The sequence below is a fragment of the Equus caballus genome, chromosome 13, assembly GCF_041296265.1.
Source record: "Equus caballus isolate H_3958 breed thoroughbred chromosome 13, TB-T2T, whole genome shotgun sequence".
NCBI classification, from domain to species: Eukaryota; Metazoa; Chordata; class Mammalia; order Perissodactyla; family Equidae; genus Equus; species Equus caballus.
Genome location: NC_091696.1, coordinates 6,787,757 through 6,859,845, shown reverse-complemented (window position 1 = coordinate 6,859,845; position 72,089 = coordinate 6,787,757).

The window sequence follows — 72,089 nt, the reverse complement described above, 5'->3', positions numbered from 1 at the left end:
ACGCTGGCAGACACGAAAAAGGAGCAAGCAAATTTGTTCCAAAGGAACGTGGAAGGCCTGGGACTTGGGGGTACCAGGCACTTGCAAGAGGTGAGTGCGTGGCATAAAGCTAAATACAGCAGGATTGGTTAAAAGTCTACTTTTCTCGTCCTGCACTGCCAGGCCATCCCTTCACCCGCTTCCAACCTACCCTCTCAAGTGTCACGATGAAAATACCTTCAATATGAAAGAGAAGCAAACACAGTGTTTGGCTCCAGAGGGAACATTAGTCTAGTTCATTCCACTGCCCATAGTGACCAGTTCAGTGATGGCCATTTTACCTAGTTCAAGTGAAAGTCACCCTCGGAACCTTTTTTTGTTTCTTTTAAAGATTGGCACCTGGGCTAACAACTGTTGCCAATCTTTTTTTTTTTAATTTTTTTTAAGGATTGGCACCTGGGCTAACAACTGATGCCAATCTTTTTTTTTTTTTTCCTGCTTTATCTCCCCAAACCACCCCTGTACACAGTTGTATATCTTAGTTGCAGGTCCTTCCAGTTGTGGGATGTGGGATGCTGCCTCAACGTAGCCTGACGAGCGGTGCCATGTCCGCGCCCAGGATCCGAACCCTGGGCCGCCGCAGCAGAGCGCGCGAACTTAAACCACTCAGCCACGGAGCCGGCCCCTTGGAACTTTTGCTGGAAATATTAAGCAAAAGACACATTCCTTCTGCCGGGATTGCTAACCCGGTAGCATCGAGCCTGCAGCTTCTGGTGGTTGTCTTTGCACAGGGGAGAGCTTGCCTGAGATCAATGTCAACAGGAGAGCCAGTCCAAAAACTGGCAGAGGCAGATTCATGCAGGGCATTGTTGGAACACCAGTTACTGCGGGATAAAATTAGCCAACGCTTACTAGCAGTTACTCTGTCAGACCCTGTTCTAAGAGATTTACTGATATTAAATCAATTAACCCTCATGCAGCCTTATGACGTAGGTACTATAATTGTCTCTGTTTTCCTGATGAGAAAACTGTTTGGATAAGTAAGTAGCGGAGCAAAGATTCTAACTCAGGGTGTCAGGTTCCAGAGCCTAAAAGTTTAAACATTATACTGTATAATCCCTGGTGGTGAGTTCCGTGAGTCAACACACTCGTTTAAGTCAGTTGGAGGTGGATTTCTGTCCCTTCTGTCGGAGAGAGACTTAACCAGTCAACTATCTCGTCTACCCGGAAATCTTTACTGATGGGAACCTGACAAGCAGAGAAAGACTATTTGTGTAAAATGCCTTAATAAACACTTCTGTGACTCGTTTTCAAGTAAGGAACTCTAGCGACGCGTTTGGGCAGCTAAAGTCCTTTCTCTGGAAACATGGAATGATCCAATTCTTGTGTTCTGTCTAAAGGCATATGTTCAACAGCTCTTATGTCTGGATAGCCCCCAACACCTAGGCCCACCTTTCCACCATTCGCCTGGATTTGCCAGCTACTCAGATTTCTGGTCAGCAAGGAATTTAAGTCTTAACCTCTTCCACTATTTCTGAGTTATTTCCTTGATAATAAACAAACTAGGACTTTGCCCAACTTGTCCCACTTGGCTTCATGAGATATATTTCAAGCGTGGTGAATTTTTATTGTCCCAGGAGCTCTGGAGTGATCCATAAAAAGCAATGATCCCAGAGTCCTCTCCTTTTTCATGCCTCCACTTTTCCTGAGGAAGTCCAGCCGTCCCCAAGGCTTTATGACCACCTATGCCCTGAGGACCCGCAAACTTCACAGGGCGTCTTGACTCTTCTTCTCAACACCATACCTCTCATTCCAATCTCCTACTCAATACGTGCAACTGGAAATCCCTCAGAGGCAACAACGCCAAAACAACCTCATTCTCTTCCACGTTGCTCCAGAAGCTCCATCCACCCACTTCTCTACCTCTATTTCAGTTCCGCTAACGGCATTATCATTCACTCAGGATTCGACAGCAGACAACTTGGCTTTTTCACCATCCTTGCCACGGCTTCCATGTTCAATTAGTTACTAAGTCCTGACAATACTCCCTTAAATATCTCCCAGAGACATTCTCTCTTCTCTTCCCCTCATTGTTTCTCGGCAGAACTATTGCCAAGAGCTCACTAAATACCCTCTCACCTCCAGGTCATCTCCATTCTAATGTGCCCTCGCCATTGTAAACAGCACAATCTCTCTTTAAAAGGTGTTTCCGATTTTTAGAGAAAAGGGCACAGCAGATACAAGCAGTGAGGAAACCCTTTCCTGAATTCCCTTTAAAATGCCCTCAAACAACCAATAAGAGCATGGTGTGATATCTCTGCCAACAAGATGAAATCAATCACGTTCTGAATCAGGGCTGAGTTGACATTAATTGCAGTGTCTTTTGAAATAGATTTAAAAATGTATTATATATCACAAGCTTGTTGAAAAACTTCAATTACTTTGCTATTGCCTAAAGAAAGACAAATCCCAATATATTTTTAAACGTTCTATTTGGAAATAATTTAAAACTTACAGAAAAGTTGAAAGAGTAAAAATATTGATGAGGATTTTTAGGCTGCTTAATTTTAAAACAGTTTATGATGAGGATTTTTAGGCTGGTTACTTTTAAAACTACAGATAAGAAGCAGGCTCCAAGGAGTGGAATTTGTTTGCCCTTTTGATCAGAGACAATTGCAGTTGTAAAGGAAATCTCCCTGCCTCCATCTCTGGAATTTGTTTGCCCCTTGTTGGGAAAACATTTACATTTCTAAGGGAAACATCTATCTGTGAAGATGCCTCCCCCTCTGAGCCAGGAGGAAGGGGGGATGGCCTTATCTCTGGAAACTGCCTGGCAACCTCATGTAACTGACCCTCACCCCAAAATCCTCCTTTGTCTTTAGTTGAAGATAATATTTGAGCGGTGACTTCTGCCATTTACTCAATCCGGTTTGATTCTTATCTTAAAATTATGGGACCGCCAAATGGCCAGACCAAACGGGCACTAATAAAGAGATAACTCACTTACCTATGCCTTAAATTTGGCCCTAACCCTCAGTTCAGGGCAGCAGGAGCAGCAGAAGCTCTGACTGCCCATGGGTCCTGTCCCCATGCTATTCTATCTCTATTCTCTAAATAAAAGAGCACTACTGCCAGATCTTGAGAGTCTAAGAAATCTTTCTTTCGACTCCTCGGCTCACCGATCCCGCATCAATATTACGAAGAATACCTGTATACGCTTTACTCAGATTTACCTATTGCTAACATTTTACTTTATCATTTGCTCTATGTAAATATTCAGACACACCACACAATTATTTTCCAGAACCACTTTAGAGTATGTTGTATATATCACGGCCTTTTACCTTTAATAGTTCAGTGTGTATTTCTGAGAATAAGAGGTGTTTTTATGTCACCACTGTCCAGTTATCCTCTTCACTAAATTTAACACTGATTGAATACTTTTATCTAATCTACCGTCTGAATTCCAATATCGTCAAGTGACCCAATAAAGTCCCTTATTGCAGTTTTCTTCCTTCTAGTACAGGACGTAGTAGATCACAGATTGCATTGAGTTGCTGTGTCTCTTTGGTTTCCTTTAATCTGGAACATCCCCACAACCTTTCTTTATCTTTTATGACATTGACATTTTTTTTGTAGAGTCCATTTTTTTCTTTTAAATGGAACTTTCCTCATTTGGGTTTGTCTGATGTTTCCTCATGATGAGATTTAAATGAACCATTCCCCGACTGGATGCCACATAAGTAAAACCCTGTCCTCCTTAGGGTGGCATGTCTAGGAAGCCCAAATATTTTCAATGTGGCATTCAAGGTCTCTAAATTTTGACTCTTCCTAGAGTCCACACATTCCTCCTTTTGATATTACCCATGAACCCTGTCTGACTGAACACCTAGGGATCAGCCATTGTGGAATCTGTTTGCCTGTCCAATATCCATTCCTTTGGGGAACGCCCCCCCAACCCTGAATTCCTTACTAATGCTGCTCAATCTTCATTTTTTCCATGGGGTAGATCCCACTTCTGTGGTTCTAGAGATATCATCAGGGACCAGGAATGGCCAATCAAGGTCCTTCCTCTCCTTAGCCACAGAAATGCAAGGATGGGCACATATCCCAAGTTGAGCTGTCCTGGGCTTTCTCCGGACTTCACAGGACGTACCTCTTTTCCTCAAGCCTTGTGAATTATAAGGAGTGCATGTGTGGATCTGTAGAGGAAGGGCAGCTTATTACAATACAGAGAGAGAGGATAATAAGGGAAAACATAGCTACAACTTGAAGTGTATGTGAAAGAGAAAAAGAGAGGACGAGATATGTGATGACATCATTTAAGCAGCTGATTGCATCATGCCTGTATCCTTCATTACCCAGGACTTTTCAGTTGCATGAGTGGGTAAATTCCTGCGTGGATTAAGCTAACTTGTCAACTGCAAGAATCTGACTTGATGCTCTTTTTTCATACTGTCCTGTGTTGCTGAAGTCCAAGCATGGTTACAGACTCAGATGATAATACACACACTTACTCTTCAACGTTGTGCACATTTATCTACAGAACAGATCAACATTTCTTAGATTCTGCGTTCACATATTTCTGTAAACACTGTTCAGCTTTGCTCATGAGTAGTCAGGTAGAAGACGTAAGTACATAATTATTTAAAATTATACTTTAAACAGAAAGTTCAATATGAATTCCTGAGAACCCCTAGGATGTATCAAAGGAGGTCTCAGAGGAAAATTCATAGTTCTAAATGTTATGAATTTTAAATTATACAAATGAAAATAAATTATACTTAACTCAAGGAAAACAGATGGCAGCACTTTCCAAAGATAAAAGCAGAAATTACCAGATTATGAAATAGAAAAAAAAAAAGTTGAAATGATGAATACAACTCCAAACATGGTTTTCTGGGGGAAAAAAAAAAATCTGTTCACTTAATAAAGAGAAGAAGAATAAAATTCAAATTCTCAATATTGAAGAATGGAGAAAGGGTCTCAGACACAGAGGCAATCCAACTTTGCAAGGAAAAATACATGCCTAGAAAGCTTCAGAAGTGAATTCTGTCAAATCTTCAAGAAATAGAAAAGTCTTATGTCATTTAATCTGTTATAGAACATTCTTTTAAAGCATAATGTGATAAATGCTCACAGAGAAATATTAAAAACTTATCAGGGCACTTCAGCAGGAGCATTTTGCTAGTTCTCAAAATTAGACTATGGATTCATCAAATGGATGGGAGAGGGACGTTCATCCCAGGCAATGGGAATCTGGAGGGCAAAGGCTCGGAGGGATGAATACATGGAGGAAATAAATACTCATCAAATGACACAAGCCTGAAAAGAATGAAAAAAGGACTAAATGTCAGGACTAGGAATGGAAAATAGTCCAATAATCTGGAGTGATGGAGCTGATTCTAAAAATACCAAATATGGTACTAAACTTTGGTATATAAGACCGGGAAAGTAGTCACATCTGTGATGTCAGTTATTCAACACTAACTCAAAAGGACTCAGAAATATGATGTGGTTAGCAAAAACGTGAAGAATCTTAGGTTATACTGCAAAAGTATACTGTCTAGAAAGAAGAAGATAATAGTCTCCCTCCACAGTGTTCTGTTCAGTACACTTTAATATAGTACTCAGTTTTAAAGGAATATTAATTTCTTAAAAAGAGAGAGAACATATCCAGAGGAAGACTAGGATAATGAGGAGTCACTCGGTGGAACGTGTTGTTTTGCTGATTCTCATTCTTTAGGGAACAACACTTCATTTTTCCTTAGGGAATCATCTCTCCCATCCCCATTCTTAGCCCATGCTGGGCCTTAAAATCAGCCAGAGCAATAGGCATATAATCCAGGCATGTCCCGTCACAGTTTTAATCTCTGGGCAAAAGCGACTGATTAGTTTTGAGGCTCATGATCACCAAATCAGATCAGGACTTCAGTTGGAACTATTAGGAAAATGTGCACTTTCTGTTTGGCTTGCTGCATTGAGGGGACGTAAGTCTGGGGTTACTAGAGGACAGTGTGGCCATGAAGCCAGTGGAGAGAATATCACAGATGGAGAGAGACAGGTTCCTGATGTCATTAATGAGAACCTTGGTCCAATCGTTCCTGAAGCCAACATGAACTTTACAGTTATTTGAATTTACAAATGTTCTTTACCTAGTTTAAGTTCAGTTTCTGCCATTTGCCGCCATAAGATTTCTACCTAATTCAACCTTAAAACATGTCTTATGAGATACGAGTAAAGGAACTGTTAATTTTGAAATTGAAATGGCACATGGACATCAGGACTGCTCTCCTTAAACTCTCAAAAACCATTTCATTGACATCAAGAACGAGGTAAAGATGCTCTGCACACGAGCATTATTTTTCATTTTGGGGGAGGTTTTATAAAATACAATAAGAGAAGAAAAATGAATGATTGCTGAACTACTGGAAAAGAAGAGAAAATTTTTTTATCTTTGCTGACACGATTATAAATATAGAAAGTCTAAGAGTCTACACACAAAAACCATTTTAGCAGCAGTTAGCTCAGTGCTAATCTTCCTCAAAAAAAAACAAAAACATTTTAATTTGATAAAGTGGCTGTATGTAATATAAATACACAAAAATCAATACATTTCTAAATTGAGCACTCAGAAATAAAAATGGGAAAAACATATTCATAAACATGATAAAAGCTAGGAAATATTTAGAAATGCATTAAACGCAAAGATATGGGAATTAAATGAAGAAATCTATAAAATTGTATTTAAGAATATGAATGTAGATACAGTAAGTGGGAAGACAAATGTCCATGGATGGCATGACAACGTATTAAAATATCAACTATTTGAAAATTATCATATTTATTCAATATAATTTCAATTTGGATAGCAAACTTTTGTCAATTTTATAAAATGATGGTAATTTTCATTTGGAGAACTAATTTCCCCAAATAACCAAAAATACAATAAAGAAGAATAGTGAGGAATGACATGCCTTGCAAGGTATTACAACATATAATGAAATTATCATAATAAAAACAATGCGGTATTAACATAAATAAATAAATAGATGGGGGGGTGAACCTTGAGATAAATTGCATTATAGATGACAATTGTAAATAATGAAAAATGCCAGTAACCAAAGCATACTTTTATTTAACAAATAGTGTTGGCACAACTGCCTTTTATCTGGGAAAAAAATGAAATCTGTTACTTTATACTGTATATTAAATTTTCGATAGATTAAAAATCTAAATGTAAAGAAAAAATAATATAGTTAAATCCTATGTTATAATTTTAAATGATATGCATCTCTCTAGATATTTAAACCACACAAAACAGCTCTAAAATTCTCTCCTAGCACTTTCTCTTGTCCTCAGTCTTATCCCAGCCCTCTGGTAGAAGAGGACGGGTATAAAGCAATCAGTCACACAACAAATTAAGGATTCTCCTGAGAACCTAGGAAGGTATCAGGGTAGAATGTTACCACCACCAATGTCTGCAGAGAATTGCTATAAACAACAATTAGAAAGCATTTTCATCCCAAATCTTATCGGGTCTCGGATCACATTTCTTTTTTGGTTCTCAGCAAGGAAAGAATTTCCTGTATCATTATTTTTACTGATTATCTCCTGCTCCACCTTATCTACAAATACACCATTTTTTATAAGGAGGAGGAACAAATCAACTAAAACAACTACACTTCTTACTAAGGTGACACACCATTGCTGTTCCAATACATACTCCTGGGAGAGTGTGGGAAAAATGGAGGTGGAGGCATCAGAAGAGAGTAAGAAAACTCACACTTATTGTTCACCTACTATATGCAAAATATTTTTGACATCTCATCCAAACCACAAGCAGAGTAAGTATGTCATTCTTCCTGTCTCATAAATAAGGAGACCAAGGCTCAGCAAGGTGAAATAATTTGCTCAAGGTCATTGTGATAACTTTCTTGATGAAGCTTCCTGACTGTTCTCTCCTTTCAGGACTCTTGATTTCTCTTTGAGAAACTATCCACCCCCATTCTGAGTCCTTGTGCATCCAGGGATGCGCACATGGCTGAGGCAGAGCCAATCACTGTGTTTCCCTCCCTGGACACAGAGATTGGTTCAGAGATAGGCACGAGACCTAGCAAATGCTACCTTTGAACTCTGCATATACATAGACTGATAAATTCCTCTATTTACTTAAATCACTTTACATTGGGCTGCTGTCCCTGGTATGGAAAATGTCTTGATTAACCGAGTCACCACAGAGCCAAGAAATGATAAAGCCAAGATATAAACGTCTTTCTTCTTGACTCCAAAGGTCATGATCTTTCTACAAGGCCCTGTTTCCTGGTAAAACACTCTTAGCTGGAGGAAAATAGTATAATTCACTCAAGAATCTGCTGTGATACCTGACACGTCCTCAGCCTGCTGTGAACTCTACACTGTCTTTGATTAGTGAAGAACATTCTGGGAAATTTGATGGAAATGAGATTTCAATTGTCCTGAAAAAAACAGTGAAGTCCAGTTCCCAAGGATTTGGTTTTATTCAACAGGTGCATGGTCCTGAAGCAAAAGAACATGCTAACATGGAAAGAACAATGGGCTCTGAGTGAAAAGAAAAGAAAGAGAATTCTGCTTCCACCATTCAGCTATGCAATTTGAGTCAAGAGGGTGCACTTTTCTGAACTTTAATTTTTTCTCTTCCTCCTGGCAGAGCTTTTGTGAGACGAAAATAAGATCTTGGGTATTAAAGTATTTTTATTTATTTTTTTAATTGCAAAGGGCTCTAATGTAATATTGTTAAATGTTGCTGGGGTATCTGGGTACAGCTTAGAGTTCCAGTGCCATTATGACAACAGATAATCACCGAGTATTTAGACCCAGCATTAAAAACAAATAACATATTTAAAGAAATGAATATTGGTTAAAAAATAAATAAGTAGGGTCAACTTAATTGCATTTACTAATAGAAGAAATTCGCTCAAAGGCAGTCTTAGAAAGATAAAAATGGTGACTAGAAAATAAACACTGTATATCATGTTCTCTTTACAATATCGTACGGAATGGTAAGCTATGTAGATAACATAAGATAAAATGGGTAAACAGAGAGAATAAGTTATAATAAGATTGAAAAAATAAATCTAAAAGATTAAAAATACCAAACAAGACTACATAGAACAAAAAGAAAAATATGATAAGGTAATAATAGGAAAAAGGAAAATATCATACAGCTAACGGAGTTGAATAACATACTAAGAGGAGCAGAAGGATTCAAAGCCAGGCAGCTCACTGGATCTGCTGGCAGTTACCGCGTGGACGGTGTGTGACAGGTACGGGGGGTTTTATGTCCCGTATCCCATCTATCCTACCAATAGCACTGCAAACCCAGGATCAACATTCCTATTTCACAAAGAGGGAAGCTGAGGCCCGGAGTGACTAAAAGATGTGCCTGAGGTGTCACAGCACGTGGAAGTGCAGCTTCGACGGGAACGCCAGTGTTGGGGTTTCTAGAGCAGACTGGCTTCCTTCCACGCGACCCCTGAAACAGCTGGGGCTCCCCCTCAGCATTTCCCCAAGGCTGGTGTTTGTCGTGGGTGTCACTGGGATTTCAATAGAGGACTGATATCCTTAGGGCATGAGGTAGTCTCGCAAGAGCCCGGGATCCACCCCCCATCCTTTCAGTTACAGCCCCATTTCCCCCCACCGGAACCGTGTCTGCGCTGCTGGCGTGGAGCACCCAAGCCCGGCCTCAGCCAATCAGCTTATCGCATTCCCTTCACAACAGCAAGTGTTCCAGGGAGAGCAGTCGGCTGAAGCCGGCCAATCAGAGCCAGGGGTCTCAGATGGCAGGGTTTCCATTTGAGCTTAGGTTGTCGCTCGCATCCCACCCCATCCTGCGTATATGGTCGGGACTTCAACCGACAATATGAAGAATCACAACGGCGAGAGCCATCCACCCCACAAGGGGGAGCACCTGCCTGGGAATGGGCCACATAGGGTGCAAGACAGAGCCAGGCAGTGGAGAAAGAACCACCATTCTGCTGGCACTGCTTTACCCTCAGTCACGCCAACGCGAAGGCAAAATGCTCCCCGCACCTTACAAGCGCTTGAGCTGGCCAGCCCGGGGATTCCTTCCTCACAACCTAACATTTACAGAGACATCCCCTTGAAGCCTTACATCGCTGTGTGAGAAACCATGAAGGACGCCAAGAACAATTCTCACGCCTAGCTTCAAAGCCCTAAGATGCTGACTCTCTGGGACCACGGACGTCACTGTCAGACCACCAAGGCACGAACTAGGAGCCGCTGGCATATCTCAGACTACTTGGATGCTTGCTTTGAGGACTAGATATTTTAATTATGTGGCTAAGAAGAGCACGGGTTCCCTTTTGTGTTGGGTTTCAACAGAAAGCGTCAGATGAACCTGGATTCAGACATTAGCTTTGTCACATACTAGAGACACGAGCCTTGGGAAGTTAGTAGTTCTGCTCTACCACTGTCCCTTGGTACATAATATTCCCTCTACCTGGCACACGCTTCCACCCCTCTTCCACCTCCCCTGTTTGCCTGGCTGAGCCCTGGTCATCATCCAGATCTCAGCTTAGACATCACTTCCTCCAGGAAGCCCTCCTTAACTTCTCACCCTAAGGTCTAAACGAAGTTTGCCTTTTCCAGGTTCCCAGAGAACCTCCATTCTCTCCTTGTCCCAGCACTTGTTTCACTATTATAATCATCAAAAATAATCATAAATATCTAGTTCCCCCACCAGAATAGAAGCTTCCTGAGGGCAGGGAGTGTACTATAGTATTCACGATCTAAGCCCCGTCGTGAACTAGCAGGGTGCAAAAGTTTTACTGAATGAGCAAGTATCTCAGTCTTTCCATTTCCTCCTCTGTGTAACGGACATCACTGTAGCCAGCCTCACAGGACTGCTTGGAGATTTAATTCAGTATGTAGATAGCCCAGCACACACCTGGCACACAGTAGGTGCTGAATAAATGTTAATTCCCTTCTACTTCGTTTACCCTTTCCAGGAAATGTGCGTGTTAAGGACTCATTCTTTGCTAATCAATAACTTGATCTCCCCGAGTGCCATTAATAAAACTAATAAAATCCTCACTATTTCCTCAAAAGACCAAGGCAACTCAGGGGTTAATGATCATCTGTCTCAGCTTGACAGTAATTCCTGGGTCACACTCACCGTGGAAAGCTCTTTTTCTCTCAGTAGCTGTCAACATGGAATAAAGTGATTAAAAGTGTTAAAAATCAGATATGATAAATGGCGCCAATATAAAACTTAATGCCCCTAATATTTCCTCAGAGTTGCTACCTTTTCATTAATTGAAGCAAGAAATGTTCCACTTAGTTAAAATAGCTACTTAGTATCCTGCTCATAAACACATCTGCAGCCCAAGTTCACTGGTTCAGTGGGTTTAAATTAGTTGGTATCAATGTTATTGATGATATGAGGATTCAGAGCGCGTGCTGAGGCTGTGAGGAGGGTGATGCTCTGGGCTTCCGTATTCTCCACACGCACGGACTCGGGGCTCTGCCGGGGTGTGCTGGCGAGCTGACCGCAGGGTCTTATAACAAAAGCTACAAGGAGGACCACCACAGGCCGCCTGATGGAGACCCTGGCATCACAGTGGATCCTTTGCTGCAATGAATGGAAACTGATCCTGCTGTGTGCCTGAGGGAGAACAACACTGTTATTGAACATCTATCTAATATACAAGGCAAGGCAGAGCCCAGTGGTTAAAGGCACTGACCCCAGAGTCAGGCAGCTTTGGGTTTCAATCTGGCTCTGCCACTCCCTACACATCCTTGGGCACAGCACTTAATCTCGCTCAGCTGCTGTCTTTATCTGCAAAATGGAGATAGTAACAGCACCTGAGTCCCGAGGTTATTGTGAGGATGAAGTCCACCTGTCACTTAGCACAGCGCCAGGCACGTGCCAAAGGTTAGATATTCTCCTTTTCCTAATACATGTGTGACGTCGTTTCATCTTCACACTGGTCCTATTAGATACGCATTATTATCCCACTAGAAGGTTCACTGGATTTAGAGCCAAAACATCTGGGTTCAAAAGTTTTTTAGACTGGCCAAATCCAGACCACTGACACCACCAAATGCGAGTGAGGATGAGGAGCAGCAGGAACTCTTGTTCATTGCTGGTCGGAATGCAAAATGGTCCAGCCACTGTGGAAGACAGTTTGGCGGCTGCTCACAAAACTAAGCATACTCTTACCAAGGACCCAGCAATTGTGCTCCTTGGTATTTACGCAAAGGAGCTGAAAGCTTATGTCCACACAAAAACCTGCACGTGGATGTTTACAGCGGCTTTATTCATAACTGCCAAAACCTGCAAGCAATCAAGATGTCGTTCCACAGGTGAATGGATAAATAAGCTGTGGGACATCCAGACAATGGAATATTATTCTGTGCTGAAAAGAAATGAGCTATTAAGTCATGAAAAGACACGGAGGAAGCTTAAATGCATATTACTAAGTGAAAGGAGCCAATCTGAAAAGGCTACAGACTGTATAATTCCAACTATATGACATTCTGGAAAAGGGAACACTACGGAAACAGTAATAAGATGCGTGTTTCACAGGGTTGGGGGGCCGGGAGAGAAACAGGCAGAGCACAGAGATTTTTTTAGAGCAGTGAAACTATTCTGTATGATACTACGATGGTGGGTATATGTCTTGAGAAATGTGTCCAAACAAATTTATGTTGTACACAGAATGTACGACACCAAGAGTGAACACTAATGTATACTCTGGACTTTTGATGACTAAACAAAAAACCTGTCCCAGAGATAAAGTAGCTGTGTCACCTTAGCTCATGCATTCAATCTCTCCCAAAGCCATGTTCTTATCCATAAAATGGGAATAAATAACCCAGGTGAGGTCACTATGAGTTTAACTGAGGTCATGCCTTAGAAAGGGTAAGGGGACCAATAGGTCACTGGTAGACCCAAAATAAAAGGCACCCACAGTTCCATGGGGCCTCAGCTTGGGGAGGGCACCTGTTTCAGGAGGCACAGCCTGGGGCTGGGAGACCTGGAGGCAGGCACAGAGCCAGCGCTGATGGGAGGAAGCTGGAGTTGTTTACATTCCTAATTACAGGAACCAAGGCTTCAGCACAGCCAGGTGTCATTCCAACAGACAAGGTTGATAGGATGTGAACGGGCCCAGCTGCCACCACTCTGCTCGCGGACGACAGGCGTGGCGATGAAGTCAGATGAATTAGCCTGCAGCCTGGCCGTGCTGGTCAACTTCAGCTGTTTGGAGGCACAGATTAAAATTCAGTCTTGCAAATTCTACGTTTCTCCCAAAACCTCCTCGCGGTTGCCTTAGGTCTGTTCCCCAGAAAGGCGCCGCCACGGGGAGCAGTGTGCAAGTCAGACATTTGGCTGGTGGCCTCAAATGTGGTCCCCTTTCCCCCTCCAATGGTGAAGTTCAGGAAGGAGGAATGTACTAAGAGCACCAGCTTCAGAGTCCAAACCCTGCCACGTGCAAGGTGCATGAACTGCCGCCAATCATTTAACCATTTTGGAATTCAATTTCCTCATCTGTAATATGGGAATAGTCCTTTTAGGGTTGCTGTGAGGATAAAGCACTTACAGGCACATAGGAATCTAACTCAATAAATAGTAGTGAAAATTATTAGCAGTATTGCTTTAATGGGCTACCTGGGCAAGTTCTGAGCCCAGGCATCCATCAATTTGTAGTCCGCGCCCTACCAGCCGGCAGCCGCTTTAACTAGACCGATTAACAACCTGTTTCTGATCAATGATTTATCACTTATGTTTCCCTGTTAATGAAATGTAATTGCCAAGCCCGAGATGTAACGCGGCAGCAAAACAAACCACCATCTGAAAATTATATCCCTGGTCCCATAAGTAAAGCGGCAGCAACATGCTGGAATGCCTTATGATCAGAGGGAGCGTCACCAGGCCTGGCCTTCGAGGCGCTTGTTCTGTTTGAAGGTGGAAGAGGTACTCCTCGCCAGTGTATTCTTCTCCATAAAAATTAACGTTGTAACAGGACGCCAAATGGCTTCAGCTAATGTGCTTTTGAATGAGGACTAAATTTTATTCATAAGCATCAGTGTCAGGACTAAAATAACATTTTTACGGACACTGCAAGCATAAACAGCAGTGCTGACTGAAACAGGACTGCCACTGAACTGACTTGTTTCCCTCTGCGTGGCTGCTCAGACAGCAGAGGACTGGGAACCAGAGACCCTGGCCACGGGTCTCGCTTCTGGTCTCTCTTGTTTTGTGACATTGGGGGCAAATTAACTAAAAACGAAAATGAAAACAAAGCACTCCCCCTAACCTTCAGCCTCATCGTCTGTAAAGTGGGGTAATAATACAACTGACCTCCCAGAGATATTGTGAATATTAAGCTCATTTATTCATTTATCCATAATGCCAGTTTCCAGGCTTGGTTCTGGGCACACGGAAGTAATCAAAACAGAAACAACTGCTTGTGTGGAACTTACATCCCAGTGGGAGAAGACAGACACTAGGAAATGAATAATTACGTTGGATGCTACGTTAGGGAGAGGTAACTGTTACTGAGAAAAATTAACTGAAAGAAGGAGACTGGGGATGCTAATGGGTGGTGGAGGATGCAGGCAATTTTAAATAGAGTGGTCAAGAAGGTCATACTGAGAAGGTGACATTTAAACAACCTGGTGGGTCTACATGCATCAGGACTTGAGCAGAGAGCCAGACTCACACAGTAAATATCCAATAGATGGTAGGTATTGCTGTTCCCAGGAGAATGGTATGAAAATACATATATGAGAGAGCTTTCAAAACGGCAGAGCTATATAATCCAGATGAGTGGGTTAATGTGTGTGAATGACTGAGTAGACTTCTGACACCCCATCCTGCAATCAAGAGTGACCCGAAGATGGATGCCATGGGCAGGAAAAGCTGCGTTTGACCCCAGGAAGGCCAGAGGGTCCTGGGTCATGTGTTGAACAACAGGCGGCCTCCTACCTCCTACAGTGTCCACATGTGGTGGGCGCTCAGCTGTTGGCCCAGAGACTGAACGAGGCCAAGGGGTGTGGAGAGACAAGGAGGGGCCTTGGTTTCCCCAAGAGCTACCTGAATTCCTAAGGGCTTTTATGGATGGAGGAGGATGCTACCATGTCATTTTAGCCCTTGAATTTCTAGAGATTCCTAGAGTTGAACTTCCTAGATTGTGATTTCCCCTGTCTGGAATCAGAAGACCAACATTCAAATCTGGGCTTTGAATCTTCTTAACTGTGTGATATTGAAAGATGTCACGTATCCTAAAATGTGCACCGTGAGAGTAGCTCATGAGTCACAAAACCAGTACAGGGTAGAAGTGGGACCTAAAGGCAGGTGTTTCTGACTCAAAACCCCACATTGACATGGATTTGGGATGGTGGGAGCACAGCTCTGTTAGGACGAGGTAAGACTCCACACGATTCAGCCCTGCCTTAGCTATCTAATTGTCTTTTCCCCCAACAAAGAGCTTTCTGATAAAAGGAGGGCCATGTCTCTGGATTCAGAGCACATTACACGTGTTACTTACCTTATCTGAAAGGGGGGAGTCAAACTAACCTCATGTCACTGAGGGAAATAAAAATAATACGTTTATCGAATATTAATGTGACAGACACAATGCTAAGCACTCTCTGGGCATCACTGGCTTTAATTCTTTTTTTTTTCTTTCTTTTGTGTTTTTTTTTGAGGAAGATTAGCCCTGAGCTAACTGCTTCCAATCCTCCTCTTTTTTGCTGAGGAAGCCTGGCCCTGAGCTAATATCTTTGCCCAGCTTCCTCTACTTTATACATGGGACGCCTACCACAGCATGGTTTGCCAAGCTGTGCCATGTCCGCACCCGGCATCCGAACTGGCGAAGCCCGGGCCACCGAGAAGCAGAAGGTGCGCACTTAACCGCCGTGCCACCGGGCCGGCCCCCACTGGCTTTAATTCTTACAGCGAGGTGGTACTATTATTCCCATTTTTCAGAACAGGAGACTGAGCCCTGGAACGTGAAGATTTTGCCCAACATCACACAGCTTGAAAATGACGATGAAACTCAAGCATCCGCCTCCAGAGACTGTGCGATGACTCTCGACTATCCATAGCCCTTCGAGGAGCTCGATCACTTGTGGGCACACAGCAGGGACCTAATCAAGAGACACTAGCCCTAACCTTTCTGTGAGGGCAAACCCTCTCCTCAGTGCCCCTGCACACATCTTCCCACATCTCAGTCTTTGCGAAGAAGGGGCTCCCTGCCTGAAATACCTTTCCTGTTTCTCTCCTCACCACAATACCCTCCATGTTTATCAAGGCCAAAGGGAAGATCTACCTCCTCCAGGAAGCCAACAGGGATCACACAGGGACAAACGGGTTAATCTGAAACTCCAAATATTCTATCTGTAGTGAAAGTATGTTTTCTCTTTTATTGCCTGCCTATGTCATTAATCACTCCTTCTGGAAGTAACCTCCAATCTTCTTTTGAGGGAGCCAGCACATCCAAATTATCAGTCCAGGTGATTTACCTGAAGCTCAACTCCAACCCCAGGCTCCAAGAATGAGATACCACCCAACCTGGGCCAACTACCGGACCTCAGGATGTTTGTTAAACCTATGTTGGGAAATAGACACAATTTTTATTCTGGGGAGGACAAGCTGGTAGGGTGTAGACCCTGGAGATGCCTGTGCCCATCTTTTCCCTTACTGAGGAGAGACTGGTTAAGAATCAAGAATAAAACAAAAGGAGACATATGCCCAATGGCATTATTTGAACTCATTGATCCAGCCATATCTGAATCAGTTAAGTGTTCCAATACATGTATTCTTTTCTCCTGAAGCCATTTTGAGTTGAGTTTCTACCACTTGCAACTAAAAGACTCTTAATGCACACACATTCTTCAACATTTTAGCCCTGCAGACTCACCCTTTCATAATTTTCTATTACAAACAATGTATTCTATAACCCCAGAGATCTTACACTCCTTAAGGACAGCAGCAGATTCCTTTTCTAAGGGACCAAGAACTTATACCAGAGTTCAGGGTACTTTGTGCCTGATCACGTTAATTGAAATAACCTGTTTAGCACCTATGGCACTATGCACAGAGATGGGGATATAAAGTCAGGTTCTAATACTGATTCTACACTTTACTACGTGGGTGACCTTGGCAAAGACCTTTCATCCATCTAAGTCTCAGTGTCCTCATATAAACTGGAGACAACAATAATGTCCAGGAATTTGGGTGTAAGATTCAAGAGATCTAGGCTACTGAAAAGGCTTTTATTTCCCTGGGATAATTCTGACAGCCTTAGATTGTTTTCCCAAGAGCAGCCAAGTCGAGGGAGATTAGTTCTAATTCCACAGTGCTACAGATGCGGTCAGTAGCAACTGCAAGCTGGAAAGGAAACAAAGTTGGCTGTAATCCATTCCAGTTCACACGCTTCACCAGGGACAGCCTCCAAGCCTTTAATACTTACGTATGCATGTATCCATTTCTTTAATCAACCACTGCTAACGCCTACTAACGGCCAGACACTGCTCTAAGTACTTTACGGCTATGAAATATCCTCTCACCTTTACACTCACCTATGGAGTGTGTATGATAATCATCCCCGTTTGACAGATCAGGAAACTGACACACAGAATGGTACAGGAACTTGCCCAAGTTCACACAGCCCGTAGGCGGCAGAGCCAGGACCCATTTGACAGAGTCTGGCTGCAGAGCCCACGTTCCCAATCACCACGCTTGGTCTCCAAAGACCTATAGAAAGCGCCAGCCTTAACCGAAAAGTTGTGTTTTCCCCACCCCCCTACAGTCCCTACGCGGCCCCTGGCTCCAGGGCACTCTCTCAGCTCCTCTGACAGGCCATACTCCTCCCTTGCCCTGTCCCAACACTCTCCCGCACAAGTCCTCCTTTTCTTTTAGGCATCTGCTCTCAGCTTAAACATCACTGCCTAAGTCACAAAGTCTAACGGGAAATGCTGTATTTCTCAACACTCCACACAAAATTGCTCTCACGTATCTCCTAGGTAATTAGTTGCCGCCTGTCTGTCCTTTCCAACTAGGCTGTGAGGTCCAGTACGTCAAACACCCTGTCAGTCTTGCTCCTCAAGTGTCCAGACCACTGAACCCGCACTGACCAGAGGAAAGGAAGGACTTGGCCCAAAGTCAACTCTCCAGACTTTCCGTGGAAGGAGGCAACGAACGGAGCACCCTCGAGCCTCACGCTTTCTTTGCCAGACTTTCAAGTGTGGGACACACACCTGTGCTCACGACGCTCCCCGGACAGCCCCCACTGCACCCCTAACGGGTAGACTTCCGCACAGTCCAGGGCTTTGGAAAGCACTGGCTCTGCACACAAATATTATGTGGCCCTCGACAGGCCACTTCCCCTGAACCGGCCTGAGCTTCAGGGGCACAACAGGCTTCAGGAAAACCCCAACGGAACGTAGCCTCGAAAAGAGGGAGACCTGCACTCCTCAGAATGCATCGAGACCAGTGTCCTTATCGACTTCGCGCCTGTCCTTCCAAGATGCCAAGACCACGGGGGCCGCTTCAGCGCCCGACTCCCGGGCACCGCACCCCAGGCTGGCCCCGTGCCAGGCACACACCGCCCGTTCCATGAACGCGTGAAGCGCACGAAGAGACCCCCTCGCTCCCCGCGCCACACAGCTGTCCCGCGACCTGACGGGCACCTCTCGGCGCACAAGCCTATTCCTCAGGGACACGCTCGCCTCCCACCAGCCCCCAGGCCCACGCCCCCACGTACCTCTCCCAGATGGCATCATCTTCGCAGGCGCCCTGGTCGTCCGTGTCCGGCGAGCAGGAAGAGCGGGAGCTGAAGGAGGGCCACCTCAGGCTAGCGGCCGTGGCTGTGGAGGGCCCGGGCTGCCGCGCCCAGCGGGGACACGGAGCGGCGTCCACGGACGAGCCCGGCCCGGGAGAGAGCCGCAGAGCGCGGCCGGACTCCGCCGGGCTCGGCTCTGCGCAGGCAGGCGCGGCTCGCCGACGCCTCCCACGCCTCCCGCGACGGTGGCCCAGCAGCCGCGCGGGCTCCTCTCCTCGCGCGCGCACGCGCGCGCCGCCGCCCAGACGCTCCCCGGCCGCTGCCCCGCCCCCCCCTCGGGCGGTGCGCAGCGGACAGGGACAGGGACACCCTCCTGGGAGAACTCCTGGGGCCCCGCCCACATGCTCTGGACCTTCGCGGAGCCGCAAGGTGCGCTGACAGGGACGCAGGGTCCCCGCCAAGCTCGCTCTCGGGGAACTGCAGCCTCCTCCCTCGGGTTTTACTTGAACGTCAGACCCCAAACCATGCAACGTCTACAAGAAAACCTAGGCAGTCAGCCCTTTGACATCAGTCTTAGCAGCCTATGCTCAAGTACCACGTCTGACTGGGCAATGGAAACAAAATACAAAATGAACAAATGGGACTACATCAAAGTAAAAAAATCTTCTGCACGGCAAAGGAAACCATCCACAAAACCAAAACGCAACCTAACACCTGGGAGAAGATACTTGCAAACCGTATATCGGATAAGGGGTTAATTAATACCCAAAATACAGAAAGAACTCATACACCTCAACAACCAAAGAAACCAACAACCCAATTAAATAAACGGGCAAAAGATCTGAGCAGTGACTTCTCCAAAGAAGATATAGGGATGGCCAACAGGCATATGGAGAGGTGCTCAACATCATTAGCGATCAGAGAAGTGCAAATGAAAACTACAATGAGATGTCACCTTACTCTGGTCAGAATGGCTCTAATCAACAAGACAAGAGACAAGCGTGGGAGAGAGGATGTGGAGAGAAGGGGAACTCTCCTGCACTGCTGGTGGGAGCGCAGACTGGTGCAGCCACTATGGAAAGCAGTAGGGAGTAGCCTCAGAAAACTAAGAACAGACCTACCGTTATGATCCAGCTAGCCCACTGCTGGCTATTCATCCAAAGAACTCGAAGACACCAATGCAGAAAGACCCGTGCACCCCTAGGTTCACTGCGGCATTATTCACAACAGCCAAAACTTGGAAGCAACCTAGGTGCCCATCAAGGGAGGAATGGATAAAGAAGATGTGGTATGTAGACACAATGGAATACTACTCGGCCATAAGAAATGATGAGACCCGGCCATTTGTGACAACCTGGATGGACCCTGAGGGTATTATGTGAAGTGAAATAAATCAGAGGGAGGAAGTCAAACACCGTGTGATCTCACTCATGAGCAGAAGATAAAAACAATCACAAACACACACAGAGCAACGGAGACTGGATTGGTGGTTACCATAGGGGGAGGGGGGAGGGGAGAGAGCAAAAGGGGTGATGAGGCTCCCATGGGAGGTGACGGACTATAATTAGTTTTCGGGTGGTGAACACGATGTAATCTACACAGAATTCGAAATATATTACAACGTACATCTGAAAGCTATATGATGTTAGAATCCACTGTTACTGCAATAAAATAAAATAAAATAAAATAAAATAAAATAAAATAAAGAAGTGTAGGAGCCTCAAGAGGCTAACAGGCTTTTCAAAAGTTATTCTAGGGACTTTTATGGCTTAGCTCAGGGCGGCAGACAGCAGCCTGAGACACAGCTGTGACATAGCCACTAACTTCAACTAAATTATATTCCGACTGGAGGGAAATCAAAACTACTGTAATCATAATTTATTGAAGGCTTCACTTTGTGCCAGATCCTGTGCTAACCGCTTTGCACCAACTGTCTCATTTAATCCTCACATCCGAAAGGCAGGTTGCCGTTATTCTCCCCATTTTAAAGGTGGGGAGGCGGAAGCAGAATGATGGCAATCTGCCTGGAATTCACAGAAGGATTCTCTATGTCATGACATGACTTTTGGACAAGATTTAAAGGTTTAACACATTACAGTGAAGATGCACATCACACTACCACAGAACGTGAAACACACTGAGTCCTGCCAAATGTATTAAAACACTAATTACGGATCCTCACAGTCTCTTGGCCTGTGTTTTCCGATGAGGGAAAACCCAGTGTGAAAAACCGTTGATGAGATGTCTGCAGATGAGGACTACTTCTGGTCTTTAAAGCCGGGAACTATCCCAGTAGATTCTGAGTCAGTGGGTCCAGAGCAGGCCTTGAGCGTCTCCGTTCTTTTCAAAAGCCCCACAGGCTACACTTCCGTGCCCTTGGAGTTGGGAAGTACAGTCATGCCCTACATCGGGACGTTTCAGTCAACAACGGGGGGTCCCATCAGATTAGTCCCGTAGAGCCTAGGTGTGTAGGAGGCTCTGCCCTCTAGGGTTAGGAACTCCGTGGTGTTTGCACAGTCTCGAGATTGCCTGACCATGACACACTCCTCAGAACTTATCCCCACTGTTAAACAAAGCATGACTGGACTGCCTTAGATTCTCCACGGTTCCAGACCCTGCACTCTTTACATGACTGCACACGCAGAGGGCACCGTGTCTGAGGCAGAGAGCAGCTGGAATCACACAAGCTCTCGACAGAGAGTCAAGGAAAGGCGTGCTCTGCTTACACGACTCTCTACTTTTCTCTGTGTCTGAACCATTTCATAGCTAATCTGCTTTTTTTAACCGAGCAGCTTCGCAAAGAAAGAAAAGAGGTTACCAACAAATACTAAGCAAACCAATATAAACGATACATATTAGATAAACCTAACCCTACTATGCTACTGAAAAGGCTCTTATTTCCCTGGGATAATCTGGACAGCATTAGAGTGTTTTACCAAGAGCAGCCAAGCTGAGGGAGATTATTTCGAATTCCACAGTGCTACAGATGCGGTCAGTAGCAACTGCAAGCTGGAAAGGAAACAAAGTTGGCTGTAATCCATTCCAGTTCACACGCTTCACCAGGGACAGCCTCCAAGCCTTTAATACTTATGTATGCATGTATCCATTTCTTTAATCAACCACTGCTAACGCCTACTAACGGCCAGACACTGCTCTAAGTACTTTACGGATATGAAATATCCTCTCACCTTTACACTCACCTATGGAGTGTGTATTATAATCATCCCCGTTTGACAGATCAGGAAACTGACACACAGAATGGTACAGGAACTTGCCCAAGTTCACACAGCCCGTAGGCGGCAGAGCCAGGACCCATTTGACAGAGTCTGGCCGCAGAGCCCACGTTCCGAATCACCACGCTTGGTCTCCAAAGACCTATAGAAAGCGCCAGCCTTAATCGAAAAGTTCTGTTTTCCCCAGCCTACGCTCCCTACGCGGCCCCAGTCTCCAGGGCATTCTTTCAGCTCCTCTGACAGGCCATACTCCTCCCTTGCCCTGTCCCAACACTCTCCCGCACAAGTCCTCCTTTTCTTTTAGGCATCTGCCCTCAGCTTAAACATCACTGCCTAAGTCACAAAGTCTAACGGGAAATGCTGTATTTCTCAACACTCCACACAAAATTGCTCTCGCGTATCTCCTAGGTAATTAGTTGCCGCCTATCTGTCCTTTCCAACTAGGCTGTGAGGTCCAGTACGTCAAACACCCTGTCAGTCTTGCTCCTCAAGTGTCCAGACCACTGAACCCGCACTGACCAGAGGAAAGGAAGGACTGGGCCCAAAGTCAACTCTCCAGACTTTCTGTGGAAGGAGGGAACGAACGGAGCACCCTCGAGCCTCACGCTTTCTTTGCCAGACTTTCAAGTGTGGGACACACACCTGTGCTCACGACGCTCCCCGGACAGCCCCCACTGCACCCCTAACGGGTAGACTTCCGCACAGTCCAAGGCTCTGGAAAGCACTGGCTCTGCACACAAATATTACGTGGCCCTCGACAGGCCACTTCCCCTGAACCGGCCTGAGCTTCAGGGGCACAACAGGCTTCAGGAAAACCCCAACGGAACGTAGCCTCGAAAAGAGGGAGACCTGCACTCCTCAGAATGCATGGAGACCAGTGTCCTTATCGACTTCGCGCCTGTCCTTCCAAGATGCCAAGACCACGGGGGCCGCTTCAGCGCCCGACTCCCGGGCACCGCACCCCCAGGCTGGCCCCGTGCCAGGCACACACCGCCCGTTCCATGAACGCGTGAAGCGCACGAAGAGACCCCCTCGCTCCCCGCGCCACACAGCTGTCCCGCGACCTGACGGGCACCTCTCGGCGCACAAGCCTATTCCTCAGGGACACGCTCGCCTCCCACCAGCCCCCAGGCCCACGCCCCCACGTACCTCTCCCAGATGGCATCATCTTCGCAGGCGCCCTGGTCGTCCGTGTCCGGCGTGCAGGAAGAGCGGGAGCTGAAGGAGGGCCACCTCAGGCTAGCGGCCGTGGCTGTGGAGGGCCCGGGCTGCCGCGCCCAGCGGGGACACGGAGCGGCGTCCACGGACGAGCCCGGCCCGGGAGAGAGCCGCAGAGCGCGGCCGGACTCCGCCGGGCTCGGCTCTGCGCAGGCAGGCGCGGCTCGCCGACGCCTCCCACGCCTCCCGCGACGGTGGCCCAGCAGCCGCGCGGGCTCCTCTCCTCGCGCGCGCACGCGCGCGCCGCCGCCCAGACGCTCCCCGGCCAGTGCCCCGCCCCCCCCTCGGGCGGTGCGCAGCGGACAGGGACAGGGACACCCTCCTGGGAGAACTCCTGGGGCCCCGCCCACATGCTCTGGACCTTCGCGGAGCCGCAAGGTGCGCTGACAGGGACGCAGGGTCCCCGCCAAGCTCGCTCTCGGGGAACTGCAGCCTCCTCCCTCGGGTTTTACTTGAACGTCAGACCCCAAACCATGCAACGTCTACAAGAAAACCTAGGCAGTCAGCCCTTTGACATCAGTCTTAGCAGCCTATGCTCAAGTACCACGTCTGACTGGGCAATGGAAACAAAATACAAAATGAACAAATGGGACTACATCAAAGTAAAAAAATCTTCTGCACGGCAAAGGAAACCATCCACAAAACCAAAACGCAACCTAACACCTGGGAGAAGATACTTGCAAACCGTATATCGGATAAGGGGTTAATTAATACCCAAAATACAGAAAGAACTCATACACCTCAACAACCAAAGAAACCAACAACCCAATTAAATAAACGGGCAAAAGATCTGAGCAGTGACTTCTCCAAAGAAGATATAGGGATGGCCAACAGGCATATGGAGAGGTGCTCAACATCATTAGCGATCAGAGAAGTGCAAATGAAAACTACAATGAGATGTCACCTTACTCTGGTCAGAATGGCTCTAATCAACAAGACAAGAGACAAGCGTGGGAGAGAGGATGTGGAGAGAAGGGGAACTCTCCTGCACTGCTGGTGGGAGCGCAGACTGGTGCAGCCACTATGGAAAGCAGTAGGGAGTAGCCTCAGAAAACTAAGAACAGACCTACCGTTATGATCCAGCTAGCCCACTGCTGGCTATTCATCCAAAGAACTCGAAGACACCAATGCAGAAAGACCCGTGCACCCCTAGGTTCACTGCGGCATTATTCACAACAGCCAAAACTTGGAAGCAACCTAGGTGCCCATCAAGGGAGGAATGGATAAAGAAGATGTGGTATGTAGACACAATGGAATACTACTCGGCCATAAGAAATGATGAGACCCGGCCATTTGTGACAACCTGGATGGACCCTGAGGGTATTATGTGAAGTGAAATAAATCAGAGGGAGAAAGTCAAACACCGTGTGATCTCACTCATGAGCAGAAGATAAAAACAATCACAAACACACACAGAGCAACGGAGACTGGATTGGTGGTTACCATAGGGGGAGGGGGGAGGGGAGAGAGCAAAAGGGGTGATGAGGCTCCCATGGGAGGTGACGGACTATAATTAGTTTTCGGGTGGTGAACACGATGTAATCTACACAGAATTCGAAATATATTACAACGTACATCTGAAAGCTATATGATGTTAGAATCCACTGTTACTGCAATAAAATAAAATAAAATAAAATAAAATAAAATAAAATAAAATAAAGAAGTGTAGGAGCCTCAAGAGGCTAACAGGCTTTTCAAAAGTTATTCTAGGGACTTTTATGGCTTAGCTCAGGGCGGCAGACAGCAGCCTGAGACACAGCTGTGACATAGCCACTAACTTCAACTAAATTATATTCCGACTGGAGGGAAATCAAAACTACTGTAATCATAATTTATTGAAGGCTTCACTTTGTGCCAGATCCTGTGCTAACCGCTTTGCACCAACTGTCTCATTTAATCCTCACATCCGAAAGGAAGGTTGCCGTTATTCTCCCCATTTTAAAGGTGGGGAGGCGGAAGCAGAATGATGGCAATCTGCCTGGAATTCACAGAAGGATTCTCTATGTCATGACATGACTTTTGGACAAGATTTAAAGGTTTAACACATTACAGTGAAGATGCACATCACACTACCACAGAACGTGAAACACACTGAGTCCTGCCAAATGTATTAAAACACTAATTACGGATCCTCACAGTCTCTTGGCCTGTGTTTTCCGATGAGGGAAAACCCAGTGTGAAAAACCGTTGATGAGATGTCTGCAGATGAGGACTACTTCTGGTCTTTAAAGCCGGGAACTATCCCAGTAGATTCTGAGTCAGTGGGTCCAGAGCAGGCCTTGAGCGTCTCCGTTCTTTTCAAAAGCCCCACAGGCTACACTTCTGTGCCCTTGGAGTTGGGAAGTACAGTCATGCCCTACATCGGGACGTTTCAGTCAACAACGGGGGGTCCCATCAGATTAGTCCCGTAGAGCCTAGGTGTGTAGGAGGCTCTGCCCTCTAGGGTTAGGAACTCCGTGGTGTTTGCACAGTCTCGAGATTGCCTGACCATGACACACTCCTCAGAACTTATCCCCACTGTTAAACAAAGCATGACTGGACTGCCTTAGATTCTCCACGGTTCCAGACCCTGCACTCTTTACATGACTGCACACGCAGAGGGCACCGTGTCTGAGGCAGAGAGCAGCTGGAATCACACAAGCTCTCGACAGAGAGTCAAGGAAAGGCGTGCTCTGCTTACACGACTCTCTACTTTTCTCTGTGTCTGAACCATTTCATAGCTAATCTGCTTTTTTTAACCGAGCAGCTTCGCAAAGAAAGAAAAGAGGTTACCAACAAATACTAAGCAAACCAATATAAACGATACATATTAGATAAACCTAACCCTACTATGCTACTGAAAAGGCTCTTATTTCCCTGGGATAATCTGGACAGCATTAGAGTGTTTTACCAAGAGCAGCCAAGCTGAGGGAGATTATTTCGAATTCCACAGTGCTACAGATGCGGTCAGTAGCAACTGCAAGCTGGAAAGGAAACAAAGTTGGCTGTAATCCATTCCAGTTCACACGCTTCACCAGGGACAGCCTCCAAGCCTTTAATACTTATGTATGCATGTATCCATTTCTTTAATCAACCACTGCTAACGCCTACTAACGGCCAGACACTGCTCTAAGTACTTTACGGATATGAAATATCCTCTCACCTTTACACTCACCTATGGAGTGTGTATTATAATCATCCCCGTTTGACAGATCAGGAAACTGACACACAGAATGGTACAGGAACTTGCCCAAGTTCACACAGCCCGTAGGCGGCAGAGCCAGGACCCATTTGACAGAGTCTGGCCGCAGAGCCCACGTTCCGAATCACCACGCTTGGTCTCCAAAGACCTATAGAAAGCGCCAGCCTTAATCGAAAAGTTCTGTTTTCCCCAGCCTACGCTCCCTACGCGGCCCCAGTCTCCAGGGCATTCTTTCAGCTCCTCTGACAGGCCATACTCCTCCCTTGCCCTGTCCCAACACTCTCCCGCACAAGTCCTCCTTTTCTTTTAGGCATCTGCCCTCAGCTTAAACATCACTGCCTAAGTCACAAAGTCTAACGGGAAATGCTGTATTTCTCAACACTCCACACAAAATTGCTCTCGCGTATCTCCTAGGTAATTAGTTGCCGCCTATCTGTCCTTTCCAACTAGGCTGTGAGGTCCAGTACGTCAAACACCCTGTCAGTCTTGCTCCTCAAGTGTCCAGACCACTGAACCCGCACTGACCAGAGGAAAGGAAGGACTGGGCCCAAAGTCAACTCTCCAGACTTTCTGTGGAAGGAGGGAACGAACGGAGCACCCTCGAGCCTCACGCTTTCTTTGCCAGACTTTCAAGTGTGGGACACACACCTGTGCTCACGACGCTCCCCGGACAGCCCCCACTGCACCCCTAACGGGTAGACTTCCGCACAGTCCAAGGCTCTGGAAAGCACTGGCTCTGCACACAAATATTACGTGGCCCTCGACAGGCCACTTCCCCTGAACCGGCCTGAGCTTCAGGGGCACAACAGGCTTCAGGAAAACCCCAACGGAACGTAGCCTCGAAAAGAGGGAGACCTGCACTCCTCAGAATGCATGGAGACCAGTGTCCTTATCGACTTCGCGCCTGTCCTTCCAAGATGCCAAGACCACGGGGGCCGCTTCAGCGCCCGACTCCCGGGCACCGCACCCCCAGGCTGGCCCCGTGCCAGGCACACACCGCCCGTTCCATGAACGCGTGAAGCGCACGAAGAGACCCCCTCGCTCCCCGCGCCACACAGCTGTCCCGCGACCTGACGGGCACCTCTCGGCGCACAAGCCTATTCCTCAGGGACACGCTCGCCTCCCACCAGCCCCCAGGCCCACGCCCCCACGTACCTCTCCCAGATGGCATCATCTTCGCAGGCGCCCTGGTCGTCCGTGTCCGGCGTGCAGGAAGAGCGGGAGCTGAAGGAGGGCCACCTCAGGCTAGCGGCCGTGGCTGTGGAGGGCCCGGGCTGCCGCGCCCAGCGGGGACACGGAGCGGCGTCCACGGACGAGCCCGGCCCGGGAGAGAGCCGCAGAGCGCGGCCGGACTCCGCCGGGCTCGGCTCTGCGCAGGCAGGCGCGGCTCGCCGACGCCTCCCACGCCTCCCGCGACGGTGGCCCAGCAGCCGCGCGGGCTCCTCTCCTCGCGCGCGCACGCGCGCGCCGCCGCCCAGACGCTCCCCGGCCAGTGCCCCGCCCCCCCCTCGGGCGGTGCGCAGCGGACAGGGACAGGGACACCCTCCTGGGAGAACTCCTGGGGCCCCGCCCACATGCTCTGGACCTTCGCGGAGCCGCAAGGTGCGCTGACAGGGACGCAGGGTCCCCGCCAAGCTCGCTCTCGGGGAACTGCAGCCTCCTCCCTCGGGTTTTACTTGAACGTCAGACCCCAAACCATGCAACGTCTACAAGAAAACCTAGGCAGTCAGCCCTTTGACATCAGTCTTAGCAGCCTATGCTCAAGTACCACGTCTGACTGGGCAATGGAAACAAAATACAAAATGAACAAATGGGACTACATCAAAGTAAAAAAATCTTCTGCACGGCAAAGGAAACCATCCACAAAACCAAAACGCAACCTAACACCTGGGAGAAGATACTTGCAAACCGTATATCGGATAAGGGGTTAATTAATACCCAAAATACAGAAAGAACTCATACACCTCAACAACCAAAGAAACCAACAACCCAATTAAATAAACGGGCAAAAGATCTGAGCAGTGACTTCTCCAAAGAAGATATAGGGATGGCCAACAGGCATATGGAGAGGTGCTCAACATCATTAGCGATCAGAGAAGTGCAAATGAAAACTACAATGAGATGTCACCTTACTCTGGTCAGAATGGCTCTAATCAACAAGACAAGAGACAAGCGTGGGAGAGAGGATGTGGAGAGAAGGGGAACTCTCCTGCACTGCTGGTGGGAGCGCAGACTGGTGCAGCCACTATGGAAAGCAGTAGGGAGTAGCCTCAGAAAACTAAGAACAGACCTACCGTTATGATCCAGCTAGCCCACTGCTGGCTATTCATCCAAAGAACTCGAAGACACCAATGCAGAAAGACCCGTGCACCCCTAGGTTCACTGCGGCATTATTCACAACAGCCAAAACTTGGAAGCAACCTAGGTGCCCATCAAGGGAGGAATGGATAAAGAAGATGTGGTATGTAGACACAATGGAATACTACTCGGCCATAAGAAATGATGAGACCCGGCCATTTGTGACAACCTGGATGGACCCTGAGGGTATTATGTGAAGTGAAATAAATCAGAGGGAGAAAGTCAAACACCGTGTGATCTCACTCATGAGCAGAAGATAAAAACAATCACAAACACACACAGAGCAACGGAGACTGGATTGGTGGTTACCATAGGGGGAGGGGGGAGGGGAGAGAGCAAAAGGGGTGATGAGGCTCCCATGGGAGGTGACGGACTATAATTAGTTTTCGGGTGGTGAACACGATGTAATCTACACAGAATTCGAAATATATTACAACGTACATCTGAAAGCTATATGATGTTAGAATCCACTGTTACTGCAATAAAATAAAATAAAATAAAATAAAATAAAATAAAATAAAATAAAGAAGTGTAGGAGCCTCAAGAGGCTAACAGGCTTTTCAAAAGTTATTCTAGGGACTTTTATGGCTTAGCTCAGGGCGGCAGACAGCAGCCTGAGACACAGCTGTGACATAGCCACTAACTTCAACTAAATTATATTCCGACTGGAGGGAAATCAAAACTACTGTAATCATAATTTATTGAAGGCTTCACTTTGTGCCAGATCCTGTGCTAACCGCTTTGCACCAACTGTCTCATTTAATCCTCACATCCGAAAGGAAGGTTGCCGTTATTCTCCCCATTTTAAAGGTGGGGAGGCGGAAGCAGAATGATGGCAATCTGCCTGGAATTCACAGAAGGATTCTCTATGTCATGACATGACTTTTGGACAAGATTTAAAGGTTTAACACATTACAGTGAAGATGCACATCACACTACCACAGAACGTGAAACACACTGAGTCCTGCCAAATGTATTAAAACACTAATTACGGATCCTCACAGTCTCTTGGCCTGTGTTTTCCGATGAGGGAAAACCCAGTGTGAAAAACCGTTGATGAGATGTCTGCAGATGAGGACTACTTCTGGTCTTTAAAGCCGGGAACTATCCCAGTAGATTCTGAGTCAGTGGGTCCAGAGCAGGCCTTGAGCGTCTCCGTTCTTTTCAAAAGCCCCACAGGCTACACTTCCGTGCCCTTGGAGTTGGGAAGTACAGTCATGCCCTACATCGGGACGTTTCAGTCAACAACGGGGGGTCCCATCAGATTAGTCCCGTAGAGCCTAGGTGTGTAGGAGGCTCTGCCCTCTAGGGTTAGGAACTCCGTGGTGTTTGCACAGTCTCGAGATTGCCTGACCATGACACACTCCTCAGAACTTATCCCCACTGTTAAACAAAGCATGACTGGACTGCCTTAGATTCTCCACGGTTCCAGACCCTGCACTCTTTACATGACTGCACACGCAGAGGGCACCGTGTCTGAGGCAGAGAGCAGCTGGAATCACACAAGCTCTCGACAGAGAGTCAAGGAAAGGCGTGCTCTGCTTACACGACTCTCTACTTTTCTCTGTGTCTGAACCATTTCATAGCTAATCTGCTTTTTTTAACCGAGCAGCTTCGCAAAGAAAGAAAAGAGGTTACCAACAAATACTAAGCAAACCAATATAAACGATACATATTAGATAAACCTAACCCTACTATGCTACTGAAAAGGCTCTTATTTCCCTGGGATAATCTGGACAGCATTAGAGTGTTTTACCAAGAGCAGCCAAGCTGAGGGAGATTATTTCGAATTCCACAGTGCTACAGATGCGGTCAGTAGCAACTGCAAGCTGGAAAGGAAACAAAGTTGGCTGTAATCCATTCCAGTTCACACGCTTCACCAGGGACAGCCTCCAAGCCTTTAATACTTATGTATGCATGTATCCATTTCTTTAATCAACCACTGCTAACGCCTACTAACGGCCAGACACTGCTCTAAGTACTTTACGGATATGAAATATCCTCTCACCTTTACACTCACCTATGGAGTGTGTATTATAATCATCCCCGTTTGACAGATCAGGAAACTGACACACAGAATGGTACAGGAACTTGCCCAAGTTCACACAGCCCGTAGGCGGCAGAGCCAGGACCCATTTGACAGAGTCTGGCCGCAGAGCCCACGTTCCGAATCACCACGCTTGGTCTCCAAAGACCTATAGAAAGCGCCAGCCTTAATCGAAAAGTTCTGTTTTCCCCAGCCTACGCTCCCTACGCGGCCCCAGTCTCCAGGGCATTCTTTCAGCTCCTCTGACAGGCCATACTCCTCCCTTGCCCTGTCCCAACACTCTCCCGCACAAGTCCTCCTTTTCTTTTAGGCATCTGCCCTCAGCTTAAACATCACTGCCTAAGTCACAAAGTCTAACGGGAAATGCTGTATTTCTCAACACTCCACACAAAATTGCTCTCGCGTATCTCCTAGGTAATTAGTTGCCGCCTATCTGTCCTTTCCAACTAGGCTGTGAGGTCCAGTACGTCAAACACCCTGTCAGTCTTGCTCCTCAAGTGTCCAGACCACTGAACCCGCACTGACCAGAGGAAAGGAAGGACTGGGCCCAAAGTCAACTCTCCAGACTTTCTGTGGAAGGAGGGAACGAACGGAGCACCCTCGAGCCTCACGCTTTCTTTGCCAGACTTTCAAGTGTGGGACACACACCTGTGCTCACGACGCTCCCCGGACAGCCCCCACTGCACCCCTAACGGGTAGACTTCCGCACAGTCCAAGGCTCTGGAAAGCACTGGCTCTGCACACAAATATTACGTGGCCCTCGACAGGCCACTTCCCCTGAACCGGCCTGAGCTTCAGGGGCACAACAGGCTTCAGGAAAACCCCAACGGAACGTAGCCTCGAAAAGAGGGAGACCTGCACTCCTCAGAATGCATGGAGACCAGTGTCCTTATCGACTTCGCGCCTGTCCTTCCAAGATGCCAAGACCACGGGGGCCGCTTCAGCGCCCGACTCCCGGGCACCGCACCCCCAGGCTGGCCCCGTGCCAGGCACACACCGCCCGTTCCATGAACGCGTGAAGCGCACGAAGAGACCCCCTCGCTCCCCGCGCCACACAGCTGTCCCGCGACCTGACGGGCACCTCTCGGCGCACAAGCCTATTCCTCAGGGACACGCTCGCCTCCCACCAGCCCCCAGGCCCACGCCCCCACGTACCTCTCCCAGATGGCATCATCTTCGCAGGCGCCCTGGTCGTCCGTGTCCGGCGTGCAGGAAGAGCGGGAGCTGAAGGAGGGCCACCTCAGGCTAGCGGCCGTGGCTGTGGAGGGCCCGGGCTGCCGCGCCCAGCGGGGACACGGAGCGGCGTCCACGGACGAGCCCGGCCCGGGAGAGAGCCGCAGAGCGCGGCCGGACTCCGCCGGGCTCGGCTCTGCGCAGGCAGGCGCGGCTCGCCGACGCCTCCCACGCCTCCCGCGACGGTGGCCCAGCAGCCGCGCGGGCTCCTCTCCTCGCGCGCGCACGCGCGCGCCGCCGCCCAGACGCTCCCCGGCCAGTGCCCCGCCCCCCCCTCGGGCGGTGCGCAGCGGACAGGGACAGGGACACCCTCCTGGGAGAACTCCTGGGGCCCCGCCCACATGCTCTGGACCTTCGCGGAGCCGCAAGGTGCGCTGACAGGGACGCAGGGTCCCCGCCAAGCTCGCTCTCGGGGAACTGCAGCCTCCTCCCTCGGGTTTTACTTGAACGTCAGACCCCAAACCATGCAACGTCTACAAGAAAACCTAGGCAGTCAGCCCTTTGACATCAGTCTTAGCAGCCTATGCTCAAGTACCACGTCTGACTGGGCAATGGAAACAAAATACAAAATGAACAAATGGGACTACATCAAAGTAAAAAAATCTTCTGCACGGCAAAGGAAACCATCCACAAAACCAAAACGCAACCTAACACCTGGGAGAAGATACTTGCAAACCGTATATCGGATAAGGGGTTAATTAATACCCAAAATACAGAAAGAACTCATACACCTCAACAACCAAAGAAACCAACAACCCAATTAAATAAACGGGCAAAAGATCTGAGCAGTGACTTCTCCAAAGAAGATATAGGGATGGCCAACAGGCATATGGAGAGGTGCTCAACATCATTAGCGATCAGAGAAGTGCAAATGAAAACTACAATGAGATGTCACCTTACTCTGGTCAGAATGGCTCTAATCAACAAGACAAGAGACAAGCGTGGGAGAGAGGATGTGGAGAGAAGGGGAACTCTCCTGCACTGCTGGTGGGAGCGCAGACTGGTGCAGCCACTATGGAAAGCAGTAGGGAGTAGCCTCAGAAAACTAAGAACAGACCTACCGTTATGATCCAGCTAGCCCACTGCTGGCTATTCATCCAAAGAACTCGAAGACACCAATGCAGAAAGACCCGTGCACCCCTAGGTTCACTGCGGCATTATTCACAACAGCCAAAACTTGGAAGCAACCTAGGTGCCCATCAAGGGAGGAATGGATAAAGAAGATGTGGTATGTAGACACAATGGAATACTACTCGGCCATAAGAAATGATGAGACCCGGCCATTTGTGACAACCTGGATGGACCCTGAGGGTATTATGTGAAGTGAAATAAATCAGAGGGAGAAAGTCAAACACCGTGTGATCTCACTCATGAGCAGAAGATAAAAACAATCACAAACACACACAGAGCAACGGAGACTGGATTGGTGGTTACCATAGGGGGAGGGGGGAGGGGAGAGAGCAAAAGGGGTGATGAGGCTCCCATGGGAGGTGACGGACTATAATTAGTTTTCGGGTGGTGAACACGATGTAATCTACACAGAATTCGAAATATATTACAACGTACATCTGAAAGCTATATGATGTTAGAATCCACTGTTACTGCAATAAAATAAAATAAAATAAAATAAAATAAAATAAAATAAAATAAAGAAGTGTAGGAGCCTCAAGAGGCTAACAGGCTTTTCAAAAGTTATTCTAGGGACTTTTATGGCTTAGCTCAGGGCGGCAGACAGCAGCCTGAGACACAGCTGTGACATAGCCACTAACTTCAACTAAATTATATTCCGACTGGAGGGAAATCAAAACTACTGTAATCATAATTTATTGAAGGCTTCACTTTGTGCCAGATCCTGTGCTAACCGCTTTGCACCAACTGTCTCATTTAATCCTCACATCCGAAAGGAAGGTTGCCGTTATTCTCCCCATTTTAAAGGTGGGGAGGCGGAAGCAGAATGATGGCAATCTGCCTGGAATTCACAGAAGGATTCTCTATGTCATGACATGACTTTTGGACAAGATTTAAAGGTTTAACACATTACAGTGAAGATGCACATCACACTACCACAGAACGTGAAACACACTGAGTCCTGCCAAATGTATTAAAACACTAATTACGGATCCTCACAGTCTCTTGGCCTGTGTTTTCCGATGAGGGAAAACCCAGTGTGAAAAACCGTTGATGAGATGTCTGCAGATGAGGACTACTTCTGGTCTTTAAAGCCGGGAACTATCCCAGTAGATTCTGAGTCAGTGGGTCCAGAGCAGGCCTTGAGCGTCTCCGTTCTTTTCAAAAGCCCCACAGGCTACACTTCTGTGCCCTTGGAGTTGGGAAGTACAGTCATGCCCTACATCGGGACGTTTCAGTCAACAACGGGGGGTCCCATCAGATTAGTCCCGTAGAGCCTAGGTGTGTAGGAGGCTCTGCCCTCTAGGGTTAGGAACTCCGTGGTGTTTGCACAGTCTCGAGATTGCCTGACCATGACACACTCCTCAGAACTTATCCCCACTGTTAAACAAAGCATGACTGGACTGCCTTAGATTCTCCACGGTTCCAGACCCTGCACTCTTTACATGACTGCACACGCAGAGGGCACCGTGTCTGAGGCAGAGAGCAGCTGGAATCACACAAGCTCTCGACAGAGAGTCAAGGAAAGGCGTGCTCTGCTTACACGACTCTCTACTTTTCTCTGTGTCTGAACCATTTCATAGCTAATCTGCTTTTTTTAACCGAGCAGCTTCGCAAAGAAAGAAAAGAGGTTACCAACAAATACTAAGCAAACCAATATAAACGATACATATTAGATAAACCTAACCCTACTATGCTACTGAAAAGGCTCTTATTTCCCTGGGATAATCTGGACAGCATTAGAGTGTTTTACCAAGAGCAGCCAAGCTGAGGGAGATTATTTCGAATTCCACAGTGCTACAGATGCGGTCAGTAGCAACTGCAAGCTGGAAAGGAAACAAAGTTGGCTGTAATCCATTCCAGTTCACACGCTTCACCAGGGACAGCCTCCAAGCCTTTAATACTTATGTATGCATGTATCCATTTCTTTAATCAACCACTGCTAACGCCTACTAACGGCCAGACACTGCTCTAAGTACTTTACGGATATGAAATATCCTCTCACCTTTACACTCACCTATGGAGTGTGTATTATAATCATCCCCGTTTGACAGATCAGGAAACTGACACACAGAATGGTACAGGAACTTGCCCAAGTTCACACAGCCCGTAGGCGGCAGAGCCAGGACCCATTTGACAGAGTCTGGCCGCAGAGCCCACGTTCCGAATCACCACGCTTGGTCTCCAAAGACCTATAGAAAGCGCCAGCCTTAATCGAAAAGTTCTGTTTTCCCCAGCCTACGCTCCCTACGCGGCCCCAGTCTCCAGGGCATTCTTTCAGCTCCTCTGACAGGCCATACTCCTCCCTTGCCCTGTCCCAACACTCTCCCGCACAAGTCCTCCTTTTCTTTTAGGCATCTGCCCTCAGCTTAAACATCACTGCCTAAGTCACAAAGTCTAACGGGAAATGCTGTATTTCTCAACACTCCACACAAAATTGCTCTCGCGTATCTCCTAGGTAATTAGTTGCCGCCTATCTGTCCTTTCCAACTAGGCTGTGAGGTCCAGTACGTCAAACACCCTGTCAGTCTTGCTCCTCAAGTGTCCAGACCACTGAACCCGCACTGACCAGAGGAAAGGAAGGACTGGGCCCAAAGTCAACTCTCCAGACTTTCTGTGGAAGGAGGGAACGAACGGAGCACCCTCGAGCCTCACGCTTTCTTTGCCAGACTTTCAAGTGTGGGACACACACCTGTGCTCACGACGCTCCCCGGACAGCCCCCACTGCACCCCTAACGGGTAGACTTCCGCACAGTCCAAGGCTCTGGAAAGCACTGGCTCTGCACACAAATATTACGTGGCCCTCGACAGGCCACTTCCCCTGAACCGGCCTGAGCTTCAGGGGCACAACAGGCTTCAGGAAAACCCCAACGGAACGTAGCCTCGAAAAGAGGGAGACCTGCACTCCTCAGAATGCATGGAGACCAGTGTCCTTATCGACTTCGCGCCTGTCCTTCCAAGATGCCAAGACCACGGGGGCCGCTTCAGCGCCCGACTCCCGGGCACCGCACCCCCAGGCTGGCCCCGTGCCAGGCACACACCGCCCGTTCCATGAACGCGTGAAGCGCACGAAGAGACCCCCTCGCTCCCCGCGCCACACAGCTGTCCCGCGACCTGACGGGCACCTCTCGGCGCACAAGCCTATTCCTCAGGGACACGCTCGCCTCCCACCAGCCCCCAGGCCCACGCCCCCACGTACCTCTCCCAGATGGCATCATCTTCGCAGGCGCCCTGGTCGTCCGTGTCCGGCGTGCAGGAAGAGCGGGAGCTGAAGGAGGGCCACCTCAGGCTAGCGGCCGTGGCTGTGGAGGGCCCGGGCTGCCGCGCCCAGCGGGGACACGGAGCGGCGTCCACGGACGAGCCCGGCCCGGGAGAGAGCCGCAGAGCGCGGCCGGACTCCGCCGGGCTCGGCTCTGCGCAGGCAGGCGCGGCTCGCCGACGCCTCCCACGCCTCCCGCGACGGTGGCCCAGCAGCCGCGCGGGCTCCTCTCCTCGCGCGCGCACGCGCGCGCCGCCGCCCAGACGCTCCCCGGCCAGTGCCCCGCCCCCCCCTCGGGCGGTGCGCAGCGGACAGGGACAGGGACACCCTCCTGGGAGAACTCCTGGGGCCCCGCCCACATGCTCTGGACCTTCGCGGAGCCGCAAGGTGCGCTGACAGGGACGCAGGGTCCCCGCCAAGCTCGCTCTCGGGGAACTGCAGCCTCCTCCCTCGGGTTTTACTTGAACGTCAGACCCCAAACCATGCAACGTCTACAAGAAAACCTAGGCAGTCAGCCCTTTGACATCAGTCTTAGCAGCCTATGCTCAAGTACCACGTCTGACTGGGCAATGGAAACAAAATACAAAATGAACAAATGGGACTACATCAAAGTAAAAAAATCTTCTGCACGGCAAAGGAAACCATCCACAAAACCAAAACGCAACCTAACACCTGGGAGAAGATACTTGCAAACCGTATATCGGATAAGGGGTTAATTAATACCCAAAATACAGAAAGAACTCATACACCTCAACAACCAAAGAAACCAACAACCCAATTAAATAAACGGGCAAAAGATCTGAGCAGTGACTTCTCCAAAGAAGATATAGGGATGGCCAACAGGCATATGGAGAGGTGCTCAACATCATTAGCGATCAGAGAAGTGCAAATGAAAACTACAATGAGATGTCACCTTACTCTGGTCAGAATGGCTCTAATCAACAAGACAAGAGACAAGCGTGGGAGAGAGGATGTGGAGAGAAGGGGAACTCTCCTGCACTGCTGGTGGGAGCGCAGACTGGTGCAGCCACTATGGAAAGCAGTAGGGAGTAGCCTCAGAAAACTAAGAACAGACCTACCGTTATGATCCAGCTAGCCCACTGCTGGCTATTCATCCAAAGAACTCGAAGACACCAATGCAGAAAGACCCGTGCACCCCTAGGTTCACTGCGGCATTATTCACAACAGCCAAAACTTGGAAGCAACCTAGGTGCCCATCAAGGGAGGAATGGATAAAGAAGATGTGGTATGTAGACACAATGGAATACTACTCGGCCATAAGAAATGATGAGACCCGGCCATTTGTGACAACCTGGATGGACCCTGAGGGTATTATGTGAAGTGAAATAAATCAGAGGGAGAAAGTCAAACACCGTGTGATCTCACTCATGAGCAGAAGATAAAAACAATCACAAACACACACAGAGCAACGGAGACTGGATTGGTGGTTACCATAGGGGGAGGGGGGAGGGGAGAGAGCAAAAGGGGTGATGAGGCTCCCATGGGAGGTGACGGACTATAATTAGTTTTCGGGTGGTGAACACGATGTAATCTACACAGAATTCGAAATATATTACAACGTACATCTGAAAGCTATATGATGTTAGAATCCACTGTTACTGCAATAAAATAAAATAAAATAAAATAAAATAAAATAAAATAAAATAAAGAAGTGTAGGAGCCTCAAGAGGCTAACAGGCTTTTCAAAAGTTATTCTAGGGACTTTTATGGCTTAGCTCAGGGCGGCAGACAGCAGCCTGAGACACAGCTGTGACATAGCCACTAACTTCAACTAAATTATATTCCGACTGGAGGGAAATCAAAACTACTGTAATCATAATTTATTGAAGGCTTCACTTTGTGCCAGATCCTGTGCTAACCGCTTTGCACCAACTGTCTCATTTAATCCTCACATCCGAAAGGAAGGTTGCCGTTATTCTCCCCATTTTAAAGGTGGGGAGGCGGAAGCAGAATGATGGCAATCTGCCTGGAATTCACAGAAGGATTCTCTATGTCATGACATGACTTTTGGACAAGATTTAAAGGTTTAACACATTACAGTGAAGATGCACATCACACTACCACAGAACGTGAAACACACTGAGTCCTGCCAAATGTATTAAAACACTAATTACGGATCCTCACAGTCTCTTGGCCTGTGTTTTCCGATGAGGGAAAACCCAGTGTGAAAAACCGTTGATGAGATGTCTGCAGATGAGGACTACTTCTGGTCTTTAAAGCCGGGAACTATCCCAGTAGATTCTGAGTCAGTGGGTCCAGAGCAGGCCTTGAGCGTCTCCGTTCTTTTCAAAAGCCCCACAGGCTACACTTCCGTGCCCTTGGAGTTGGGAAGTACAGTCATGCCCTACATCGGGACGTTTCAGTCAACAACGGGGGGTCCCATCAGATTAGTCCCGTAGAGCCTAGGTGTGTAGGAGGCTCTGCCCTCTAGGGTTAGGAACTCCGTGGTGTTTGCACAGTCTCGAGATTGCCTGACCATGACACACTCCTCAGAACTTATCCCCACTGTTAAACAAAGCATGACTGGACTGCCTTAGATTCTCCACGGTTCCAGACCCTGCACTCTTTACATGACTGCACACGCAGAGGGCACCGTGTCTGAGGCAGAGAGCAGCTGGAATCACACAAGCTCTCGACAGAGAGTCAAGGAAAGGCGTGCTCTGCTTACACGACTCTCTACTTTTCTCTGTGTCTGAACCATTTCATAGCTAATCTGCTTTTTTTAACCGAGCAGCTTCGCAAAGAAAGAAAAGAGGTTACCAACAAATACTAAGCAAACCAATATAAACGATACATATTAGATAAACCTAACCCTACTATGCTACTGAAAAGGCTCTTATTTCCCTGGGATAATCTGGACAGCATTAGAGTGTTTTACCAAGAGCAGCCAAGCTGAGGGAGATTATTTCGAATTCCACAGTGCTACAGATGCGGTCAGTAGCAACTGCAAGCTGGAAAGGAAACAAAGTTGGCTGTAATCCATTCCAGTTCACACGCTTCACCAGGGACAGCCTCCAAGCCTTTAATACTTATGTATGCATGTATCCATTTCTTTAATCAACCACTGCTAACGCCTACTAACGGCCAGACACTGCTCTAAGTACTTTACGGATATGAAATATCCTCTCACCTTTACACTCACCTATGGAGTGTGTATTATAATCATCCCCGTTTGACAGATCAGGAAACTGACACACAGAATGGTACAGGAACTTGCCCAAGTTCACACAGCCCGTAGGCGGCAGAGCCAGGACCCATTTGACAGAGTCTGGCCGCAGAGCCCACGTTCCGAATCACCACGCTTGGTCTCCAAAGACCTATAGAAAGCGCCAGCCTTAATCGAAAAGTTCTGTTTTCCCCAGCCTACGCTCCCTACGCGGCCCCAGTCTCCAGGGCATTCTTTCAGCTCCTCTGACAGGCCATACTCCTCCCTTGCCCTGTCCCAACACTCTCCCGCACAAGTCCTCCTTTTCTTTTAGGCATCTGCCCTCAGCTTAAACATCACTGCCTAAGTCACAAAGTCTAACGGGAAATGCTGTATTTCTCAACACTCCACACAAAATTGCTCTCGCGTATCTCCTAGGTAATTAGTTGCCGCCTATCTGTCCTTTCCAACTAGGCTGTGAGGTCCAGTACGTCAAACACCCTGTCAGTCTTGCTCCTCAAGTGTCCAGACCACTGAACCCGCACTGACCAGAGGAAAGGAAGGACTGGGCCCAAAGTCAACTCTCCAGACTTTCTGTGGAAGGAGGGAACGAACGGAGCACCCTCGAGCCTCACGCTTTCTTTGCCAGACTTTCAAGTGTGGGACACACACCTGTGCTCACGACGCTCCCCGGACAGCCCCCACTGCACCCCTAACGGGTAGACTTCCGCACAGTCCAGGGCTCTGGAAAGCACTGGCTCTGCACACAAATATTATGTGGCCCTCGACAGGCCACTTCCCCTGAACCGGCCTGAGCTTCAGGGGCACAACAGGCTTCAGGAAAACCCCAACGGAACGTAGCCTCGAAAAGAGGGAGACCTGCACTCCTCAGAATGCATGGAGACCAGTGTCCTTATCGACTTCGCGCCTGTCCTTCCAAGATGCCAAGACCACGGGGGCCGCTTCAGCGCCCGACTCCCGGGCACCGCACCCCCAGGCTGGCCCCGTGCCAGGCACACACCGCCCGTTCCATGAACGCGTGAAGCGCACGAAGAGACCCCCTCGCTCCCCGCGCCACACAGCTGTCCCGCGACCTGACGGGCACCTCTCGGCGCACAAGCCTATTCCTCAGGGACACGCTCGCCTCCCACCAGCCCCCAGGCCCACGCCCCCACGTACCTCTCCCAGATGGCATCATCTTCGCAGGCGCCCTGGTCGTCCGTGTCCGGCGAGCAGGAAGAGCGGGAGCTGAAGGAGGGCCACCTCAGGCTAGCGGCCGTGGCTGTGGAGGGCCCGGGCTGCCGCGCCCAGCGGGGACACGGAGCGGCGTCCACGGACGAGCCCGGCCCGGGAGAGAGCCGCAGAGCGCGGCCGGACTCCGCCGGGCTCGGCTCTGCGCAGGCAGGCGCGGCTCGCCGACGCCTCCCACGCCTCCCGCGACGGTGGCCCAGCAGCCGCGCGGGCTCCTCTCCTCGCGCGCGCACGCGCGCGCCGCCGCCCAGACGCTCCCCGGCCGCTGCCCCGCCCCCCCCTCGGGCGGTGCGCAGCGGACAGGGACAGGGACACCCTCCTGGGAGAACTCCTGGGGCCCCGCCCACATGCTCTGGACCTTCGCGGAGCCGCAAGGTGCGCTGACAGGGACGCAGGGGCCCCGCCAAGCTCGCTCTCGGGGAACTGCAGCCTCCTCCCTCGGGTTTTACTTGAACGTCAGACCCCAAACCATGCAACGTCTACAAGAAAACCTAGGCAGTCAGCCCTTTGACATCAGTCTTAGCAGCCTATGCTCAAGTACCACGTCTGACTGGGCAATGGAAACAAAATACAAAATGAACAAATGGGACTACATCAAAGTAAAAAAATCTTCTGCACGGCAAAGGAAACCATCCACAAAACCAAAACGCAACCTAACACCTGGGAGAAGATACTTGCAAACCGTATATCGGATAAGGGGTTAATTAATACCCAAAATACAGAAAGAACTCATACACCTCAACAACCAAAGAAACCAACAACCCAATTAAATAAACGGGCAAAAGATCTGAGCAGTGACTTCTCCAAAGAAGATATAGGGATGGCCAACAGGCATATGGAGAGGTGCTCAACATCATTAGCGATCAGAGAAGTGCAAATGAAAACTACAATGAGATGTCACCTTACTCTGGTCAGAATGGCTCTAATCAACAAGACAAGAGACAAGCGTGGGAGAGAGGATGTGGAGAGAAGGGGAACTCTCCTGCACTGCTGGTGGGAGGGCAGACTGGTGCAGCCACTATGGAAAGCAGTAGGGAGTAGCCTCAGAAAACTAAGAACAGACCTACCGTTATGATCCAGCTAGCCCACTGCTGGCTATTCATCCAAAGAACTCGAAGACACCAATGCAGAAAGACCCGTGCGCCCCTAGGTTCACTGCGGCATTATTCACAACAGCCAAAACTTGGAAGCAACCTAGGTGCCCATCAAGGGAGGAATGGATAAAGAAGATGTGGTATGTAGACACAATGGAATACTACTCGGCCATAAGAAATGATGAGACCCGGCCATTTGTGACAACCTGGATGGACCCTGAGGGTATTATGTGAAGTGAAATAAATCAGAGGGAGAAAGTCAAACACCGTGTGATCTCACTCATGAGCAGAAGATAAAAACAATCACCAACACACACAGAGCAACGGAGACTGGATTGGTGGTTACCATAGGGGGAGGGGGGAGGGGAGAGAGCAAAAGGGGTGATGAGGCTCCCATGGGAGGTGACGGACTATAATTAGTTTTCGGGTGGTGAACACGATGTAATCTACACAGAATTCGAAATATATTACAACGTACATCTGAAAGCTATATGATGTTAGAATCCACTGTTACTGCAATAAAATAAAATAAAATAAAATAAAATAAAATAAAATAAAGAAGTGTAGGAGCCTCAAGAGGCTAACAGGCTTTTCAAAAGTTATTCTAGGGACTTTTATGGCTTAGCTCAGGGCGGCAGACAGCAGCCTGAGACACAGCTGTGACATAGCCACTAACTTCAACTAAATTATATTCCGACTGGAGGGAAATCAAAACTACTGTAATCATAATTTATTGAAGGCTTCACTTTGTGCCAGATCCTGTGCTAACCGCTTTGCACCAACTGTCTCATTTAATCCTCACATCCGAAAGGAAGGTTGCCGTTATTCTCCCCATTTTAAAGGTGGGGAGGCGGAAGCAGAATGATGGCAATCTGCCTGGAATTCACAGAAGGATTCTCTATGTCATGACATGACTTTTGGACAAGATTTAAAGGTTTAACACATTACAGTGAAGATGCACATCACACTATCACAGAACGTGAAACACACTGAGTCCTGCCAAATGTATTAAAACACTAATTACGGATCCTCACAGTCTCTTGGCCTGTGTTTTCCGATGAGGGAAAACCCAGTGTGAAAAACCGTTGATGAGATGTCTGCAGATGAGGACTACTTCTGGTCTTTAAAGCCGGGCACTATCCCAGTAGATTCTGAGTCAGTGGGTCCAGAGCAGGCCTTGAGCGTCTCCGTTCTTTTCAAAAGCCCCACAGGCTACACTTCCGTGCCCTTGGAGTTGGGAAGTACAGTCATGCCCTACATCGGGACGTTTCAGTCAACAACGGGGGGTCCCATCAGATTAGTCCCGTAGAGCCTAGGTGTGTAGGAGGCTCTGCCCTCTAGGGTTAGGAACTCCGTGGTGTTTGCACAGTCTCGAGATTGCCTGACCATGACACACTCCTCAGAACTTATCCCCACTGTTAAACAAAGCATGACTGGACTGCCTTAGATTCTCCACGGTTCCAGACCCTGCACTCTTTACATGACTGCACACGCAGAGGGCACCGTGTCTGAGGCAGAGAGCAGCTGGAATCACACAAGCTCTCGACAGAGAGTCAAGGAAAGGCGTGCTCTGCTTACACGACTCTCTACTTTTCTCTGTGTCTGAACCATTTCATAGCTAATCTGCTTTTTTTAACCGAGCAGCTTCGCAAAGAAAGAAAAGAGGTTACCAACAAATACTAAGCAAACCAATATAAACGATACATATTAGATAAACCTAACCCTACTATGCTACTGAAAAGGCTCTTATTTCCCTGGGATAATCTGGACAGCATTAGAGTGTTTTACCAAGAGCAGCCAAGCTGAGGGAGATTATTTCGAATTCCACAGTGCTACAGATGCGGTCAGTAGCAACTGCAAGCTGGAAAGGAAACAAAGTTGGCTGTAATCCATTCCAGTTCACACGCTTCACCAGGGACAGCCTCCAAGCCTTTAATACTTACGTATGCATGTATCCATTTCTTTAATCAACCACTGCTAACGCCTACTAACGGCCAGACACTGCTCTAAGTACTTTACGGCTATGAAATATCCTCTCACCTTTACACTCACCTATGGAGTGTGTATGATAATCATCCCCGTTTGACAGATCAGGAAACTGACACACAGAATGGTACAGGAACTTGCCCAAGTTCACACAGCCCGTAGGCGGCAGAGCCAGGACCCATTTGACAGAGTCTGGCCGCAGAGCCCACGTTCCGAATCACCACGCTTGGTCTCCAAAGACCTATAGAAAGCGCCAGCCTTAATCGAAAAGTTCTGTTTTCCCCAGCCTACGCTCCCTACGCGGCCCCAGTCTCCAGGGCATTCTTTCAGCTCCTCTGACAGGCCATACTCCTCCCTTGCCCTGTCCCAACACTCTCCCGCACAAGTCCTCCTTTTCTTTTAGGCATCTGCCCTCAGCTTAAACATCACTGCCTAAGTCACAAAGTCTAACGGGAAATGCTGTATTTCTCAACACTCCACACAAAATTGCTCTCGCGTATCTCCTAGGTAATTAGTTGCCGCCTATCTGTCCTTTCCAACTAGGCTGTGAGGTCCAGTACGTCAAACACCCTGTCAGTCTTGCTCCTCAAGTGTCCAGACCACTGAACCCGCACTGACCAGAGGAAAGGAAGGACTGGGCCCAAAGTCAACTCTCCAGACTTTCTGTGGAAGGAGGGAACGAACGGAGCACCCTCGAGCCTCACGCTTTCTTTGCCAGACTTTCAAGTGTGGGACACACACCTGTGCTCACGACGCTCCCCGGACAGCCCCCACTGCACCCCTAACGGGTAGACTTCCGCACAGTCCAGGGCTCTGGAAAGCACTGGCTCTGCACACAAATATTATGTGGCCCTCGACAGGCCACTTCCCCTGAACCGGCCTGAGCTTCAGGGGCACAACAGGCTTCAGGAAAACCCCAACGGAACGTAGCCTCGAAAAGAGGGAGACCTGCACTCCTCAGAATGCATGGAGACCAGTGTCCTTATCGACTTCGCGCCTGTCCTTCCAAGATGCCAAGACCACGGGGGCCGCTTCAGCGCCCGACTCCCGGGCACCGCACCCCCAGGCAGGCCCCGTGCCAGGCACACACCGCCCGTTCCATGAACGCGTGAAGCGCACGAAGAGACCCCCTCGCTCCCCGCGCCACACAGCTGTCCCGCGACCTGACGGGCACCTCTCGGCGCACAAGCCTATTCCTCAGGGACACGCTCGCCTCCCACCAGCCCCCAGGCCCACGCCCCCACGTACCTCTCCCAGATGGCATCATCTTCGCAGGCGCCCTGGTCGTCCGTGTCCGGCGAGCAGGAAGAGCGGGAGCTGAAGGAGGGCCACCTCAGGCTAGCGGCCGTGGCTGTGGAGGGCCCGGGCTGCCGCGCCCAGCGGGGACACGGAGCGGCGTCCACGGACGAGCCCGGCCCGGGAGAGAGCCGCAGAGCGCGGCCGGACTCCGCCGGGCTCGGCTCTGCGCAGGCAGGCGCGGCTCGCCGACGCCTCCCACGCCTCCCGCGACGGTGGCCCAGCAGCCGCGCGGGCTCCTCTCCTCGCGCGCGCACGCGCGCGCCGCCGCCCAGACGCTCCCCGGCCGCTGCCCCGCCCCCCCCTCGGGCGGTGCGCAGCGGACAGGGACAGGGACACCCTCCTGGGAGAACTCCTGGGGCCCCGCCCACATGCTCTGGACCTTCGCGGAGCCGCAAGGTGCGCTGACAGGGACGCAGGGGCCCCGCCAAGCTCGCTCTCGGGGAACTGCAGCCTCCTCCCTCGGGTTTTACTTGAACGTCAGACCCCAAACCATGCAACGTCTACAAGAAAACATAGGCAGTCAGCCCTTTGACATCAGTCTTAGCAGCCTATGCTCAAGTACCACGTCTGACTGGGCAATGGAAACAAAATACAAAATGAACAAATGGGACTACATCAAAGTAAAAAAATCTTCTGCACGGCAAAGGAAACCATCCACAAAACCAAAACGCAACCTAACACCTGGGAGAAGATACTTGCAAACCGTATATCGGATAAGGGGTTAATTAATACCCAAAATACAGAAAGAACTCATACACCTCAACAACCAAAGAAACCAACAACCCAATTAAATAAACGGGCAAAAGATCTGAGCAGTGACTTCTCCAAAGAAGATATAGGGATGGCCAACAGGCATATGGAGAGGTGCTCAACATCATTAGCGATCAGAGAAGTGCAAATGAAAACTACAATGAGATGTCACCTTACTCTGGTCAGAATGGCTCTAATCAACAAGACAAGAGACAAGCGTGGGAGAGAGGATGTGGAGAGAAGGGGAACTCTCCTGCACTGCTGGTGGGAGTGCAGACTGGTGCAGCCACTATGGAAAGCAGTAGGGAGTAGCCTCAGAAAACTAAGAACAGACCTACCGTTATGATCCAGCTAGCCCACTGCTGGCTATTCATCCAAAGAACTCGAAGACACCAATGCAGAAAGACCCGTGCGCCCCTAGGTTCACTGCGGCATTATTCACAACAGCCAAAACTTGGAAGCAACCTAGGTGCCCATCAAGGGAGGAATGGATAAAGAAGATGTGGTATGTAGACACAATGGAATACTACTCGGCCATAAGAAATGATGAGACCCGGCCATTTGTGACAACCTGGATGGACCCTGAGGGTATTATGTGAAGTGAAATAAATCAGAGGGAGAAAGTCAAACACCGTGTGATCTCACTCATGAGCAGAAGATAAAAACAATCACCAACACACACAGAGCAACGGAGACTGGATTGGTGGTTACCATAGGGGGAGGGGGGAGGGGAGAGAGCAAAAGGGGTGATGAGGCTCCCATGGGAGGTGACGGACTATAATTAGTTTTCGGGTGGTGAACACGATGTAATCTACACAGAATTCGAAATATATTACAACGTACATCTGAAAGCTATATGATGTTAGAATCCACTGTTACTGCAATAAAATAAAATAAAATAAAATAAAATAAAATAAAATAAAATAAAATAAAGAAGTGTAGGAGCCTCAAGAGGCTAACAGGCTTTTCAAAAGTTATTCTAGGGACTTTTATGGCTTAGCTCAGGGCGGCAGACAGCAGCCTGAGACACAGCTGTGACATAGCCACTAACTTCAACTAAATTATATTCCGACTGGAGGGAAATCAAAACTACTGTAATCATAATTTATTGAAGGCTTCACTTTGTGCCAGATCCTGTGCTAACCGCTTTGCACCAACTGTCTCATTTAATCCTCACATCCGAAAGGAAGGTTGCCGTTATTCTCCCCATTTTAAAGGTGGGGAGGCGGAAGCAGAATGATGGCAATCTGCCTGGAATTCACAGAAGGATTCTCTATGTCATGACATGACTTTTGGACAAGATTTAAAGGTTTAACACATTACAGTGAAGATGCACATCACACTATCACAGAACGTGAAACACACTGAGTCCTGCCAAATGTATTAAAACACTAATTACGGATCCTCACAGTCTCTTGGCCTGTGTTTTCCGATGAGGGAAAACCCAGTGTGAAAAACCGTTGATGAGATGTCTGCAGATGAGGACTACTTCTGGTCTTTAAAGCCGGGCACTATCCCAGTAGATTCTGAGTCAGTGGGTCCAGAGCAGGCCTTGAGCGTCTCCGTTCTTTTCAAAAGCCCCACAGGCTACACTTCCGTGCCCTTGGAGTTGGGAAGTACAGTCATGCCCTACATCGGGACGTTTCAGTCAACAACGGGGGGTCCCATCAGATTAGTCCCGTAGAGCCTAGGTGTGTAGGAGGCTCTGCCCTCTAGGGTTAGGAACTCCGTGGTGTTTGCACAGTCTCGAGATTGCCTGACCATGACACACTCCTCAGAACTTATCCCCACTGTTAAACAAAGCATGACTGGACTGCCTTAGATTCTCCACGGTTCCAGACCCTGCACTCTTTACATGACTGCACACGCAGAGGGCACCGTGTCTGAGGCAGAGAGCAGCTGGAATCACACAAGCTCTCGACAGAGAGTCAAGGAAAGGCGTGCTCTGCTTACACGACTCTCTACTTTTCTCTGTGTCTGAACCATTTCATAGCTAATCTGCTTTTTTTAACCGAGCAGCTTCGCAAAGAAAGAAAAGAGGTTACCAACAAATACTAAGCAAACCAATATAAACGATACATATTAGATAAACCTAACCCTACTATGCTACTGAAAAGGCTCTTATTTCCCTGGGATAATCTGGACAGCATTAGAGTGTTTTACCAAGAGCAGCCAAGCTGAGGGAGATTATTTCGAATTCCACAGTGCTACAGATGCGGTCAGTAGCAACTGCAAGCTGGAAAGGAAACAAAGTTGGCTGTAATCCATTCCAGTTCACACGCTTCACCAGGGACAGCCTCCAAGCCTTTAATACTTACGTATGCATGTATCCATTTCTTTAATCAACCACTGCTAACGCCTACTAACGGCCAGACACTGCTCTAAGTACTTTACGGCTATGAAATATCCTCTCACCTTTACACTCACCTATGGAGTGTGTATGATAATCATCCCCGTTTGACAGATCAGGAAACTGACACACAGAATGGTACAGGAACTTGCCCAAGTTCACACAGCCCGTAGGCGGCAGAGCCAGGACCCATTTGACAGAGTCTGGCCGCAGAGCCCACGTTCCGAATCACCACGCTTGGTCTCCAAAGACCTATAGAAAGCGCCAGCCTTAATCGAAAAGTTCTGTTTTCCCCAGCCTACGCTCCCTACGCGGCCCCAGTCTCCAGGGCATTCTTTCAGCTCCTCTGACAGGCCATACTCCTCCCTTGCCCTGTCCCAACACTCTCCCGCACAAGTCCTCCTTTTCTTTTAGGCATCTGCCCTCAGCTTAAACATCACTGCCTAAGTCACAAAGTCTAACGGGAAATGCTGTATTTCTCAACACTCCACACAAAATTGCTCTCGCGTATCTCCTAGGTAATTAGTTGCCGCCTATCTGTCCTTTCCAACTAGGCTGTGAGGTCCAGTACGTCAAACACCCTGTCAGTCTTGCTCCTCAAGTGTCCAGACCACTGAACCCGCACTGACCAGAGGAAAGGAAGGACTGGGCCCAAAGTCAACTCTCCAGACTTTCTGTGGAAGGAGGGAACGAACGGAGCACCCTCGAGCCTCACGCTTTCTTTGCCAGACTTTCAAGTGTGGGACACACACCTGTGCTCACGACGCTCCCCGGACAGCCCCCACTGCACCCCTAACGGGTAGACTTCCGCACAGTCCAGGGCTCTGGAAAGCACTGGCTCTGCACACAAATATTATGTGGCCCTCGACAGGCCACTTCCCCTGAACCGGCCTGAGCTTCAGGGGCACAACAGGCTTCAGGAAAACCCCAACGGAACGTAGCCTCGAAAAGAGGGAGACCTGCACTCCTCAGAATGCATGGAGACCAGTGTCCTTATCGACTTCGCGCCTGTCCTTCCAAGATGCCAAGACCACGGGGGCCGCTTCAGCGCCCGACTCCCGGGCACCGCACCCCCAGGCTGGCCCCGTGCCAGGCACACACCGCCCGTTCCATGAACGCGTGAAGCGCACGAAGAGACCCCCTCGCTCCCCGCGCCACACAGCTGTCCCGCGACCTGACGGGCACCTCTCGGCGCACAAGCCTATTCCTCAGGGACACGCTCGCCTCCCACCAGCCCCCAGGCCCACGCCCCCACGTACCTCTCCCAGATGGCATCATCTTCGCAGGCGCCCTGGTCGTCCGTGTCCGGCGAGCAGGAAGAGCGGGAGCTGAAGGAGGGCCACCTCAGGCTAGCGGCCGTGGCTGTGGAGGGCCCGGGCTGCCGCGCCCAGCGGGGACACGGAGCGGCGTCCACGGACGAGCCCGGCCCGGGAGAGAGCCGCAGAGCGCGGCCGGACTCCGCCGGGCTCGGCTCTGCGCAGGCAGGCGCGGCTCGCCGACGCCTCCCACGCCTCCCGCGACGGTGGCCCAGCAGCCGCGCGGGCTCCTCTCCTCGCGCGCGCACGCGCGCGCCGCCGCCCAGACGCTCCCCGGCCGCTGCCCCGCCCCCCCCTCGGGCGGTGCGCAGCGGACAGGGACAGGGACACCCTCCTGGGAGAACTCCTGGGGCCCCGCCCACATGCTCTGGACCTTCGCGGAGCCGCAAGGTGCGCTGACAGGGACGCAGGGTCCCCGCCAAGCTCGCTCTCGGGGAACTGCAGCCTCCTCCCTCGGGTTTTACTTGAACGTCAGACCCCAAACCATGCAACGTCTACAAGAAAACCTAGGCAGTCAGCCCTTTGACATCAGTCTTAGCAGCCTATGCTCAAGTACCACGTCTGACTGGGCAATGGAAACAAAATACAAAATGAACAAATGGGACTACATCAAAGTAAAAAAATCTTCTGCACGGCAAAGGAAACCATCCACAAAACCAAAACGCAACCTAACACCTGGGAGAAGATACTTGCAAACCGTATATCGGATAAGGGGTTAATTAATACCCAAAATACAGAAAGAACTCATACACCTCAACAACCAAAGAAACCAACAACCCAATTAAATAAACGGGCAAAAGATCTGAGCAGTGACTTCTCCAAAGAAGATATAGGGATGGCCAACAGGCATATGGAGAGGTGCTCAACATCATTAGCGATCAGAGAAGTGCAAATGAAAACTACAATGAGATGTCACCTTACTCTGGTCAGAATGGCTCTAATCAACAAGACAAGAGACAAGCGTGGGAGAGAGGATGTGGAGAGAAGGGGAACTCTCCTGCACTGCTGGTGGGAGCGCAGACTGGTGCAGCCACTATGGAAAGCAGTAGGGAGTAGCCTCAGAAAACTAAGAACAGACCTACCGTTATGATCCAGCTAGCCCACTGCTGGCTATTCATCCAAAGAACTCGAAGACACCAATGCAGAAAGACCCGTGCGCCCCTAGGTTCACTGCGGCATTATTCACAACAGCCAAAACTTGGAAGCAACCTAGGTGCCCATCAAGGGAGGAATGGATAAAGAAGATGTGGTATGTAGACACAATGGAATACTACTCGGCCATAAGAAATGATGAGACCCGGCCATTTGTGACAACCTGGATGGACCCTGAGGGTATTATGTGAAGTGAAATAAATCAGAGGGAGAAAGTCAAACACCGTGTGATCTCACTCATGAGCAGAAGATAAAAACAATCACAAACACACACAGAGCAACGGAGACTGGATTGGTGGTTACCATAGGGGGAGGGGGGAGGGGAGAGAGCAAAAGGGGTGATGAGGCTCCCATGGGAGGTGACGGACTATAATTAGTTTTCGGGTGGTGAACACGATGTAATCTACACAGAATTCGAAATATATTACAACGTACATCTGAAAGCTATATGATGTTAGAATCCACTGTTACTGCAATAAAATAAAATAAAATAAAATAAAATAAAGAAGTGTAGGAGCCTCAAGAGGCTAACAGGCTTTTCAAAAGTTATTCTAGGGACTTTTATGGCTTAGCTCAGGGCGGCAGACAGCAGCCTGAGACACAGCTGTGACATAGCCACTAACTTCAACTAAATTATATTCCGACTGGAGGGAAATCAAAACTACTGTAATCATAATTTATTGAAGGCTTCACTTTGTGCCAGATCCTGTGCTAACCGCTTTGCACCAACTGTCTCATTTAATCCTCACATCCGAAAGGAAGGTTGCCGTTATTCTCCCCATTTTAAAGGTGGGGAGGCGGAAGCAGAATGATGGCAATCTGCCTGGAATTCACAGAAGGATTCTCTATGTCATGACATGACTTTTGGACAAGATTTAAAGGTTTAACACATTACAGTGAAGATGCACATCACACTACCACAGAACGTGAAACACACTGAGTCCTGCCAAATGTATTAAAACACTAATTACGGATCCTCACAGTCTCTTGGCCTGTGTTTTCCGATGAGGGAAAACCCAGTGTGAAAAACCGTTGATGAGATGTCTGCAGATGAGGACTACTTCTGGTCTTTAAAGCCGGGAACTATCCCAGTAGATTCTGAGTCAGTGGGTCCAGAGCAGGCCTTGAGCGTCTCCGTTCTTTTCAAAAGCCCCACAGGCTACACTTCCGTGCCCTTGGAGTTGGGAAGTACAGTCATGCCCTACATCGGGACGTTTCAGTCAACAACGGGGGGTCCCATCAGATTAGTCCCGTAGAGCCTAGGTGTGTAGGAGGCTCTGCCCTCTAGGGTTAGGAACTCCGTGGTGTTTGCACAGTCTCGAGATTGCCTGACCATGACACACTCCTCAGAACTTATCCCCACTGTTAAACAAAGCATGACTGGACTGCCTTAGATTCTCCACGGTTCCAGACCCTGCACTCTTTACATGACTGCACACGCAGAGGGCACCGTGTCTGAGGCAGAGAGCAGCTGGAATCACACAAGCTCTCGACAGAGAGTCAAGGAAAGGCGTGCTCTGCTTACACGACTCTCTACTTTTCTCTGTGTCTGAACCATTTCATAGCTAATCTGCTTTTTTTAACCGAGCAGCTTCGCAAAGAAAGAAAAGAGGTTACCAACAAATACTAAGCAAACCAATATAAACGATACATATTAGATAAACCTAACCCTACTATGCTACTGAAAAGGCTCTTATTTCCCTGGGATAATCTGGACAGCATTAGAGTGTTTTACCAAGAGCGGCCAAGCTGAGGGAGATTATTTCGAATTCCACAGTGCTACAGATGCGGTCAGTAGCAACTGCAAGCTGGAAAGGAAACAAAGTTGGCTGTAATCCATTCCAGTTCACACGCTTCACCAGGGACAGCCTCCAAGCCTTTAATACTTATGTATGCATGTATCCATTTCTTTAATCAACCACTGCTAACGCCTACTAACGGCCAGACACTGCTCTAAGTACTTTACGGATATGAAATATCCTCTCACCTTTACACTCACCTATGGAGTGTGTATTATAATCATCCCCGTTTGACAGATCAGGAAACTGACACACAGAATGGTACAGGAACTTGCCCAAGTTCACACAGCCCGTAGGCGGCAGAGCCAGGACCCATTTGACAGAGTCTGGCCGCAGAGCCCACGTTCCGAATCACCACGCTTGGTCTCCAAAGACCTATAGAAAGCGCCAGCCTTAATCGAAAAGTTCTGTTTTCCCCAGCCTACGCTCCCTACGCGGCCCCAGTCTCCAGGGCATTCTTTCAGCTCCTCTGACAGGCCATACTCCTCCCTTGCCCTGTCCCAACACTCTCCCGCACAAGTCCTCCTTTTCTTTTAGGCATCTGCCCTCAGCTTAAACATCACTGCCTAAGTCACAAAGTCTAACGGGAAATGCTGTATTTCTCAACACTCCACACAAAATTGCTCTCGCGTATCTCCTAGGTAATTAGTTGCCGCCTAATTGTCCTTTCCAACTAGGCTGTGAGGTCCAGTACGTCAAACACCCTGTCAGTCTTGCTCCTCAAGTGTCCAGACCACTGAACCCGCACTGACCAGAGGAAAGGAAGGACTGGGCCCAAAGTCAACTCTCCAGACTTTCTGTGGAAGGAGGGAACGAACGGAGCACCCTCGAGCCTCACGCTTTCTTTGCCAGACTTTCAAGTGTGGGACACACACCTGTGCTCACGACGCTCCCCGGACAGCCCCCACTGCACCCCTAACGGGTAGACTTCCGCACAGTCCAGGGCTCTGGAAAGCACTGGCTCTGCACACAAATATTACGTGGCCCTCGACAGGCCACTTCCCCTGAACCGGCCTGAGCTTCAGGGGCACAACAGGCTTCAGGAAAACCCCAACGGAACGTAGCCTCGAAAAGAGGGAGACCTGCACTCCTCAGAATGCATGGAGACCAGTGTCCTTATCGACTTCGCGCCTGTCCTTCCAAGATGCCAAGACCACGGGGGCCGCTTCAGCGCCCGACTCCCGGGCACCGCACCCCCAGGCTGGCCCCGTGCCAGGCACACACCGCCCGTTCCATGAACGCGTGAAGCGCACGAAGAGACCCCCTCGCTCCCCGCGCCACACAGCTGTCCCGCGACCTGACGGGCACCTCTCGGCGCACAAGCCTATTCCTCAGGGACACGCTCGCCTCCCACCAGCCCCCAGGCCCACGCCCCCACGTACCTCTCCCAGATGGCATCATCTTCGCAGGCGCCCTGGTCGTCCGTGTCCGGCGAGCAGGAAGAGCGGGAGCTGAAGGAGGGCCACCTCAGGCTAGCGGCCGTGGCTGTGGAGGGCCCGGGCTGCCGCGCCCAGCGGGGACACGGAGCGGCGTCCACGGACGAGCCCGGCCCGGGAGAGAGCCGCAGAGCGCGGCCGGACTCCGCCGGGCTCGGCTCTGCGCAGGCAGGCGCGGCTCGCCGACGCCTCCCACGCCTCCCGCGACGGTGGCCCAGCAGCCGCGCGGGCTCCTCTCCTCGCGCGCGCACGCGCGCGCCGCCGCCCAGACGCTCCCCGGCCGCTGCCCCGCCCCCCCCTCGGGCGGTGCGCAGCGGACAGGGACAGGGACACCCTCCTGGGAGAACTCCTGGGGCCCCGCCCACATGCTCTGGACCTTCGCGGAGCCGCAAGGTGCGCTGACAGGGACGCAGGGTCCCCGCCAAGCTCGCTCTCGGGGAACTGCAGCCTCCTCCCTCGGGTTTTACTTGAACGTCAGACCCCAAACCATGCAACGTCTACAAGAAAACCTAGGCAGTCAGCCCTTTGACATCAGTCTTAGCAGCCTATGCTCAAGTACCACGTCTGACTGGGCAATGGAAACAAAATACAAAATGAACAAATGGGACTACATCAAAGTAAAAAAATCTTCTGCACGGCAAAGGAAACCATCCACAAAACCAAAACGCAACCTAACACCTGGGAGAAGATACTTGCAAACCGTATATCGGATAAGGGGTTAATTAATACCCAAAATACAGAAAGAACTCATACACCTCAACAACCAAAGAAACCAACAACCCAATTAAATAAACGGGCAAAAGATCTGAGCAGTGACTTCTCCAAAGAAGATATAGGGATGGCCAACAGGCATATGGAGAGGTGCTCAACATCATTAGCGATCAGAGAAGTGCAAATGAAAACTACAATGAGATGTCACCTTACTCTGGTCAGAATGGCTCTAATCAACAAGACAAGAGACAAGCGTGGGAGAGAGGATGTGGAGAGAAGGGGAACTCTCCTGCACTGCTGGTGGGAGCGCAGACTGGTGCAGCCACTATGGAAAGCAGTAGGGAGTAGCCTCAGAAAACTAAGAACAGACCTACCGTTATGATCCAGCTAGCCCACTGCTGGCTATTCATCCAAAGAACTCGAAGACACCAATGCAGAAAGACCCGTGCGCCCCTAGGTTCACTGCGGCATTATTCACAACAGCCAAAACTTGGAAGCAACCTAGGTGCCCATCAAGGGAGGAATGGATAAAGAAGATGTGGTATGTAGACACAATGGAATACTACTCGGCCATAAGAAATGATGAGACCCGGCCATTTGTGACAACCTGGATGGACCCTGAGGGTATTATGTGAAGTGAAATAAATCAGAGGGAGAAAGTCAAACACCGTGTGATCTCACTCATGAGCAGAAGATAAAAACAATCACAAACACACACAGAGCAACGGAGACTGGATTGGTGGTTACCATAGGGGGAGGGGGGAGGGGAGAGAGCAAAAGGGGTGATGAGGCTCCCATGGGAGGTGACGGACTATAATTAGTTTTCGGGTGGTGAACACGATGTAATCTACACAGAATTCGAAATATATTACAACGTACATCTGAAAGCTATATGATGTTAGAATCCACTGTTACTGCAATAAAATAAAATAAAATAAAATAAAATAAAGAAGTGTAGGAGCCTCAAGAGGCTAACAGGCTTTTCAAAAGTTATTCTAGGGACTTTTATGGCTTAGCTCAGGGCGGCAGACAGCAGCCTGAGACACAGCTGTGACATAGCCACTAACTTCAACTAAATTATATTCCGACTGGAGGGAAATCAAAACTACTGTAATCATAATTTATTGAAGGCTTCACTTTGTGCCAGATCCTGTGCTAACCGCTTTGCACCAACTGTCTCATTTAATCCTCACATCCGAAAGGAAGGTTGCCGTTATTCTCCCCATTTTAAAGGTGGGGAGGCGGAAGCAGAATGATGGCAATCTGCCTGGAATTCACAGAAGGATTCTCTATGTCATGACATGACTTTTGGACAAGATTTAAAGGTTTAACACATTACAGTGAAGATGCACATCACACTACCACAGAACGTGAAACACACTGAGTCCTGCCAAATGTATTAAAACACTAATTACGGATCCTCACAGTCTCTTGGCCTGTGTTTTCCGATGAGGGAAAACCCAGTGTGAAAAACCGTTGATGAGATGTCTGCAGATGAGGACTACTTCTGGTCTTTAAAGCCGGGAACTATCCCAGTAGATTCTGAGTCAGTGGGTCCAGAGCAGGCCTTGAGCGTCTCCGTTCTTTTCAAAAGCCCCACAGGCTACACTTCCGTGCCCTTGGAGTTGGGAAGTACAGTCATGCCCTACATCGGGACGTTTCAGTCAACAACGGGGGGTCCCATCAGATTAGTCCCGTAGAGCCTAGGTGTGTAGGAGGCTCTGCCCTCTAGGGTTAGGAACTCCGTGGTGTTTGCACAGTCTCGAGATTGCCTGACCATGACACACTCCTCAGAACTTATCCCCACTGTTAAACAAAGCATGACTGGACTGCCTTAGATTCTCCACGGTTCCAGACCCTGCACTCTTTACATGACTGCACACGCAGAGGGCACCGTGTCTGAGGCAGAGAGCAGCTGGAATCACACAAGCTCTCGACAGAGAGTCAAGGAAAGGCGTGCTCTGCTTACACGACTCTCTACTTTTCTCTGTGTCTGAACCATTTCATAGCTAATCTGCTTTTTTTAACCGAGCAGCTTCGCAAAGAAAGAAAAGAGGTTACCAACAAATACTAAGCAAACCAATATAAACGATACATATTAGATAAACCTAACCCTACTATGCTACTGAAAAGGCTCTTATTTCCCTGGGATAATCTGGACAGCATTAGAGTGTTTTACCAAGAGCGGCCAAGCTGAGGGAGATTATTTCGAATTCCACAGTGCTACAGATGCGGTCAGTAGCAACTGCAAGCTGGAAAGGAAACAAAGTTGGCTGTAATCCATTCCAGTTCACACGCTTCACCAGGGACAGCCTCCAAGCCTTTAATACTTATGTATGCATGTATCCATTTCTTTAATCAACCACTGCTAACGCCTACTAACGGCCAGACACTGCTCTAAGTACTTTACGGATATGAAATATCCTCTCACCTTTACACTCACCTATGGAGTGTGTATTATAATCATCCCCGTTTGACAGATCAGGAAACTGACACACAGAATGGTACAGGAACTTGCCCAAGTTCACACAGCCCGTAGGCGGCAGAGCCAGGACCCATTTGACAGAGTCTGGCCGCAGAGCCCACGTTCCGAATCACCACGCTTGGTCTCCAAAGACCTATAGAAAGCGCCAGCCTTAATCGAAAAGTTCTGTTTTCCCCAGCCTACGCTCCCTACGCGGCCCCAGTCTCCAGGGCATTCTTTCAGCTCCTCTGACAGGCCATACTCCTCCCTTGCCCTGTCCCAACACTCTCCCGCACAAGTCCTCCTTTTCTTTTAGGCATCTGCCCTCAGCTTAAACATCACTGCCTAAGTCACAAAGTCTAACGGGAAATGCTGTATTTCTCAACACTCCACACAAAATTGCTCTCGCGTATCTCCTAGGTAATTAGTTGCCGCCTAATTGTCCTTTCCAACTAGGCTGTGAGGTCCAGTACGTCAAACACCCTGTCAGTCTTGCTCCTCAAGTGTCCAGACCACTGAACCCGCACTGACCAGAGGAAAGGAAGGACTGGGCCCAAAGTCAACTCTCCAGACTTTCTGTGGAAGGAGGGAACGAACGGAGCACCCTCGAGCCTCACGCTTTCTTTGCCAGACTTTCAAGTGTGGGACACACACCTGTGCTCACGACGCTCCCCGGACAGCCCCCACTGCACCCCTAACGGGTAGACTTCCGCACAGTCCAGGACTCTGGAAAGCACTGGCTCTGCACACAAATATTACGTGGCCCTCGACAGGCCACTTCCCCTGAACCGGCCTGAGCTTCAGGGGCACAACAGGCTTCAGGAAAACCCCAACGGAACGTAGCCTCGAAAAGAGGGAGACCTGCACTCCTCAGAATGCATGGAGACCAGTGTCCTTATCGACTTCGCGCCTGTCCTTCCAAGATGCCAAGACCACGGGGGCCGCTTCAGCGCCCGACTCCCGGGCACCGCACCCCCAGGCTGGCCCCGTGCCAGGCACACACCGCCCGTTCCATGAACGCGTGAAGCGCACGAAGAGACCCCCTCGCTCCCCGCGCCACACAGCTGTCCCGCGACCTGACGGGCACCTCTCGGCGCACAAGCCTATTCCTCAGGGACACGCTCGCCTCCCACCAGCCCCCAGGCCCACGCCCCCACGTACCTCTCCCAGATGGCATCATCTTCGCAGGCGCCCTGGTCGTCCGTGTCCGGCGAGCAGGAAGAGCGGGAGCTGAAGGAGGGCCACCTCAGGCTAGCGGCCGTGGCTGTGGAGGGCCCGGGCTGCCGCGCCCAGCGGGGACACGGAGCGGCGTCCACGGACGAGCCCGGCCCGGGAGAGAGCCGCAGAGCGCGGCCGGACTCCGCCGGGCTCGGCTCTGCGCAGGCAGGCGCGGCTCGCCGACGCCTCCCACGCCTCCCGCGACGGTGGCCCAGCAGCCGCGCGGGCTCCTCTCCTCGCGCGCGCACGCGCGCGCCGCCGCCCAGACGCTCCCCGGCCAGTGCCCCGCCCCCCCCTCGGGCGGTGCGCAGCGGACAGGGACAGGGACACCCTCCTGGGAGAACTCCTGGGGCCCCGCCCACATGCTCTGGACCTTCGCGGAGCCGCAAGGTGCGCTGACAGGGACGCAGGGGCCCCGCCAAGCTCGCTCTCGGGGAACTGCAGCCTCCTCCCTCGGGTTTTACTTGAACGTCAGACCCCAAACCATGCAACGTCTACAAGAAAACCTAGGCAGTCAGCCCTTTGACATCAGTCTTAGCAGCCTATGCTCAAGTACCACGTCTGACTGGGCAATGGAAACAAAATACAAAATGAACAAATGGGACTACATCAAAGTAAAAAAATCTTCTGCACGGCAAAGGAAACCATCCACAAAACCAAAACGCAACCTAACACCTGGGAGAAGATACTTGCAAACCGTATATCGGATAAGGGGTTAATTAATACCCAAAATACAGAAAGAACTCATACACCTCAACAACCAAAGAAACCAACAACCCAATTAAATAAACGGGCAAAAGATCTGAGCAGTGACTTCTCCAAAGAAGATATAGGGATGGCCAACAGGCATATGGAGAGGTGCTCAACATCATTAGCGATCAGAGAAGTGCAAATGAAAACTACAATGAGATGTCACCTTACTCTGGTCAGAATGGCTCTAATCAACAAGACAAGAGACAAGCGTGGGAGAGAGGATGTGGAGAGAAGGGGAACTCTCCTGCACTGCTGGTGGGAGCGCAGACTGGTGCAGCCACTATGGAAAGCAGTAGGGAGTAGCCTCAGAAAACTAAGAACAGACCTACCGTTATGATCCAGCTAGCCCACTGCTGGCTATTCATCCAAAGAACTCGAAGACACCAATGCAGAAAGACCCGTGCACCCCTAGGTTCACTGCGGCATTATTCACAACAGCCAAAACTTGGAAGCAACCTAGGTGCCCATCAAGGGAGGAATGGATAAAGAAGATGTGGTATGTAGACACAATGGAATACTACTCGGCCATAAGAAATGATGAGACCCGGCCATTTGTGACAACCTGGATGGACCCTGAGGGTATTATGTGAAGTGAAATAAATCAGAGGGAGAAAGTCAAACACCGTGTGATCTCACTCATGAGCAGAAGATAAAAACAATCACAAACACACACAGAGCAACGGAGACTGGATTGGTGGTTACCATAGGGGGAGGGGGGAGGGGAGAGAGCAAAAGGGGTGATGAGGCTCCCATGGGAGGTGACGGACTATAATTAGTTTTCGGGTGGTGAACACGATGTAATCTACACAGAATTCGAAATATATTACAACGTACATCTGAAAGCTATATGATGTTAGAATCCACTGTTACTGCAATAAAATAAAATAAAATAAAATAAAATAAAATAAAATAAAATAAAGAAGTGTAGGAGCCTCAAGAGGCTAACAGGCTTTTCAAAAGTTATTCTAGGGACTTTTATGGCTTAGCTCAGGGCGGCAGACAGCAGCCTGAGACACAGCTGTGACATAGCCACTAACTTCAACTAAATTATATTCCGACTGGAGGGAAATCAAAACTACTGTAATCATAATTTATTGAAGGCTTCACTTTGTGCCAGATCCTGTGCTAACCGCTTTGCACCAACTGTCTCATTTAATCCTCACATCCGAAAGGAAGGTTGCCGTTATTCTCCCCATTTTAAAGGTGGGGAGGCGGAAGCAGAATGATGGCAATCTGCCTGGAATTCACAGAAGGATTCTCTATGTCATGACATGACTTTTGGACAAGATTTAAAGGTTTAACACATTACAGTGAAGATGCACATCACACTATCACAGAACGTGAAACACACTGAGTCCTGCCAAATGTATTAAAACACTAATTACGGATCCTCACAGTCTCTTGGCCTGTGTTTTCCGATGAGGGAAAACCCAGTGTGAAAAACCGTTGATGAGATGTCTGCAGATGAGGACTACTTCTGGTCTTTAAAGCCGGGAACTATCCCAGTAGATTCTGAGTCAGTGGGTCCAGAGCAGGCCTTGAGCGTCTCCGTTCTTTTCAAAAGCCCCACAGGCTACACTTCCGTGCCCTTGGAGTTGGGAAGTACAGTCATGCCCTACATCGGGACGTTTCAGTCAACAACGGGGGGTCCCATCAGATTAGTCCCGTAGAGCCTAGGTGTGTAGGAGGCTCTGCCCTCTAGGGTTAGGAACTCCGTGGTGTTTGCACAGTCTCGAGATTGCCTGACCATGACACACTCCTCAGAACTTATCCCCACTGTTAAACAAAGCATGACTGGACTGCCTTAGATTCTCCACGGTTCCAGACCCTGCACTCTTTACATGACTGCACACGCAGAGGGCACCGTGTCTGAGGCAGAGAGCAGCTGGAATCACACAAGCTCTCGACAGAGAGTCAAGGAAAGGCGTGCTCTGCTTACACGACTCTCTACTTTTCTCTGTGTCTGAACCATTTCATAGCTAATCTGCTTTTTTTAACCGAGCAGCTTCGCAAAGAAAGAAAAGAGGTTACCAACAAATACTAAGCAAACCAATATAAACGATACATATTAGATAAACCTAACCCTACTATGCTACTGAAAAGGCTCTTATTTCCCTGGGATAATCTGGACAGCATTAGAGTGTTTTACCAAGAGCGGCCAAGCTGAGGGAGATTATTTCGAATTCCACAGTGCTACAGATGCGGTCAGTAGCAACTGCAAGCTGGAAAGGAAACAAAGTTGGCTGTAATCCATTCCAGTTCACACGCTTCACCAGGGACAGCCTCCAAGCCTTTAATACTTATGTATGCATGTATCCATTTCTTTAATCAACCACTGCTAACGCCTACTAACGGCCAGACACTGCTCTAAGTACTTTACGGATATGAAATATCCTCTCACCTTTACACTCACCTATGGAGTGTGTATTATAATCATCCCCGTTTGACAGATCAGGAAACTGACACACAGAATGGTACAGGAACTTGCCCAAGTTCACACAGCCCGTAGGCGGCAGAGCCAGGACCCATTTGACAGAGTCTGGCCGCAGAGCCCACGTTCCGAATCACCACGCTTGGTCTCCAAAGACCTATAGAAAGCGCCAGCCTTAATCGAAAAGTTCTGTTTTCCCCAGCCTACGCTCCCTACGCGGCCCCAGTCTCCAGGGCATTCTTTCAGCTCCTCTGACAGGCCATACTCCTCCCTTGCCCTGTCCCAACACTCTCCCGCACAAGTCCTCCTTTTCTTTTAGGCATCTGCCCTCAGCTTAAACATCACTGCCTAAGTCACAAAGTCTAACGGGAAATGCTGTATTTCTCAACACTCCACACAAAATTGCTCTCGCGTATCTCCTAGGTAATTAGTTGCCGCCTATCTGTCCTTTCCAACTAGGCTGTGAGGTCCAGTACGTCAAACACCCTGTCAGTCTTGCTCCTCAAGTGTCCAGACCACTGAACCCGCACTGACCAGAGGAAAGGAAGGACTGGGCCCAAAGTCAACTCTCCAGACTTTCTGTGGAAGGAGGGAACGAACGGAGCACCCTCGAGCCTCACGCTTTCTTTGCCAGACTTTCAAGTGTGGGACACACACCTGTGCTCACGACGCTCCCCGGACAGCCCCCACTGCACCCCTAACGGGTAGACTTCCGCACAGTCCAGGGCTCTGGAAAGCACTGGCTCTGCACACAAATATTACGTGGCCCTCGACAGGCCACTTCCCCTGAACCGGCCTGAGCTTCAGGGGCACAACAGGCTTCAGGAAAACCCCAACGGAACGTAGCCTCGAAAAGAGGGAGACCTGCACTCCTCAGAATGCATGGAGACCAGTGTCCTTATCGACTTCGCGCCTGTCCTTCCAAGATGCCAAGACCACGGGGGCCGCTTCAGCGCCCGACTCCCGGGCACCGCACCCCCAGGCTGGCCCCGTGCCAGGCACACACCGCCCGTTCCATGAACGCGTGAAGCGCACGAAGAGACCCCCTCGCTCCCCGCGCCACACAGCTGTCCCGCGACCTGACGGGCACCTCTCGGCGCACAAGCCTATTCCTCAGGGACACGCTCGCCTCCCACCAGCCCCCAGGCCCACGCCCCCACGTACCTCTCCCAGATGGCATCATCTTCGCAGGCGCCCTGGTCGTCCGTGTCCGGCGTGCAGGAAGAGCGGGAGCTGAAGGAGGGCCACCTCAGGCTAGCGGCCGTGGCTGTGGAGGGCCCGGGCTGCCGCGCCCAGCGGGGACACGGAGCGGCGTCCACGGACGAGCCCGGCCCGGGAGAGAGCCGCAGAGCGCGGCCGGACTCCGCCGGGCTCGGCTCTGCGCAGGCAGGCGCGGCTCGCCGACGCCTCCCACGCCTCCCGCGACGGTGGCCCAGCAGCCGCGCGGGCTCCTCTCCTCGCGCGCGCACGCGCGCGCCGCCGCCCAGACGCTCCCCGGCCAGTGCCCCGCCCCCCCCTCGGGCGGTGCGCAGCGGACAGGGACAGGGACACCCTCCTGGGAGAACTCCTGGGGCCCCGCCCACATGCTCTGGACCTTCGCGGAGCCGCAAGGTGCGCTGACAGGGACGCAGGGGCCCCGCCAAGCTCGCTCTCGGGGAACTGCAGCCTCCTCCCTCGGGTTTTACTTGAACGTCAGACCCCAAACCATGCAACGTCTACAAGAAAACCTAGGCAGTCAGCCCTTTGACATCAGTCTTAGCAGCCTATGCTCAAGTACCACGTCTGACTGGGCAATGGAAACAAAATACAAAATGAACAAATGGGACTACATCAAAGTAAAAAAATCTTCTGCACGGCAAAGGAAACCATCCACAAAACCAAAACGCAACCTAACACCTGGGAGAAGATACTTGCAAACCGTATATCGGATAAGGGGTTAATTAATACCCAAAATACAGAAAGAACTCATACACCTCAACAACCAAAGAAACCAACAACCCAATTAAATAAACGGGCAAAAGATCTGAGCAGTGACTTCTCCAAAGAAGATATAGGGATGGCCAACAGGCATATGGAGAGGTGCTCAACATCATTAGCGATCAGAGAAGTGCAAATGAAAACTACAATGAGATGTCACCTTACTCTGGTCAGAATGGCTCTAATCAACAAGACAAGAGACAAGCGTGGGAGAGAGGATGTGGAGAGAAGGGGAACTCTCCTGCACTGCTGGTGGGAGCGCAGACTGGTGCAGCCACTATGGAAAGCAGTAGGGAGTAGCCTCAGAAAACTAAGAACAGACCTACCGTTATGATCCAGCTAGCCCACTGCTGGCTATTCATCCAAAGAACTCGAAGACACCAATGCAGAAAGACCCGTGCACCCCTAGGTTCACTGCGGCATTATTCACAACAGCCAAAACTTGGAAGCAACCTAGGTGCCCATCAAGGGAGGAATGGATAAAGAAGATGTGGTATGTAGACACAATGGAATACTACTCGGCCATAAGAAATGATGAGACCCGGCCATTTGTGACAACCTGGATGGACCCTGAGGGTATTATGTGAAGTGAAATAAATCAGAGGGAGAAAGTCAAACACCGTGTGCTCTCACTCATGAGCAGAAGATAAAAACAATCACAAACACACACAGAGCAACGGAGACTGGATTGGTGGTTACCATAGGGGGAGGGGGGAGGGGAGAGAGCAAAAGGGGTGATGAGGCTCCCATGGGAGGTGACGGACTATAATTAGTTTTCGGGTGGTGAACACGATGTAATCTACACAGAATTCGAAATATATTACAACGTACATCTGAAAGCTATATGATGTTAGAATCCACTGTTACTGCAATAAAATAAAATAAAATAAAATAAAATAAAATAAAATAAAGAAGTGTAGGAGCCTCAAGAGGCTAACAGGCTTTTCAAAAGTTATTCTAGGGACTTTTATGGCTTAGCTCAGGGCGGCAGACAGCAGCCTGAGACACAGCTGTGACATAGCCACTAACTTCAACTAAATTATATTCCGACTGGAGGGAAATCAAAACTACTGTAATCATAATTTATTGAAGGCTTCACTTTGTGCCAGATCCTGTGCTAACCGCTTTGCACCAACTGTCTCATTTAATCCTCACATCCGAAAGGCAGGTTGCCGTTATTCTCCCCATTTTAAAGGTGGGGAGGCGGAAGCAGAATGATGGCAATCTGCCTGGAATTCACAGAAGGATTCTCTATGTCATGACATGACTTTTGGACAAGATTTAAAGGTTTAACACATTACAGTGAAGATGCACATCACACTACCACAGAACGTGAAACACACTGAGTCCTGCCAAATGTATTAAAACACTAATTACGGATCCTCACAGTCTCTTGGCCTGTGTTTTCCGATGAGGGAAAACCCAGTGTGAAAAACCGTTGATGAGATGTCTGCAGATGAGGACTACTTCTGGTCTTTAAAGCCGGGAACTATCCCAGTAGATTCTGAGTCAGTGGGTCCAGAGCAGGCCTTGAGCGTCTCCGTTCTTTTCAAAAGCCCCACAGGCTACACTTCCGTGCCCTTGGAGTTGGGAAGTACAGTCATGCCCTACATCGGGACGTTTCAGTCAACAACGGGGGGTCCCATCAGATTAGTCCCGTAGAGCCTAGGTGTGTAGGAGGCTCTGCCCTCTAGGGTTAGGAACTCCGTGGTGTTTGCACAGTCTCGAGATTGCCTGACCATGACACACTCCTCAGAACTTATCCCCACTGTTAAACAAAGCATGACTGGACTGCCTTAGATTCTCCACGGTTCCAGACCCTGCACTCTTTACATGACTGCACACGCAGAGGGCACCGTGTCTGAGGCAGAGAGCAGCTGGAATCACACAAGCTCTCGACAGAGAGTCAAGGAAAGGCGTGCTCTGCTTACACGACTCTCTACTTTTCTCTGTGTCTGAACCATTTCATAGCTAATCTGCTTTTTTTAACCGAGCAGCTTCGCAAAGAAAGAAAAGAGGTTACCAACAAATACTAAGCAAACCAATATAAACGATACATATTAGATAAACCTAACCCTACTATGCTACTGAAAAGGCTCTTATTTCCCTGGGATAATCTGGACAGCATTAGAGTGTTTTACCAAGAGCAGCCAAGCTGAGGGAGATTATTTCGAATTCCACAGTGCTACAGATGCGGTCAGTAGCAACTGCAAGCTGGAAAGGAAACAAAGTTGGCTGTAATCCATTCCAGTTCACACGCTTCACCAGGGACAGCCTCCAAGCCTTTAATACTTATGTATGCATGTATCCATTTCTTTAATCAACCACTGCTAACGCCTACTAACGGCCAGACACTGCTCTAAGTACTTTACGGATATGAAATATCCTCTCACCTTTACACTCACCTATGGAGTGTGTATTATAATCATCCCCGTTTGACAGATCAGGAAACTGACACACAGAATGGTACAGGAACTTGCCCAAGTTCACACAGCCCGTAGGCGGCAGAGCCAGGACCCATTTGACAGAGTCTGGCCGCAGAGCCCACGTTCCGAATCACCACGCTTGGTCTCCAAAGACCTATAGAAAGCGCCAGCCTTAATCGAAAAGTTCTGTTTTCCCCAGCCTACGCTCCCTACGCGGCCCCAGTCTCCAGGGCATTCTTTCAGCTCCTCTGACAGGCCATACTCCTCCCTTGCCCTGTCCCAACACTCTCCCGCACAAGTCCTCCTTTTCTTTTAGGCATCTGCCCTCAGCTTAAACATCACTGCCTAAGTCACAAAGTCTAACGGGAAATGCTGTATTTCTCAACACTCCACACAAAATTGCTCTCGCGTATCTCCTAGGTAATTAGTTGCCGCCTATCTGTCCTTTCCAACTAGGCTGTGAGGTCCAGTACGTCAAACACCCTGTCAGTCTTGCTCCTCAAGTGTCCAGACCACTGAACCCGCACTGACCAGAGGAAAGGAAGGACTGGGCCCAAAGTCAACTCTCCAGACTTTCTGTGGAAGGAGGGAACGAACGGAGCACCCTCGAGCCTCACGCTTTCTTTGCCAGACTTTCAAGTGTGGGACACACACCTGTGCTCACGACGCTCCCCGGACAGCCCCCACTGCACCCCTAACGGGTAGACTTCCGCACAGTCCAGGGCTCTGGAAAGCACTGGCTCTGCACACAAATATTACGTGGCCCTCGACAGGCCACTTCCCCTGAACCGGCCTGAGCTTCAGGGGCACAACAGGCTTCAGGAAAACCCCAACGGAACGTAGCCTCGAAAAGAGGGAGACCTGCACTCCTCAGAATGCATGGAGACCAGTGTCCTTATCGACTTCGCGCCTGTCCTTCCAAGATGCCAAGACCACGGGGGCCGCTTCAGCGCCCGACTCCCGGGCACCGCACCCCCAGGCTGGCCCCGTGCCAGGCACACACCGCCCGTTCCATGAACGCGTGAAGCGCACGAAGAGACCCCCTCGCTCCCCGCGCCACACAGCTGTCCCGCGACCTGACGGGCACCTCTCGGCGCACAAGCCTATTCCTCAGGGACACGCTCGCCTCCCACCAGCCCCCAGGCCCACGCCCCCACGTACCTCTCCCAGATGGCATCATCTTCGCAGGCGCCCTGGTCGTCCGTGTCCGGCGTGCAGGAAGAGCGGGAGCTGAAGGAGGGCCACCTCAGGCTAGCGGCCGTGGCTGTGGAGGGCCCGGGCTGCCGCGCCCAGCGGGGACACGGAGCGGCGTCCACGGACGAGCCCGGCCCGGGAGAGAGCCGCAGAGCGCGGCCGGACTCCGCCAGGCTCGGCTCTGCGCAGGCAGGCGCGGCTCGCCGACGCCTCCCACGCCTCCCGCGACGGTGGCCCAGCAGCCGCGCGGGCTCCTCTCCTCGCGCGCGCACGCGCGCGCCGCCGCCCAGACGCTCCCCGGCCAGTGCCCCGCCCCCCCCTCGGGCGGTGCGCAGCGGACAGGGACAGGGACACCCTCCTGGGAGAACTCCTGGGGCCCCGCCCACATGCTCTGGACCTTCGCGGAGCCGCAAGGTGCGCTGACAGGGACGCAGGGGCCCCGCCAAGCTCGCTCTCGGGGAACTGCAGCCTCCTCCCTCGGGTTTTACTTGAACGTCAGACCCCAAACCATGCAACGTCTACAAGAAAACCTAGGCAGTCAGCCCTTTGACATCAGTCTTAGCAGCCTATGCTCAAGTACCACGTCTGACTGGGCAATGGAAACAAAATACAAAATGAACAAATGGGACTACATCAAAGTAAAAAAATCTTCTGCACGGCAAAGGAAACCATCCACAAAACCAAAACGCAACCTAACACCTGGGAGAAGATACTTGCAAACCGTATATCGGATAAGGGGTTAATTAATACCCAAAATACAGAAAGAACTCATACACCTCAACAACCAAAGAAACCAACAACCCAATTAAATAAACGGGCAAGAGATCTGAGCAGTGACTTCTCCAAAGAAGATATAGGGATGGCCAACAGGCATATGGAGAGGTGCTCAACATCATTAGCGATCAGAGAAGTGCAAATGAAAACTACAATGAGATGTCACCTTACTCTGGTCAGAATGGCTCTAATCAACAAGACAAGAGACAAGCGTGGGAGAGAGGATGTGGAGAGAAGGGGAACTCTCCTGCACTGCTGGTGGGAGCGCAGACTGGTGCAGCCACTATGGAAAGCAGTAGGGAGTAGCCTCAGAAAACTAAGAACAGACCTACCGTTATGATCCAGCTAGCCCACTGCTGGCTATTCATCCAAAGAACTCGAAGACACCAATGCAGAAAGACCCGTGCACCCCTAGGTTCACTGCGGCATTATTCACAACAGCCAAAACTTGGAAGCAACCTAGGTGCCCATCAAGGGAGGAATGGATAAAGAAGATGTGGTATGTAGACACAATGGAATACTACTCGGCCATAAGAAATGATGAGACCCGGCCATTTGTGACAACCTGGATGGACCCTGAGGGTATTATGTGAAGTGAAATAAATCAGAGGGAGAAAGTCAAACACCGTGTGCTCTCACTCATGAGCAGAAGATAAAAACAATCACAAACACACACAGAGCAACGGAGACTGGATTGGTGGTTACCATAGGGGGAGGGGGGAGGGGAGAGAGCAAAAGGGGTGATGAGGCTCCCATGGGAGGTGACGGACTATAATTAGTTTTCGGGTGGTGAACACGATGTAATCTACACAGAATTCGAAATATATTACAACGTACATCTGAAAGCTATATGATGTTAGAATCCACTGTTACTGCAATAAAATAAAATAAAATAAAATAAAATAAAATAAAGAAGTGTAGGAGCCTCAAGAGGCTAACAGGCTTTTCAAAAGTTATTCTAGGGACTTTTATGGCTTAGCTCAGGGCGGCAGACAGCAGCCTGAGACACAGCTGTGACATAGCCACTAACTTCAACTAAATTATATTCCGACTGGAGGGAAATCAAAACTACTGTAATCATAATTTATTGAAGGCTTCACTTTGTGCCAGATCCTGTGCTAACCGCTTTGCACCAACTGTCTCATTTAATCCTCACATCCGAAAGGCAGGTTGCCGTTATTCTCCCCATTTTAAAGGTGGGGAGGCGGAAGCAGAATGATGGCAATCTGCCTGGAATTCACAGAAGGATTCTCTATGTCATGACATGACTTTTGGACAAGATTTAAAGGTTTAACACATTACAGTGAAGATGCACATCACACTATCACAGAACGTGAAACACACTGAGTCCTGCCAAATGTATTAAAACACTAATTACGGATCCTCACAGTCTCTTGGCCTGTTTTTTCCGATGAGGGAAAACCCAGTGTGAAAAACCGTTGATGAGATGTCTGCAGATGAGGACTACTTCTGGTCTTTAAAGCCGGGAACTATCCCAGTAGATTCTGAGTCAGTGGGTCCAGAGCAGGCCTTGAGCGTCTCCGTTCTTTTCAAAAGCCCCACAGGCTACACTTCCGTGCCCTTGGAGTTGGGAAGTACAGTCATGCCCTACATCGGGACGTTTCAGTCAACAACGGGGGGTCCCATCAGATTAGTCCCGTAGAGCCTAGGTGTGTAGGAGGCTCTGCCCTCTAGGGTTAGGAACTCCGTGGTGTTTGCACAGTCTCGAGATTGCCTGACCATGACACACTCCTCAGAACTTATCCCCACTGTTAAACAAAGCATGACTGGACTGCCTTAGATTCTCCACGGTTCCAGACCCTGCACTCTTTACAGGACTGCACACGCAGAGGGCACCGTGTCTGAGGCAGAGAGCAGCTGGAATCACACAAGCTCTCGACAGAGAGTCAAGGAAAGGCGTGCTCTGCTTACACGACTCTCTACTTTTCTCTGTGTCTGAACCATTTCATAGCTAATCTGCTTTTTTTAACCGAGCAGCTTCGCAAAGAAAGAAAAGAGGTTACCAACAAATACTAAGCAAACCAATATAAACGATACATATTAGATAAACCTAACCCTACTATGCTACTGAAAAGGCTCTTATTTCCCTGGGATAATCTGGACAGCATTAGAGTGTTTTACCAAGAGCAGCCAAGCTGAGGGAGATTATTTCGAATTCCACAGTGCTACAGATGCGGTCAGTAGCAACTGCAAGCTGGAAAGGAAACAAAGTTGGCTGTAATCCATTCCAGTTCACACGCTTCACCAGGGACAGCCTCCAAGCCTTTAATACTTATGTATGCATGTATCCATTTCTTTAATCAACCACTGCTAACGCCTACTAACGGCCAGACACTGCTCTAAGTACTTTACGGATATGAAATATCCTCTCACCTTTACACTCACCTATGGAGTGTGTATTATAATCATCCCCGTTTGACAGATCAGGAAACTGACACACAGAATGGTACAGGAACTTGCCCAAGTTCACACAGCCCGTAGGCGGCAGAGCCAGGACCCATTTGACAGAGTCTGGCCGCAGAGCCCACGTTCCGAATCACCACGCTTGGTCTCCAAAGACCTATAGAAAGCGCCAGCCTTAATCGAAAAGTTCTGTTTTCCCCAGCCTACGCTCCCTACGCGGCCCCAGTCTCCAGGGCATTCTTTCAGCTCCTCTGACAGGCCATACTCCTCCCTTGCCCTGTCCCAACACTCTCCCGCACAAGTCCTCCTTTTCTTTTAGGCATCTGCCCTCAGCTTAAACATCACTGCCTAAGTCACAAAGTCTAACGGGAAATGCTGTATTTCTCAACACTCCACACAAAATTGCTCTCGCGTATCTCCTAGGTAATTAGTTGCCGCCTATCTGTCCTTTCCAACTAGGCTGTGAGGTCCAGTACGTCAAACACCCTGTCAGTCTTGCTCCTCAAGTGTCCAGACCACTGAACCCGCACTGACCAGAGGAAAGGAAGGACTGGGCCCAAAGTCAACTCTCCAGACTTTCTGTGGAAGGAGGGAACGAACGGAGCACCCTCGAGCCTCACGCTTTCTTTGCCAGACTTTCAAGTGTGGGACACACACCTGTGCTCACGACGCTCCCCGGACAGCCCCCACTGCACCCCTAACGGGTAGACTTCCGCACAGTCCAGGGCTCTGGAAAGCACTGGCTCTGCACACAAATATTACGTGGCCCTCGACAGGCCACTTCCCCTGAACCGGCCTGAGCTTCAGGGGCACAACAGGCTTCAGGAAAACCCCAACGGAACGTAGCCTCGAAAAGAGGGAGACCTGCACTCCTCAGAATGCATGGAGACCAGTGTCCTTATCGACTTCGCGCCTGTCCTTCCAAGATGCCAAGACCACGGGGGCCGCTTCAGCGCCCGACTCCCGGGCACCGCACCCCCAGGCTGGCCCCGTGCCAGGCACACACCGCCCGTTCCATGAACGCGTGAAGCGCACGAAGAGACCCCCTCGCTCCCCGCGCCACACAGCTGTCCCGCGACCTGACGGGCACCTCTCGGCGCACAAGCCTATTCCTCAGGGACACGCTCGCCTCCCACCAGCCCCCAGGCCCACGCCCCCACGTACCTCTCCCAGATGGCATCATCTTCGCAGGCGCCCTGGTCGTCCGTGTCCGGCGTGCAGGAAGAGCGGGAGCTGAAGGAGGGCCACCTCAGGCTAGCGGCCGTGGCTGTGGAGGGCCCGGGCTGCCGCGCCCAGCGGGGACACGGAGCGGCGTCCACGGACGAGCCCGGCCCGGGAGAGAGCCGCAGAGCGCGGCCGGACTCCGCCGGGCTCGGCTCTGCGCAGGCAGGCGCGGCTCGCCGACGCCTCCCACGCCTCCCGCGACGGTGGCCCAGCAGCCGCGCGGGCTCCTCTCCTCGCGCGCGCACGCGCGCGCCGCCGCCCAGACGCTCCCCGGCCGCTGCCCCGCCCCCCCCTCGGGCGGTGCGCAGCGGACAGGGACAGGGACACCCTCCTGGGAGAACTCCTGGGGCCCCGCCCACATGCTCTGGACCTTCGCGGAGCCGCAAGGTGCGCTGACAGGGACGCAGGGTCCCCGCCAAGCTCGCTCTCGGGGAACTGCAGCCTCCTCCCTCGGGTTTTACTTGAAC